The sequence below is a fragment of the Dendropsophus ebraccatus genome, chromosome 15 (genome assembly GCF_027789765.1).
Source record: "Dendropsophus ebraccatus isolate aDenEbr1 chromosome 15, aDenEbr1.pat, whole genome shotgun sequence".
Taxonomy (NCBI): Eukaryota; Metazoa; Chordata; class Amphibia; order Anura; family Hylidae; genus Dendropsophus; species Dendropsophus ebraccatus.
The window spans coordinates 8,110,973-8,183,061 of record NC_091468.1 but is presented as its reverse complement, the minus strand read 5'-3'; the positions used below and the strand labels follow the sequence as shown (position 1 = coordinate 8,183,061).

General features: G+C 44.4%; 1 protein-coding gene across 1 annotated transcript; it reads right to left on the bottom strand.

Annotated features, from left to right (window-relative positions):
• Positions 1 to 24,547: 24,547 nt before the first annotated feature.
• On the bottom strand, positions 24,548 to 67,299 carry DUSP10 (dual specificity phosphatase 10). Its single transcript, XM_069954292.1, has 4 exons — positions 67,064 to 67,299; positions 65,276 to 66,128; positions 27,313 to 27,681; positions 24,548 to 25,839 (listed from the first exon to the last, which is right to left on the bottom strand). Exons 2-4 carry the CDS (start codon positions 66,084 to 66,086, stop codon positions 25,574 to 25,576), a joined length of 1,446 nt encoding a protein of 481 aa, XP_069810393.1. The 5' UTR covers positions 66,087 to 66,128; positions 67,064 to 67,299; the 3' UTR covers positions 24,548 to 25,573.
• Between the last annotated feature and the right edge of the window lie 4,790 nt (positions 67,300 to 72,089).

The window sequence follows — 72,089 nt, the reverse complement described above, 5'->3', positions numbered from 1 at the left end:
AGGACAGGAAATTTATATACAGGTGGGCTGCAAAGTAGTAGCCAATTAAGGGTGCGCTGGCCCTTTAAATTTTCTTGAGCTGGCATGTGCGTGCCCTAGGACGCAGAAAAGCAAGGGAGATACAGGAGGGGGCAACAAACTCCAGGCATACCCGCACCCTTGCATTAAGTTCGCCGCAGCAGCAGAAGAGAAAGGAGGCCGGGGACGGACGCAGCCTGTTGTACGGTTCATGGCCGCATGCTTAAGGTACTCTGTTACCAGATAGATATACAGATTTGTAAATTACTTTTATTTCAAAATCTCCAGTCTTCTAGTACATATCAGTACTACACGAAGTGGAAAGTACCAAAAGACTTGGGAAAAGCTGATCGTTGTGGGTGCCAGGAGTTGGACTGAGAATAGACAGTCAGTTTTTACAGACTGGACAACCCCTTTAAGTATCAGTGACCGCAGTGAGAAATCCGCCATCTTTAGACCATGTTTGCTAACTTTCTGTCCGGGTTCGTTCTTTTGTTGTTTTTTTGGCCCCAAACCTCTACCTATATCAGATGCTTTGACCATCAGAAATAATCAATATCTCCACCAAATAGAAGCGGATAGGAAATTAAATGGGGTTGTATTTGTAAATAGTCTGGATCTACGATACTACGGGAAACAGGTGAACTCAATGGCAGGTGGGTCTTGGTACTGCAGGAATGGCTCACCCCAGAGATTGATGCTACATCCCATAATATGCTGCCAACTAACACCTGACTAAATCCACGGAAAACATGGCTTCTCGATGATCAATCCATGTGGATAGGTCTTTATATATGCTTCAATGTCTGGTGGAGGTCCAACTACTGGGATCCCTCTGATCCAAAAAAGCTAACCTAGCAACAATTCCAATTTACTCTAGCAATTGGTGGGGATCATAGTGATATGTCGCCAATGTATGAAGCTAGGCAATCTCTTCACGTATGAGGAAGTTTTAATTACCAATGGTGAAACCAAGATGAAAAAAAAATAGTGGTGTGAGAGGTTACTCATAGCAGTGAAAGCGTCAAAGCCATCTAGCCAAGTCTGGAGGAATGAGTCAAGTGCTAAGCCAAAGGTTACAGCTATAAAAAGTCAAAAAGCTGAAATACAGAGAAATAGAGAACTCAAACGCTGTACACGGGGACACAAAAACATAATGAAAGTTCAACTATCGGAAATCAGGAACTGGAGAGAAGTTCAGCAAGCTAGAAGAGACACAGAGAGATGGAAAACGAAGAGTAATCATGGTGCTGTGTCTGGTGGATGGTGGTAAAGACAATAAGAGACTCTCACTGAAGGAAAGATTGTAAAGTACCAGAGAACACAATGACGTATGGGCTGCTGAGTCACAGAGAAAGATTATCTCCAGCCAGAAGTTAAAAATAGTTACCAGAGATAAAAAAAAAAGTCTCTCTGCTCCGACCACACAAATGAAAATTGTTCAGTGGGAGGATTTGATTTTAAAGTAATGGAAAAAAAGCCTTTACCTCGAATTACCGAGGACAGGAGGCCGATGGCGCCACTTTCAGCCAATTGTAAACTGGGATTCTTACTTCTGTTTTGTGAACAATGACATTTTGTTTTTGGTAACAATAAATGAGTGAGGACAGTTGGCTATGGCTCCAAATAGATTTTCTTCGTCTCCTAATCTATGGCCAACATCATCGCCTTTTTCCCTCAAAAAGAGGACAATATGCTACAACCTTTATAAAGATTATTTTCTTCTTTGTCTGGGGCAGGAACCCATACATGACCTGTCTGCATGTCTGAAGATCCAGTTGGCTTCTTAGTTTGCACCACATTTGATGAATCCCACTTGACCTATTGGGCTCATTCCAATCATATGCCACCCAGCCTGTCTAGTGTTCTACCAGTCTTCACCAACACAATTTATGTCCTGAAGATCTCTGGATACTTACAAACTCCAGGGTTGAACCATCAGAGTACAAGGTTGTGACACAAAACTGGGTCTCAAAAGTCAGGATTTTGAAGCCCATGACAAGCCCAAAATAACCTATTACGTAAGTAACCTAACCAACGAGCACAAGTTCTTTAGATGGAGAATAGATCTATGGTAGCTTCAAGGAATCTCAATCTGACCACTCTACAAAAGTGGCTGTAGGCCTTTACTGTAGTTTGCAGCCAGCAGCTATTCATCCCTCTTTTCCAATAAACATGGACTCTTGGCTTAACCAAGAACAGCTGTCAGACCTCTATGGTGGCAGATTATCTAGAGGAAAAACACGAGAATTAGAAGTTTAAATTGAACATGCCCAATCTGTTTCTCCCCCGATGGGCAGAGTCTGGAGGCTCCCATACACATTCTCACCCAGTTGGTCCCACCAAAATCAATGAATTCGCCCAATGTTTTTCTGTGTATGGGGGTTTAACCCTTCTGTGCTTACAGAACTCCCTAACATTGCATTGGTTGGGCATCTTTACATATGTTCTTTCTACCAACTTACTCAATGATGTGCCTTACAGTTGTATGTCCACCTTGAAGGAACATAAAGTAAGAAAATGCACAGGAAAATATCTAATTAAAGGGAAAATAATTTCAAAAAGTTCAGAATTCCTTTAACCCTTAGACGACCCAGGGCGTATAGTTACGCCATGGAAGTCTGTCCCCAGACTGTACGCCCTGGGTGTTTCTCCGGCTATGAAGCGTGCTCCGGAGCGGAGCGCGCTTCATAGCAGGTGGGGGCGGCTGCAATCAGCAGCCGGGACCTCACCGGTAATGACACGCTGCAGCGATCTTGCTGCCGCGTGTCATTAACTCCTTAAACGTCTCGGCGCGACCGCGGTGTTTAAGTGTAAGTGACAGGGGGAGTCCCCTGTCACTTACCGATCGGGACCCCGGCAGTGTGACTGCGGGGGTCCCGATTGGTAAAACGGACTGCCGGAGGTCTCTCACCTGCCTCCCTGCGGTCCGATCGGTGATCTGCTGCACTGAGCCTGCACAGGCAGGCTCAATGAGCAGATCGCCGATAACACTGATCAATGCTAGGCCTATGGCATAGCAATCATCAGTGTAAAAATCAAAGTACTGTATGTACAAGTCCCCCAAAGGGACTTCAAATGTGTAAAAAAAAAAAAGTTAAAAACACTAACACACTACCCCAAAACCCCTCCCCCAATAAAAGTTGAAATCACCCCCCTTTCCCATTATATAAATAAAACATATAAAAATAAATAAACAAATAAACATATAATATACCGTAGCGTGCGTAATTGTCCAATCTATTAAAATATAACAAGCGTCATTGCTAACGGTGTACACGAAAAGAGGGAAAAAAGTGCGCGGATTACCGAATTTATGTTACATTATATATAAAAAAAAATTATAAAAAGTGATCAAAATGTCCGATCTTCACAAATATGGTATTAATAAAAACTAGAGATCATGGCGGAAAAAATGACACCCCATACAGCCCCGTAGGTGAAAAAATAAAACTGTTATAAGCGTCACAATAGTCCCATTTTATTTATAATTAATTGCCAAAAAAAAGGATTTCATTTAAAAAAAATATATAACATTAGAGAATCAGTCTAACCTGCATATGGTTGTGTTCGGACTGACCTATAGAATAATAGTATCATGTCGCTGTTACCATATAGTGCATTACGTAGACACAGGAACCCCCCAAACGTTACCATATTGCATTCTTTTTTACGATTTCACCAATTTATATCTTCATAAATAATATATTTGGAATTCCATCATACATGTTATGGTAAAAGGAAAGACGCCATTACACAGTACAACTATTCCTGAAAAATAAAAGGACTTACATGGCCTGTAGATAGAAAACTGAAAGTGCTAGAGCTCTTAGAAGGGGAGGAGGGAAAAACGAAAACACTAAGATCAAAATTTGCGCGGTCCACTGTGTCATTTTGGGCCTGGTCCTCAAAGGGTTAATAAATGCATAGAAACCATTATATGTGAGATGAAATTAACCCCAGTTGACAAATAAAATATTAGGCCAACATTCTATACATACATTCTATGCCATCATTCAAGGTCAACATTCTAAGCCAACATTCTATGACAACCTTCTAAGCCTACATTCTATGTCAACATTCTATTCCAACACTATACATACAGTACATTCTATGTCAACATTCTAAGCCTACATTTTAACCCTACATTATATACAAACATTCTATGTCAATATTCTATGCCAACATTCTGTCAACATTATATGCATACATTCTATGCCAGGCATGTCAAACTCTGGCCCTCAGCGTCATTATTTTTGGTCTGCCAAGGCAGGGAAGAGGCGTGCTGTTAATCATGGCAGATCAGGCCGGATTCACTAAGAGGCACGCGCCTCTTAGAGAATCAGGTGGGGCAATGGAAGGCGGGTCTTGACACAAGGGCCAGAGTTTGACATGCCTGGCATAGAATGTATGCATAGAATGTTGGCATATAATGTTGACAGAATGTTGACATAGAATGTAGGCTTAGAATGTTGGCATAGAATGTACTGTATGTATAGAGTTTTGGAATAGAATGTTGGCTTAGAATGTATGTATAGAATGTTGGCCTAATATATTGTTTGTCAACCAGTACTAAGTTAATTTCATCTCACATATATTGATTACTTTACTTGCATTCTCCATAGGGTCCATCATTTTTTAGTAACTATGTGGTTTTTATGATTTATTAAAGTAATTCTGAAGCACCAACTATAACTTTTTGAAAATATTTTCCCTTTAATTACATATTTTCCAATGCCTTATCTCACTTTATACACATATACAGAGGGTCTGCCATTCAGCAGATACAAGGTGGACATGCAACCGTAAGGCAGATCAGTGAGTAGGTTGGTAGAAGGAACATATAGAAAGGTGCCCAACCCACGCAATGTTAGGGAGTCCTGTACGCACAAAAAGGTCACAAATGTCCCTTTGAGCCCAAATAAAGGCCGTTATTTTTACAATGATGTATTGACCGTCCACAGGTGTTATCCATTGGAGCTGGCAAGAACTCCATAGCAATTAATCCCCAACATCCCTAGCAGGGGAATAGCCACCTACCATACGCTTTGTGCCGCATTCTTCAACATGGCACCCAACCAGGCCTCCCCCTTCTCCGTCTTCAGAGTGAGTGACGCACTAATCATCAGCATTCATCCTGCCCAGGTACTGACACTTTCCCTACCCAGTAACGATAGCATCAGCTCCGCGCTCACATCCACCCGGGGGCTTTCCTTTGGACACGTGGTAGTACCGCTTGGCTCTGACAGGGACTGTGGACTTATGCTGCATAAACACTGTTAGTTGTGGGTGTAATCAATGGTATTTGGATAGGTAAGACATGTTATTGCCATTGGTGCATTGTGAGGGACGTTCCCAAGGCTTCCTGCTGTGATTGGCCCATTGGCTGTAACCTATTACATCCCAGCTGTAAGAGATTAATCTTCTTTTCCTATAGATAGTAATGTTTGTGATGAGGTTAAAGAAGTACAATGCACACCGTACATTATATACAAGAGGATGCAACTCAACCATTGATACATGACATAACGGAGTCAGTGATGGGAGGCAGAGTGATTCAGATTCCAAGCAGAGACACAGTGCGGAGCGTTATAGCGGCAGACAATCACTGATCACAATATTTCCTCATTCACTCTCTTCCAGACAGTATTATTTAATGGAGAAAGACTTCATTTATCTCAGAAGATGGGATTACCCAGCATGCCAGGCCGGGGAACAGATGATGGCAGAACTGAATACCGACTACACCCCATCCACCCCACACACACAGCACTATCTGTATACACCCCATCCACCCCCCACACACAGCACTACCTGTATACACCCCATCCACCCCCCACACACAGCACTACCTGTATACACCCCATCCACCCCACACACACAGCACTACCTGTATACACCCCATCCACCCCACACACAGCACTACCTGTATACACCCCATACACCCCCCACACACAGCACTATCTGTATACACCCCATCCACCCCCCACACACAGCACTATCTGTATACACCCCATACACCCCCCACACACAGCACTATCTGTATACACCCCATCCACCCCACACACAGCACTATCTGTATACACCCCATCCACCCCACACACACAGCACTACCTGTATACACCCCATCCACCCCACACACACAGCACTACCTGTATACACCCCATCCATCCCCCACACACAGCACTACCTGCATACACCCCATCCATCCCCCACACACAGCACTATCTGTATACACCCCATCCACCCCACACACACAGCACTACCTGTATACACCCCATCCACCCCACACACACAGCACTACCTGTATACACCCCATCCACCCCACACACACAGCACTACCTGTATACACCCCATCCACCCCACACACAGCACTACCTGTATACACCCCATACACCCCCCACACACAGCACTATCTGTATACACCCCATCCACCCCCCACACACAGCACTATCTGTATACACCCCATACACCCCCCACACACAGCACTATCTGTATACACCCCATCCACCCCACACACAGCACTATCTGTATACACCCCATCCACCCCACACACACAGCACTACCTGTATACACCCCATCCACCCCACACACACAGCACTACCTGTATACACCCCATCCACCCCACACACACAGCACTACCTGTATACACTCCATCCACCTCACACACACAGCACTACCTGTATACACCCCATCCACCCCACACACACAATTTTGCAGATGATGTTTCCTGTAGGTTGCTATGTAGCAGGGTTTCTTTTATTTCTTTTTGTTTGTTTTTATACTTCACCACTTTTATACTTCATACATTATACAGTAAGATTTAAAAAAAAAAAAAAAAAAGAAAAAAAAAAAAACAGGTCCCAAAAAATACACTTGTGTCTATAAGAAAAAAACCAGCCCCGTGGTCTCCAACTTTTTTTTGTATTCGTCTTTCTATGCGTTTAGGAGGAAATTTCCTTTAACTTTTTGAGACTTTTTGCAGAGTGGCCGCTGCCAAACTCTGCTGCAAAAGACGTTACAAAAGACGTGACCTTCATCTTGGCTTTAGCTGAAACGCGGAGCTGACGATGTGTCAAAGTGGAGCATTATAAACAAGATATGTGCGAGGAATCTTCTGATGACAGATGAAAGTGCAGCCTACCCGAAATAGAGCGGGCGCAGGAGGCGACTAAAACCCACCGCCACCGCTCCTTTCTAATTAGTCCACAGATGACCGGTGAAATCTTACACTATCACCAGGGCCCGCTCCATACTATGAAAGTGCAAGATTTAAAGGCGACCCAGAAAGAGAGGATGAAGGGGGGCTGAGCGGGCACCTGGGACCACGGATCTGTCAGCACCCAGAAGCTCTGTGAAGTGGAGACAAGGCACAGCTTCCTTTATTAGACTACTGGCGGGATCTGCTATGATAACATATGTTAGCGAGGAGTATAAAATGGTCGTCTAGAATCCGGTGACACCAGCCGTCCAGGTCCAGCAGCGCTCGGAGCCATATTGGGAGAAGCGGAGCCGAAATGGAGTGCTACACAAAGTGTGTGGAGAATAAAGTCAGTCCTACATTATAGCGGAAATACAAACGTATCTGAGGATGCTAATTCAACTCTTAAAGGAGAAGTCCGGCCATTTGTAAAATCTGGCAGCCGGCAGGGGCCGGGGGGGAATATGATAATAAGTAGGAACTTACCTCTCCTGGTGTCCGCACTGGTGCTCGGCCGGGCTCTAGGATCTCGGAGTCACAACATTGGCTAATGGACTGGCCGCTCACTCAGTCACTGATTGGGGAGGGACACTGCTGTTGTCACTGATTGGCTGAGAGGCCAGTCCATCATTCCATCAGGCATTTTAGAAATGGCCGACTTCTCCTTTAACTATAGACTGTGAAAAGTATAAAAACAGCAGAGCATGCCCACCAAACTCCCTATTTTATTGCTCACTCGGTTCTCCATTATAGTCTAGGGGAGCTAAGCATGCTCACTCATTTTTCTGATATAATCTATGGGAGATACAGCAGCGCATGCTTAGTCAGTTCTCATCTATAGTCTGTGGGCAGTGGTGTAGCTTTAGGGGTAGTAACTAGGATCAGGCCCAGAGGATCTCGCCCCCCTCCCCCCCCCCCACCCCACCTCTTATATGATTGAATGCTTATGGCTGACTTGCTAAAATTCAGCTCCAATGCCAAGCAGTAGAGATGAGGGAACTTGCCGAACTCAAACGCTTGGTATTTGTCTCTCAGCGACTGGAGAAGTTGAATGCTGCCCTAGGAAGGCAGCCTATGGCCTATGGCTGTATCCATGTTTTCCAGGACTCCCCAGGGCGGCATCCAACTTCTTCAGCTGCCGGTAGTCTGATGTCCAGCATTCAGGTTTGGAGAAAGTTGCCGACCTCGAACAGTTTAGCAAGTCTGATTGGCGAAGTTTACTTCAGCAAGTCTGCTACTCGGCAGCATACTGACGTCTGTGCAGCAGAACTGACCTGTGTCACTTGGGTTTGAGGTCATAGAAGTAAAGTCATGCACTGACAGGAGATGAGGAGCTGTGCTGTTCACCAACAAGGGTTCCAAACAGATCCTAATTAAAATGATTAAAATACATATTAACCCTTTATTATATAGATTCAGCTCCAAGCCTGCCCAGGTGCATAAGATCTCTCTCATACTCTCTGCAACAAGAACAGACTGACACATGACTGCTGGATCAGACTACGCAGAGGATCTTTGTAGTCTGTTACCATGGAGACGCATAGAAGCTGTATGCATAAAACAGTAGTTTGTAATAAAAGTCTCTACTGCAACACTATCCATATTCTTTACAACTATTTGATGTGAACTTACATGTCATCTACTGTCTCAGTTATCAGCCAGCTGAGAGTTGAGAAAGACTGTACAACCATTCCAGCTGTCACCCAACTTTCCTGGACTACTGAATGCCGACTTTGCCAATACTATATCTCCACTATAGAACCAGACAGAAGGGTAGATATAGAGAAATGTCATCACTCCGGGCCAGCTGGGCTCTGCTGTAACCTGAGGGTCACCTCCCTATCCTAAATAAAGCCCCATGGGGCGACAGGCAGTAATATTTGGGTGCGGCTGGGGATAATTTTAGCTGTAAGGGGACCGGGCCAGGATCTGGAGCTGCTATTTCCAGGTCTGAAAAGTCCTTTGCAGTTAAATATATCAACGCGACACAACCTGCAAAACACCCGACAGCTGATATTTTTTTTGCTATTTTTGCCGAGATGACATAAGCCGAGCGATGTATAATCTGTATATGCAGCATTAAATATAGTGGCGGTAAGTCGATCATGTGTCGCCTGTCATCGTGCTGTATAAGGTTCAGAAGGAACATAAACCTTTACTGGATCCAAGTCCAAATTCTACAGCTGCAAAAATAGTCCGGTGTCCTGTCATGACCGGCTCCAGGTCTATGCCGCCCGCACCTACCCCTCCGCCTTATGTCTTACCCTTGTATTGTCCACCTACACAGTGTCACCCTCTTAAAGAGCCAGCCACCAGCTCTTCTACTTGGTGTTGTGTCTGTGTTATCTATATACTGGTGTCACCTATCACTATACTCCTGTCTGTGTTATCTATATACTGGTGTCACTGTACTCCTTTCGGTGTTATCTATATACTGATGTCAACTGTCACTGTCCTCCTGTCTGTGTTATCTATATATTGGTGTCACCTATCACTGTATTCCTGTCTGTGTTATCTATATACTGGTGTCACCTGTCACCAATGGCGGATTATAATGTAGGTGGTTTGGGCGGCCGCCTGGGGCCCGAGGCTCCGGGGGGGCCCATGCCTTGCCGCCCACATTATAATGCCGCCCGGGAGGCCCCCTTCCCCCCGCCACTGCACTCTTGTGACCGCAAGCATTGTTTCGCTTGCGGTCACAAGAGTCTCCGGCTGCCTCCGGCTGATGCGCGGCTGCCGGGGGTGTCCCATCCTCTCCCCGGCAGCGCGCGCATCACACAGCTCCTAGTGCCGACTGGGGCCCTGACTTCCGGTACTGGGAGCGCACGTACCAGAAGTCAGGGCCCAGGCGGCACTAGGAGCTGTGTGATGCGCGCGCTGCCGGGGAGAGGACGGGACACCCCCCGCAGCCGCGCATCAGACGGAGACTGCAGAAGGAGAGAAGATCGACGGGGGAACGCAGGGTAGGTGAGTTGTATTTTGTTATTTTTGTGTTATTTACTCACTGGGGGGGCCACTGGAAAGGAGGGGAAAGAGGGACCAGCTATAAGGGGGGGAAAGAGGAGGACCAGCTATAAGGGAGGGGGGAGAGGGGAGAGGGGGACCATCTATAAGGGAGGGGGGAGAGGGGAGAGGGGGACCATCTATAAGGGAGGGGGGAAGAGGGGGACTATGTATAAGGGGGGAGAGGGGGACCATCTATAAGGGAGGGGGGAAAGGAGGACCAGCTATATGGGGGAGAGGGAAGAGGGGGACCAGCTATAAGGGGGAAAAAAAAGGACCAGCTATAAGGGGGGAGAGGGAAGAGGGGGACCATCTATAAGGGGGGAAAGAGGGGGACCATCTATAGAGGGGGAAAGAGGGGGACCATCTATAAGGGGGGGAGAGGGGGACCATCTATAGAAGGGGAAAGAGGGGGACCATCTATAGAAGGGGAAAGAGGGGGACCATCTATAGAAGGGGAAAGAGGGGGACCATCTATAAGGGGGGAAAGGAGGACCAGCTATATGGGGGGAGAGGGAAGAGGGGGACCAGCTATAAGGGGGGAAAGAGGGGGACCATCTATAGAGGGGGAAAGAGGGGGACCATCTATAGAGGGGGGAAGAGGGGGACCATCTATAAGGGGGGAAAGAGGGGGACCATCTAAAGAGGGGGACCATCTATAAGGGGGGAAAGAGGGGGACCATCTATAAAGGGGGAAAGAGGGGGACCATCTATAAGGGGGGAAAGAGGGGGACCATCTATAGAGGGGGAAAGAGGGGGGCCATCTATAAGGGGGGAAAGAGGGGGAACATCTATAGAGGGGGAAAGAGGGGGACCATCTATAGAGGGGGAAAGAGGGGGACCATCTATAAGGGGGGAAAGAGGGGGACCATCTATAAGGGGGGAAAGAGGGGGACCATCTATAAGGGGGGAAAGAGGGGGACCAGCTATAAAGGGGGACTATCTCCTATAGGATTAGCACCCTCCTCTCCTGACATCCTCTGTGCTGCTCGGTCCTCTCCTATAAGATCAGCACCCTCTTCTCCTGACATCCTCTGTGCTGCTGTGACCTTGGGGGGGGCAACATCAGGGGACCAGGTGAGGTGGCGATATGTTTATTGGGGGCAGTGGAGGTGGGGTGGGCAATGCTTACTGGGGGTAGCAGCAAGGGACCAAACATTATGTTTATTGGGGCCAGCAGGGAGGGGAGGCAGGCAGTGTTTATTGGGGACAGTGGGGGGGGGGCAGTAGCAGATTATAATGTGGGCGAATTGACTGGGGGGGGGGGGCCCAGGTTGGGTGGACAGCCCGGGGCCCAGGGTACATTTAATCCGCCACTGCCTGTCACTGTACTCCTGTCTGTGTTATCTATATACTGGTGTCACCTGTCACTGTCCTCCTGTGTTATCTATATACTGTTGTCACCTATCACTGTTCTCCTGTCTGTGTTATCTATATACTGGTGTCACTGTCCTCCTGTCTGTGTTATCTATATACTGGTGTCACCTATCACTGTATTCCTGTCTGTGTTATCTATATACTGGTGTCACTGTACTCCTTTCGGGGTTATCTATATACTGATGTCACCTGTCACTGTCCTCCTGTCTGTGTTATCTATATACTGGTGTCACCTATCACTATACTCCTGTCTGTGTTATCTATATACTGGTGTCACCTGTCACTGCACTCCTGCCTGTGTTATCTATATAGAGGTGTCACCTGTCACTGTACTCCTGTCTGTGTTATCTATATACTGGTGTCACCTGTCACTGTACTCCTGTCTGTGTTATCTATATACGGGTGTCACCTGTCACTGTTCTCCTGTCTGTTTTATCTATTATCTATATACGGGTGTCACCTATCACTGTCCTCCTGTCTGTGTTATCTATATACTGGTGTCACTGTACTCCTGTCAGTGTTATCTATATACTGGTGTCACCTGTAACTGTACTCCTGTCTGTGTTATCTTTATACTGGTGTCACCTATCACTGTATTCCTGTGTGTGTTATCTATATACTGGTGTCACCTGTCACTTTCCTCCTGTCTGTGTTATCTATATACTGGTGTCACCTGTCACTATACTCCTGTGTGTGTTATCTATATACTGGTGTCACCTGTCACTGTCCTCCTGTCTGTGTTATCTATATACTGGTGTCACCTGTCACTGTCCTCCTGTCTGTGTTATCTATATACTGGTGTCACCTATCACTGTCCTCCTGTCTGTGTTATCTATATACTGGTGTCACCTGTCACTGTACTCCTGTCTGTGTTATCTATATACTGGTGTCACCTGTCACTGTTGTCCTGTCTGTGTTATCTATATACTGGTGTCACCTGTCACTGTCCTCCTGTGTTATCTATATACTGGTGTCACCTATCACTGTCCTCCTGTCTGTGTTATCTATATACTGGTGTCACCTGTCACTGTACTCCTGTCTGTGTTATCTATATAATGGTGTCACCTGTCACTGTCGTCCTGTCTGTGTTATCTATATACTGGTGTCACCTGTCACTGTCCTCCTGTGTTATCTATATACTGGTGTCACCTATCACTGTATTCCTGTCTGTGTTATCTATATACTGGTGTCACTGTACTCCTGTCTGTGTTATCTATATACTGGTGTCACCTATCACTGTATTTCTGTCTGTGTTATCTATATACTGGTGTCACCTGTCACTGTCCTCCTGTCTGTGTTATCTATATACTGGTGTCACCTGTCACTATACTCCTGTGTGTGTTATCTATATACTGGTGTCACTTGTCACTATACTCCTGTCTGTGTTATCTATATACTGGTGTCACCTGTAACTGTCCTCCTGTTAGTGTTATCTATATACTGGTGTCACTGTACTCCTGTCTGTGTTATCTATATACTGGTGTCACTGTATTCCTGTCTGTGTTATCTATATACTGGTGTCACCTATCACTGTACTCCTGTCTGTGTTATCTATATACTGGTGTCACTGTACTCCTGTTAGTGTTATCTATATACTGGTGTCACTGTACTCCTGTCTGTGTTATCTATATACTGGTGTCACTGTATTCCTGTCTGTGTTATCTATATACTGGTGTCACCTATCACTGTACTCCTGTCTGTGTTATCTATATACTGGTGTCACTGTACTCCTGTTAGTGTTATCTATATACTGGTGTCACTGAACTGTCTTTGATGAGAAGAAGGACACTGATGGAAGGTGATCTGCACAGAACAGGAAGTCTCAGTTTATCCAGGATTATAAAAACATGCTTGCACCACACCTGTCCTTAGGTTGCATCGGGTATTACAACTAAGCTTCATTGACTTTAGTGAAACCAAGCTGCAGTACCCCTTACAGACTGAGGATAGGTGGGGCACTATTTCTGAAAGAAAGCAACCAAGTTCTAATCCAGAATAATCCCTTTAAGTTTAGGTTTAGAGGGCATTCACACGTTCCACAATTATGGCCGGTGCATGGATGATGGGCTGCAGACTGGAATTTAGAACTGATGATGATGCCGGGAGCTCTGACACTGTAAATCTTTGTGCTACTACAGCATGTCAACGGAATAATAGTCAGGAGCATACAGAATATGTATATACCGACTGTGCACGGAACTTGTGAATGAACCCTCAGTACTCGGAATGACGTCCGCTAGGTTTCATTCATTTCATGATCATAGATAATAGATTTAACCCCTTAAGGACAGAGCCTGAAATGGCCTTAATGACAGAGACAAATTTTATGAATATGACCAGTGTCACTTTATTCATTAATAACTTCGGGATGCTTTTACCTATCCGGCTGATTCTGAGATTGTTTTCTCGTGACATATTGTTCTTTACATTTCTGGAAAATTGGAGTCGATACTTATAACGAATCTTTATGAAAAAAAACCAAATAATGTGAAAAAATGCATTTTTCCAACTTTGAAACTTTTTTGCTTATACAGAAAGTGGTTATACCACATAAATTATATATTAAATAGCATTAGCAACATGTCTACTTTATGGTGGCGGCATTTATTAAACGATCTTTCATTTTTTTTAGACAATAGAAAGCGTAAAACATTAGCAGCAAATTTCCAAATTTTCAGTAAAATTTCAAAATCAGATATTTTTAGGGACCTGTTCAGGTTTAGCTGGGTTCACACTACGTATATTTCAGTCAGTATTGTGGTCCTCATATTGCAACCAAAACCAGGAGTGGATTAAAAACACAGAAAGGATCTGTTCACACAATGTTGTAATAGAGTGGATGGCCGCCATATAACAGTAAATAACGGCCATTATTTCAATATAACAGCCGTTGTTTTAAAATAACAGCAAATATTTGCCATTAAATGGCGGCCGTCCACTCAATTACAACATTGTGTGAACAGATCCTTTCTGTGTTTTTAATCCACTCCTGGTTTTGGTTGCAATATGAGGACCACAATACTGACTGAAATATACGTAGTGTGAACCCAGAAAGTGTATTTGAGGGGCCTGTATGTTAGAAAGCCCCACAAAGCACCCCATTTCAGAAACTGCACCCCCCACACTCTGCAAAAGCACATCCAGAAAGTTTTTTAACCCATTAGGGGAGTCACAGAAATAAAAGCTAAGTGTGTAAGAAATTTGAAAATTTTAATTTCCTGTGCAGAGATTTTATTGTAATCCAATATTTTTCATAATTATAAACCTATTACCAGAGAAATGCACCCCAATATTGATTGCTCCGTTTCTGCAGTTTATAGAAATACCCCATATGTGGCCCTATTGGGCTATTTGACGCAACCACAAGCCTCAGATATAAGGGAGCACCTAGTGAATTTCAACGCCTCCGTTATATTTGGTCATTTCTGACTGTACCACTTCAGGTTGGCAAAGGCTCTGGGGTGCCAAAACCTAAAAAACACCCCTAAAGGGACACCATTTAGAAAACTACACCCCTCAAGGAATGTAACAAGGGGTGCGGTGAGCATTTGGACCCCACAGGTGCTTCACAGATTTTCCGAACAATATGGCGTGAAAAAAGAAAAATTTATTTTTCACATTAAAACGTTGTTCTAGCCTTCAATTTTTCATTTTCTTAAAGGGATAAAAGGAAAAAAAGACACAAAAAATTATTAGTTTATAAGGTTGAAAATGACAGGTGTCCATCAAATTCAACCTGTGTTGATCCAGAGGAAGGCAAAAACCCCTCGTGAGGCAGACGACAGTAGCCTCATCACAGGGGAAAAATTCCTTCCCGACTCCATAATGGCGATCAGAATAATCCCTGGATCAACGTGACCCCTGAAATAGGAATAAGGAACAGAATTTAGAATATGTGGAACCCCAATGATGTGTGGTGCGCCTTGGAGCGATCCAGTATGCAGAGGCCAGGGTGATCAGGACAGGTGTCACACTGGAAAATGGTATCCTTCCTGATCCCCCTGTTACCCCACACTCTGCACTTCTTCTGGGGTCTCCCTTTCTCCAGTGTGGGGGACGTCACCTGGAAAATGTTGTCCTGGTGCGATACGGGGTCCCTCATATCCAGAAGCGCTGGGTCCGCTCCATGGCTGCTAAATATTAGGGCTCTATTACTATTTCTGATATGTTCGGATCGTGCCGCAAGCTACAGGGCAGCGAGGGACCGGAAGAGGGGGTGCTGGTATAAAAGTTATCCCCGTACAGGTGGTGACCTTTATCCAGCAGTGGGAAGATCAGGTCCCAAACTATCTCCCCACTAACTCTGAGGATGGGGGGGGGGGGGGGAGGGGGCATCTGGGGGCTGGATTCGGGTGTCCCTTCCTACATACACTCTTAGGGTACGTGCACACTGCGGAATCGCGACAGATAACCCTTCGTGCATTCCACAGCTGGCACCCACCGGCGGACTGATGGAGGCGCGTGTCTCCATCCGTGTCATAGACTCCATTCTATGCACGGGCGGATTCCGCTCTCCGTCCAACGTGTTCATTCTTTGGATGGACGATGAAATCCGCCCATGCATAGATTGGAGTCTATGACACGGGTGGAGACACGCGCCCGCATTAGTCCGCTGGCGGGTGCCAGCTGCGGAATGCAGAAAGGGTTATCCTTCGCTATTCCGCAGTGTGCACGTACCCTAAATCTGTAAGTGTACCCTGAGGTACGCTCACAGAGTTTGTAGAATTTCATACCGTCATCTCTTATTGGGACGGTACTGGCGGAAAAGACGTGTCGCTACGCTACCCCCAGACACGTCACTGGATGATGAGGATGATGAGGATGAATGGAGGAAAGAAGGATCCCCCCCATTCATCCTCACTGGCTGTTTCGGTGTCGGAGGCAATAATAACGTATGCGTCCGACGCCGAAAACACCCTGGGGGCCATCTTTATATGGGGACTAGTATATGGGGTATGTAGTGGTGTAGTGTCAAACTTTATTCAATGTAGTGTGGTGTAATGTAGTGTTTTTTACGTGTTTTTTTACAGTAAGTATAAAAAAAAAAACCTACGCCAACAAAGGAGTTGCTGATAAATGCCGCACTTATGTGCGGCACTTATCAGCAGACTGTGGCAGTAGAATATAGAAAAGCAGAAAATTTGCAGCGCACTTTCGTGCAATGCTGATCAACACTCAGCGGCGATAGGGTGCGGAAAATAGAAAAAAAAATTTGGATAAAAAAAAAAAAATAAAACTTTTTCTACATTCTGAACATCCCTGTAGCTGCTGATTAGTGTATTACACATATCAGCCGCTAGAGGGCAGCAGAGCGCAAAATCCGGAAAAAGACGAGGCTGGAGCCGAAAATAGCCAAAAAAAGACGATGGGGACCGCCGAAAATAGCCGAAGACCCGACAGAAAAACGGAGGACGCCGCGAACCCGGAAGACGCCGATCAGGACCCCAGGACAGGTGAGTAATGTACAAATACCTGCTCTGGACCCCTCAGCTACCTAGCTGAGGGGTCCAGAGCAGGTATTTACTATTTTTGTGGACTCTGATCGCCGTGCCACCGGCCCGATCGCCGTGAACGGCCGGCCAGTACCGGCCTGCCATTCACGGTGATCGGGCCGGTGGCACCGTGACCACCATTACTTTTTACAGTAATGGCGGTCGGTGCCGTCCTCGGACAGCACCGACCGCCATTTTTTTCCGGGTCATCGGGTCACCAATGACCCGGAAAGGTTCCGATCGCCGCTATTGGCTGATCTGAATTGATCAGCCAATAGCGGCGATCGTAAGCACAGGGGGTGTTAACCAACCCCTGTGCCAAGAAGCTAAGATGGCCTGCTATGATTTATAGCAGGCCATCTTCCCCGATCGCTGTGTGCGAACACACAGCGATCGGGGAAACATCGGGCATAAATTTACGCCCTGATGCGTTAAGTACCAGGGCGTGAGGGCGTAAATTTACGTCCGATGTCGTTAAGGGGTTAAATAATAAATAATTTTTTGAACACACATTTCCTTTAAAGGGGCAGTTCAGAAAAAAAAATCTTACAAATCTGTTGCCAAAGATTTTCAATTTACTTCTATTAAAAAATCTCCAATCTTCCAGTACTTACAGCTGTTGTATGTCCTACAGGAAGTGGTGCTTTCTATTCGTCCTACGGCAGCACAGGTTAACATGGTTAACATGAGTTTCATCCTACTAGGCAGAAGAAACAAACAATTAAAGCTGGAACGGGTGACCTTACTTCCCGGATTACCATGCTATAAGAGGACTGCAGTAACCACACCACACAAGTTTTTAGTTTCTTCTGCAGGGCGGAAGGATTAATTTTGTTCTAATACCTTGTTTTTAATTATTTCTTTTTTTCTTCTTTTCTTAGGGTGGGCTCTCAGCATGTGTGTCATGCTCATCCCAAATACATAGCTGTATACTCTTGGTATATAGCTCGTTATGGAGCTCTGACCAGGAGAAGTCTGGTCATCTTCTATTATAAGGAAAAGCTCTGGTCTTGTTTTGTCCTGACTATCTTTCTTGCATCTAGGTGGCTCTATACTAAACCCTAGTATATCCCCTTTACGATTCCCCGGAGTTCTAGTACATCTTACCGTCATGTCTGTAATCAGGAGGAACGGAGCCATGTCCGGGTGAGCACCACCTTATCATGGACGCAGCAGGATGGAGTAAGCCTTCTATATTGCTGCTGGTATACCGGTTCCCGTCTTCTTGCAGAGGGTACCGGCCGCATGTTTCCTACGATTGGCGGCTTGTAGCTCCAGGATCTCTAAGAAGAGCGGCGCTGACAAGTAGGTCCTTCACTCAGCAGAGTGTGCCGCGCGTCTGCTGCGGCAGAGAGCTTCTCGCTTCCGGGATCTGTGACGTCAGCGGCGCAGGCGCAGTAGACTCTAGGTGCCGGCGCATGCGCTCTGGTTTCCGCCTGTCCGGTGTCTATTTAACTGTGATTCACCTTGCAGGAGGATACAGCTCTCTGTCTGGAGCACCTCCGGTGATCACAGAAGGTATATAGGCTCTTCCTAGATGTTTTAAGCCTTGCATTATAAACTCTCATTATCCCTTCCTTCTTTTTTAGATGGCAGATGAGAATCGCTCCAGGAAACGCTCTAGAAAAGAGAGACATAGGCTATGCTCCAAATGTTCTCAACCTCTGCCTGACAACTGCCACGGTGATATGTGCGCTTACTGTTCCTCACATAGAGGTTCTGGACTGCAGGAAAAAGCCAAAGATTTTTTTGGCTGGTTCAAAGGTCAACTATCCTCGGCCTTCGCTGAAGTGACCTCTAATTTGCAACCATAAAAAAAATCCAAAAACGTCTTTATGGATCTATCTTCTTCTGAGGAACCAGATTCTAACTCTGATTCTTCTGATTACGAATCAGACTACTATGAGGGGAAATCATATGGAGCAGTGTCGGAGGAGCTGTACCTCTTTAATAAAGATAAAGCATCACCTTTCATTGATAGTGTCAAGGACACCGTAGAGATGGAACCATCTTCCTCTAAGTTACCCAAAAATGAGGCATTATTCTGTTTTCCAAAAACAGACAATATTGTTTTTCCCGTTCATTCTCTACTTGTAGATCATATGCAATCTGACTGGAAGACACCAGATAAGAAGTTGGATCCTGGATCTCATTTCAGAGCCATGTACAGGTTAGATCCGAAAATATCGGAAGAATGGGAAAATCCGCCAGTGGTGGACCAGCCGGCAGCCCGACTGTCTAGGAAGTCGGTATATCCAGCTGAAGACTCTTCCCTACTAACCGACGCAATGGACAAGAAGGCAGATTCTACATTAAAAAGAGTTTATGCATCAGCCGCTACATTCTGCAAAGCTTCCATTGCCACAGTACCTGTTGCAAGGGCTTTACGCCTTTGGTTAAGCCAGTTGTCCAGAGACCTGTCTCATGGCGTGCCTAGAGAAGTTATATTAAAGTCCCTTCCTGACATGAAGAGAGCAGATGATTTTTTGTCGGATTTTCCAGTTGATTCCATCAGGTTCAACTCCAAGATCATGTCAATCCCTACAGTGGCTAGACGGGTCCGGTGGCTCAAGCAGTGGGGTGGTGATGTTCCAGCTAAAAGTCATTTCTGCTCGCTCCCCTTTCAACCTGCAAGTCTTTTTGGCCCACAGTTGGAGAAAATATTAGAGTCTCTCAGTTCATCTAAGGGGGTTGCTTTTCCACGTCCCCTGAAAAAGAAGGGGTTTCGCCCTTTTCAGAAACAGCAGAGAAGATCTCCTCAGTTTCGTAGAAACCGACAGCAGGGAAGGCAGTCGAGGTACAGCTCTAATCAGTCGTCCTTCCAGAAGAAGAAGCCCTTTCCGAATAAGGATAAAGAACAATGACGCCAGAAGCGACATTCCGGTAGGGGCAAGGCTGCTTCACTTCGCCTCTGCCTGGGAGGAAACCACATCAGATGTCTGGGTCAAATCAGTGGTCTCCAGAGGCTACTCCATAGACTTTGCAGGCCTTCCTCCAAACCATTACTGCACAAACATGTTCATTCTTCAGCGCGTACAGAGCAGGAGCGCGCGCCTCTCATAGACTCCCATTATGAGCTGGAGGCTAACGGCATTCCGCGGTGGACAATTCCGTCGCGGAATTCCGCTAGCTTTGCTCAGTGGGAACGGGGCCTAAGAGTCAGCCAAGACTGCCTTATTCTCAGAACTGTCCAAGGATTTATTCCTAAGGTAATGTCAGCTGCTAATATCTCACAAGAGGTATTTTTACCATCTTTATATGAAGATCCTCAAAATCCGGAGGAAGAAAGATTGCATCGCCTCGATGTTAAAAGAATGGTTTCGTTCTATCTCCAGAAGACGCAACAATTCAGACTTTCGGACTCCTTATTTGTCCAATTCCAGGGTCCGAATAGAGGTAAAGCCGCCTCAAAAGCGTCTCTGGCTAGATGGGTTAAGGATGTCATCTCGTTCTGCTACTCCACCCAGGATCTCCAACCTCCTGAGGGCATCAAAGCACACTCAACCAGGTCCACAGCCACCTCCTGGGCTCATCTAGCACAGATATCATTGGACGACATCTGTAGAGCAGCCTCATGGGCTACGCCGAACACCTTCATCAAGCATTACAAGTTGGATGTGATCACCAACAAGGAGGCGTCCTTTGGCAAAAGAGTGCTGGAAGTAGCTGCTTCTTTTTGACCCTACCCATTCTCGAAATTGCTTTATAATCCCAATTGTTTTCCTGTGCTGCCATAGGACGAATAGAAAGTTTAAATTTACTCACCGAAATTTCTTCTTTCTATGAGTCCGTAGGCAGCACAGCATCCCACCCTATTAAAATTTTTTGTTATTGCTGCATTATGAACTTGTGTGGTGTGGTTACTGCAGTCCTCTTATAGCATGGTAATCAGGGAAGTAAGGTCACCCCTTCCAGCTTTAATTGTTTGTTTCTTCTGCCTAGTAGGATGAAACTCATGTTAACCCAATTGTTTTCCTGTGCTGCCAACGGACTCATAGAAAGAAGAAATTTCGGTGAGTAAATTTAAACATTTGTTCCAGTCTGGAGAGCAGGAGAGGTTTTCTAAGGGGATTTGCTGCTGCTCTGGACAGTTCCTGACATGGACAGAGGTGGCAGCAGAGAGCACTGTGTCAGACTGGAGAGAATACACCACTTCCTGCAAGATATACAGCAGCTGATAAGTACTGGAAGACTGAAGATTTTTTTAATAGAAGTACATTACAAATCTATGGCACTTTCTAGCACCAGTTGATTTGATTTTTTTTTTTTTTTTTTTACTGAACGAACTACCCGTCTTGCAGTGGCAGCCATAGAACATTGAGCATGGTGTCCTTGCTGATGCTATCATCCACTTGCCTACCTCAAACCTGTTATGGATGGAATGGACCTAAATTTTCTAAGTAAATCAGAGAAACCCCGGCGGATAGATCTCTGGGCCCTGTCTACCATGGACCATAGGGGCCGAGCATGCCCGCAGCACGCCCATATACCATCAACTGATTCCAGCACTAATAGAAAGTCCATTACAATCCCTTATGGCTGCAGTGAGGTCATGTCCTGACAATGGGATTACCACCTCGCTGTAATGGAAGCCAGTACTCCCTGTTGTCCTCCCAGTGAGTCTCTGTGTTTGAATACAAGGTGCAGACTATGCTGGAGGACTGATCAGACGGACAGAAGGTGGCGCTGTTGGGCTGACTTCTGCTTCAGGTAAGTCCTCTTGTTGCTGCATAATAGTAATTCCTCCAGGTTTTCATATAATTTTCCTTACACTTTATAAACAGTGTTTTCCCAGATGCAGCACAGAGTGCCGATACGGCCGGAACAGATCTGATTGTGCAGCAGTAAGCACAGCAGAATCAGAGCCGCAGTATAAAGTATTGGGGAAAAATATAGAAGCATAGAAGACCGTCAGAAGAAAAAGTCTGCTCTTAGTATTTTCTTTCTTATTATCTTAGGATATATATATATACAAGGGAGGTTATATTCAGTTATTGTAGATTTACCTACCACATCTGCTGGATGTTTCCTCCAAGTATCTACTACTCTTTCAGTAAAGTAATATTTTTTCTGTTGTTTCTGATCTTTCCCCCAATTATCCTCTCACTGTGTCCTTTTGTTCTTAAAGTGACTCTGTACCCACAATTCCCCCCCCCCCCCCCAAACCACTTGTACCTTCAGATAGCTGCTTTTAATCCAAGATCTGTCCTGGGGTCCATTCCGCAGGGGATGCAACTTTTAATCCTACAGCGCTGTGCCTATCGGCCGGGGCTTACATTTGTATATGCATTAGGCTGGCACACCCTCTCCGTCCTTCCTCCCCACCCTCCTCATCATTGGGATTGCTTCCTATTCCCCACCTGTGTGCGTAATGAACATAGGCTGGATCGTTAATACACCTGTGCAAAGGTCAAACAGCAGTAAATGTTCCTGGATCATTCCTAATGATGAGGAGGGTGGGGAAGAAGGACAGAGAGGTGGTGCCAGCCTAATGCATATACAAATGTAAGCCCCGGTCGTTAGACACAGCGCTGCAGGATTAAAAGTTGTTTTTATGACAATAACTGCATCCCCTGCTGAACGGACCCCAGGACAGATCTTGGAATAAAAGCAGCTATCCGAAGGTACAAGTGGTTTGGGGGGGGTCAGATTGTGGGTACGGAGTCGCTTTAAGTTCAGTTCCCTCCTGAACCTTATTTAGACCTGTATCATATATAAAGGTTTCCACCGTGTCCTCCTTTCCCTTTTTCCTCTTGTAACATATATGAAGGTTTCCATCATTTCCTCCTTTCCCTTCTTCCTCCTGTAACATATATGAAGGTTTCCATCATTTCCTCCTTTCCCTTCTTCCTCCTGTAACATATATAAAGGTTTCCATCATGTCCTCCTTTCCCTTCTTCCTTCTGTAACATATATGAAGGTTTCCATCATTTCCTCCTTTCCCTTCTTCCTCCTGTAACATATATAAAGGTTTCCATCATGTCCCTCTTTCCCTTCCTATACAGCCCAGCATACCATTATATATAAACAGCCCAGCATACCATTATATATATACAGTCCAGCATACCATTAAATATATACAGCCCAGCATACCATTATATATATATATATATATATATATATATACAGCCCAGCATACCATTATATATATATATATATATATATATATACAGCCCAGCATACCATTATATATATACAGCCCAGCATACCATTATATATACAGCCCAGCATACCATTATATATATACAGCCCAGCATACCATTATATATACACAGCCCAGCATACCATTATATATATACAGCCCAGCATACTATTATATATATATATACAGCCCAGCATACCAATATAGATATATATATATATATATATACAGCCCAGTATGCCATTATATATACAGTATACCGTCCAGCATACCATTATATATACAGCCCGGCATACCATTATATATACAGTATACAGCCCAGCATAACATTGTAAACTGCGGTTCAGGGAAGAAACAGAGTGCTGCACCTCACACCTATGGCTGATACTAGTGCCCCTAGGCTAAATAAAAAACACATCAGAATTTTGTGTATGAATTGATCAAGCCATACTGCCCCATGTACCTCGTGCCGGTATCTGATACACATGGGTCCCTACACTAAGTCCACACCGTGCCAGTCAGTGGCCACCAACCCCGAACCGCATTTTGTTTCTCTCTTTTCTCCGTGTTTTGCACTCCTCCTGGTGATACCCACATGACCGCAATTAGCAGGAGACACCTGAGTGCACATGGTTTTAATCCCTCCTGTTTTTTCCCATTCTGTTTGCTGCAGCTATGGTGAGTGTAATTCCTTATCCAGACTTGTGCTGCTTGGGGAAGACTTTCTCCGCTGGCGGTGCTGGCCGGGTTCTGGTGTGGTGTTTGTGGGTCTGGTCCTGTGGCATGGGGGTCGCAGGGCCGTCCCATGGCCCCCGTTCCCTGACTGTGCACGCCTGTGGGGTTGGTGGCCACTGACTGGCACGGTGTGGACTTAGTGTAGGGACCCATGTGTATCAGATACCGGCACGAGGTACATGGGGCAGTATGGCTTGATCAATTCATACACTAAATTCTGATGTGTTTTTTATTTAGCCTAGGGGCACTAGTATCAGCCATAGGTGTGAGGTGCAGCACTCTGTTTCTTCCCTGAATAACATTGTAAACTTACAGCCCAGTATACCATTATATATACAGCCCAGCTTATCATTATATATAAAGCCCAGCATACCATTATATATATATATACAGCCCAACATACCATTATATATATATTGCTGGACCCATCCCCTTTGTCATTGACTGGTGAAAATTTGATCAGCAAGCCCCGCCCCTGAGGAACTGAGTCATTTTAAAACAAGGAGGAAAGGAATTGTCCCACTGGTTATAGAGGCTGTATATCTGCAGGTTGGTGAAATCGATGAGGCAGACACGTGATCAAAATAAGTTTTTGCCAGTTTTATAGTCAAAATGACATTTTACACAGACAACAGGAACACGCCTATATCTTTGTGCAAAAAAATAGTTAAAATAAAACCTCTTATTTGTACATTCTGATATACATATTAACAAGGTTTATGGCACTGTAACCAGAGTCAAATGAAAACAAAAATAGATAGAAGAAAAATTGCTTCTTCTTTTTTTTCTATAGCTCTGTCTTAGTGCTGGCGCTTTCACCACTTTAAGTGGACCGGTCTCATACACATAGTGGGTAGCACCATTTTATAGGTTGGACAAGTGACACCACACTCTCCAGTTGTAGGACATCGGTAAGCCCCACCCTAATCCGTCCACAAACATCCCAGATATGCCCAATTTGAGGCACAAGTGTATAAGCCCAACCCCCGAGGATGTCCTGTTCATGGGACAACCGCATAAACAGTGGGGGGGGGGGGTCATCGGGAAGCATGATTCACATGGACTCTAAAAGTACTATCAGAGTGAATGGTACGATCCAACAAAATGGCTGACACCACTATGTATAGATTCACACTTGAAACATTCAATCAACTCTAACAATTCTCACGCTCAAAACAAAATTATTGCACATTAGGCCACTGAGGGCAAGTAATGGTCAAGGTCCTTGTTGATGAAACCGTATTAGCCCAAATACAAAAATATAACGTAACACACTCCAAATTAACCCTTTCTATCCTTTCCACTCTGGCCATGTAAATATTGTTTTTTTTATTATTATAATTATTATTATGGCCGATTCCATTTTTAATAAAAAAAATTCTCCATCTTTGGATCTACAGTCTGGTGTTACGTTTATACACAGTAGGTGAATACCTGACAACATTGCTTTCCTCAGTCTATGAACCTGCACAGACTCCGGATGATCATGACTTTTCGTTCCTCAAAAATTTACCAAAACGTCCATATTTTTTTTTTTACATTTTTTTTTCTTCAGATTGATGTTTTTGAAAAATATTTTTTTTAAGCTATTCAGAAAACTTTTTGCTACACCAGCGTCTCCACCCCGATTAGCTTTGGTGTAAGAATTCTCGGTGTTATCCCGTTATTTAAGTCTTCCTCAAACTCCAGTAATTGTCCCATAAAGTTCAGATTGGGAGATATGATTGGTCGCTTTCCTTTGACGAACTTGTAGGCATCGGTCATAGTCATCCGCGTGTGCTTCATTAGGTAGGCTATCACAATGGTGGCCGAGCGAGAGACACCTGCTTGGCAATGGATGAGAAGCCCTTTCCCGCACTGGTGAGCTTCCTCTGCAAAAGAAAGGAGAGAATCGTTGAGAAGACTGAATCATGTTTTCTAAATAGGGGGGTTACCTGGGTCAATTGTGCAGATTTCCCTTAAAGGGAATGTATCACAAAGATTTTTTTTCTAATCTGTTTATATTGATTGTAATTTTTTTTTGTCATTTTTTTGCATTATTCTGGAGGCAGCCATCTTGTCTGAGCTGTTTTAATTTAGCTATATAATATTAATAATAATAGTATTTCAGAATTATTTTAAAATTTAGGAAAATGAAAAATTTGAAGAAAAGAAAAATCACCAAACCCTATTAAAAATATGATCCCAATAGCATGCCAAGAGGACAGGTATGGTACTACAGGTATAACTTATTTAAAGGGAATGTGTCACCTAGATTTTTTTTACTGATCAGAGTCAAATCACTAAAACTTGTTCTTTTATTCTAATCACTAACTATATTCTGACTTAGACAGACAGACAGACAACAATAGACAGACTCCTCTTGAGATGAATGTGAGACATTACTGAGCACACTCTGTGACCTCTGTGAAGAGGTCATTCCACAGGGAACTGCTATTGTCTCCTCTATCTACTGGTGTCACATGATGCTGCAATGCTGTACAAATCACTTTACAGCAGCCTCCTCCCAGTGGTGAGAATGAGAACTGCAAGATCCCAGGACTATTTTATAATATAGATAGAAACATGGAAAATTAGAAAATTAAAAATTCTTTAAAAAATCTGTTTAACATAAAAACTTGATTGAAACTATAGGTAATTTTCTCATGCCACATTCCCTTCAGTGTGTAGTCAGCAGGGTGCCACCCAGGGACATGAAGCTTAAAAAAGATCTGTCACCCCCTGTGCCGGGGTGAAGGCCGTCCGACCCCCGCTAGAGACCCTTATACTTACCCCTTCTCTCCAAGTCACGCGCCTGGAGCCGGTCCCGGGACGGAGATATCCCCGTTGGAAGCCTGACGCGCGCTCCAGAGATGAGTCTAACGCCCATAGAGAATGAATGGAGCCGTAATTCTCTATGGGCGTCCGTCTCAACTCTGCAGCTCGCCGGGCTTCCGTCGGGGATATCTCCTTCCCGGGACCGGCTCCAGGCGCGTGACTTGGAGAGAAGGGGTAAGTATGAGGGTCTCTAGCGGGGCCTTCACCCTGTCACGGGGGGTGACTGGTTCCCTTTAAGAACCAGACACAGTCACACGGATAGATATACACATATACCACTGTCTCTGGAACCAAAATGAAGCGGCTCCTACACTGCAGCATTTACTGCCCAATCTTCTCTTTATTCCTGGAGTCCCTATATGCCACGTTTTCTCTGTTACATGTGACCTGCCTGAATGGAGCTGAGTTGCAATACCCAAAACAGTCAGATAAACATGAGTGGCGCTGTTGCTGAGGGCAAACAGCAGATTCTTCATTGTGATCTCAGACATAGGTCAGACTTCAGCGAGACCCTAAAGAGATGTTACCTATGAATTCAAACGCCTCTTCGAAGTACTGCCTGAGATTCTGCTTGTTGCTGTCTGTTGCTGGTAGACGCTTGTAGTTGAAGATCCCTTTCTCGTAATGGTAGAGGGGCAGGTGGGTGGTTACATTGACGATGTACCCGATGTTCATCCTCTGCATCTTTTCCAAATCCTGGGCGTCGTGTTCATTACCGAGAAAGAGGAAGGGGAGGATGGGGGTGAGTTCTGCGTTCTCAATGTCCGGGGTGCTGGGGACGGACTGAGGTAGTGTAATGGTCACGGCCGATGCCCCCCCTCCGTCTGGGCAGTCCTGGAGCTGGAGGGAATTGTCACAAAGGTTTTCATGGTTCTGTTTGAAACTGCTGAGGCCGCCTGGAAAAGAACAGGAGAAATTGAATTTTCTAATTTGAGTTTGTTCTATGTCTTGTGTATTTCTATAACACTACATGATTATTATTATAAGCTGAATGACAAAACCAACTCTGCTGCATCTCTAGATACTTTAAAGTGAAAATCTTTTTCTTTGAAATCAACTGTTTTCAGAAAGTTATATAGATTTGCAATTTACTTCTATAAAAAAAAAAAAACGTCCAGTACTTATCAGCTGCTGTATGTGCTGCAGAAAGTGGTGTATTTTTCCAGTCTGACACAGTGCCCTCTTTACATATCAGGAACTGTCCAGAGCAGCAGCAAATCCCCGTAGAAAACCCTCTCCTGCTCCGGACAGTTCCTGACATGGACAGAGGTGGCAGCAGAGAGCACTGCGTCAGACTGGAGAGAATACACCACATCCTGCAGCACATACAGCAGCTAATAAGTACTGGATGACTGGAAATGTTTAATTAATTTAAGTCATTTACAAATCTGTATAACTTTTTGGTAGCAATTCATAAAAACAAAAATAAAATTCTCAGAGTATCCCTTTAAGTGGACAGGTCACTGCCTCCAGCAATATCTACATACTCCTCTCCAGCTGCTGTCATCATTCGTATGAGCTACACTGTATTCCATTCATGACATTGCCCTTACACTGTCCAGTCATGTCTGTAATAACCCAATCACATAGGTCACTGCGGCCCACAGGGTCAGCGCACTCTTCTGAGGTCAGTGGTGATGGCTGACAATAGACGGCAGATGTATTGATGTATTTTCATTTTCTATCATTATGTTCATATAATCATACAGGGACGGGGCACTGATTCCCTGCGAGATCCGAGCCCTCCCATCCTGCTGTTCTCAGGTGTATCACCCGATTAGATACATGGGGTTCTATTCCTATATTATTATCATCACATGTTCTCTTCTCCACGTAAAAAAAATTGTATAAAAATTAAGCAATTTTAAAAGATGACTTTAGCTTTGGCTGTCCAGGAATGATTTTGCAACAGCTGAAGGAAATGTCTCATGGGAAAATGACTTATTGTGTAAATAAGGTTTTTATATTACACATATTTTTAAAGAATTTTTTGTGATTTCTTTTCTAATTCTCCATTTTTCTATCTATATTATAAAATAATCCTGATATCTTACGGTTTTCATTCTCACCACTGGGGCTAAAACTAAGCTGAGACTTCCTGACGTGTCTGTGGTGATAAGAGGAGGCTGCAGTAGAGTGATCTGTACAGCATTGCAGCGTCATGTGACACCAGTAGATAATAGCAGCTCCCTGGGGAATGACCTCTTCACAGGTCACAGAGCATGCTCAGTAATGTCTCACATTCATCTCAAAGGGAAAAACTCTGTCTATTGTTGTCTATGTCCATGAGTCTAGCTGTAAAGCATGTCACTAAATGCTGTTAAGAACAGCTTAGGCAATATGGCCAATGTACAAAAAGTGATATTAAAAAAATGACAGTCAGGAAAAAGAAACAGACAAGTTTTAGTATCTGACTCTAATCAGTATATGAAAATTTAGTGATCCATTCCCTTTAAGTCATTGTCTCCAAGATCAGCCCCTCCTGTCCTGCTGCTGGTATCAATAACCTAATATCATTGTCCAATGTTATTCCACCTCCATTCTCTGTATGATCCTTTCCCCATAATAATGTACAGGACTCCCTGTGCTCCACGTCATCCCTGGGGCAGACGGGTCACTGCTGCTGCTATGTCCTGTGCACACAGAGGAGAATCAGTCCATATAGCAGCACTATAGTGTCGCCTACATGACGGTGGCTCCTTTACTGTTCTGTGTGACATCTGTAGAGCGTCCTGCCAACCTACTAAGTAACAGAAGAAGAAAGAGGAGGACGGCCCGGGGTAAAAGAGAGTCACAGGAGTAATGATAATAGTGCAACAAGCTGATGAAATTTACTGTTTATTGTTAGCGCAAACGCCCAGACATGAGAGAGCGACCTCGCTATAGAGAACAAAGTCAGGGCGGCGGCCATAAACTATGGGGAGGCCCGGCTGTAAACAAGCAGAAGGAAAGTATATTCCCTCCGAGTACAAAATAACACAAAAAATATATAACAATTGGAAGAATAGAAATTGTGACATAATAAAAATGTTGTCATTCTATTTTATTTTTTAATAATAATAATAATAATAATAATAGTGATAATCATTATAATGATGATTATTATTTATTACTATTATTATTATTAGTTATTTATTTTTTATTATTATTATTATTATTATTATTGTTATTTAACTGTTATGTTTTCATTTAGTTGTTATTTTATATATAATTCTCTTACTATTAGTCCAATTTGTTTTACTTTAATTAAGGTCATAAAACATTTTTAAAAGGTTTCATTTCAATAATTGATTCCATAATTTAATAATCAGGTCAATACTATGTTTTTTTGTTATAGTTCCTGTGTTTATTGTAATGGAAATGATTTAAACAAGTAATTATATGCAGGGTAATAATCTATCCGTTTGGAGAACACATACATCACCATTAGACGTTCTGCTGGAAATTACATTTCTTTGTTTGTGTTTTATATATTTGTATTTTTTAAGCCATAACGTGTCCTGAATTCTTAAGGTTACCAATACAGGAATTTCTTTGCAAATATTTGGCTGCCAGGGCATGCTGGGAGTTTTGTCACAGGTCGGAGACCACTGCCGTAAAAGGACTACAACAACATTATCCAGTCAGAAATGTTTTGTCAACTGAATGGTGTCAAAGAGGCGGGGCCTAGAGCGTCCGTACCTTAGGCCTGCAGTGCCTTTCTTCTTGCCACTCCCCCCAGGTGCATAGATAATAATAAGAACAAATAGGTGTTGCAGGCCTGGGGCACAGACGCTCTAGGCCCCGCCTCATTGACACCTCTTTTCCAGGTTAAAAGATGTTTTTTATGAAAGCTATTTGGACCACAAGTCCACGCATGGAATGACCGCTACAACACAAGGTTTGGAGGGGTTGGAAATGCCTACAGATTTGCTTTAAAGAGACTCTGTCAGTAGGTTTGTGATGCCCTATCTCAGGGTGGCATAAAATAGTGACAGAGAAGCTGAACAGAATGATGTATCACTTACATTGTTCTGTGCAGCTGATCCAGAGATCTCCTCTTGAATAACATGGACAATAGGAAGTCCTCTCTATTATGTGCATGAGCTCAGTAGTCCTGGATATTCATGAGAAGCAGAAAACTCCGCCCACCTGCTGCTGATTGGCAGTTATCTATCCATGCTGTGTATAGGCAGTCACCTATCAATCAGCAGCTGGAGGGCGGGGGGAGGGGTGTGGCAAGAATCCCATTCTCCTGCATATTAGGAAAACAGCTGATCAGAATGATGGAAGTAATACACCGATCTGTTCAGCATTTATGTCACTAGTTTATGCTTCCTCATTTAAAGAAGTCTGGCAAAAGTTTTTATTAAAGTGTTGTACTGTCCCCCAAAAGTTATACAAATCCCCAATATACACTTATTACAGGAAATGTGTATAAAGTGCTTTTTTCCCTGCACTTACTACTGCATCAAGGCTTCACTTCCTGGATAACATGGTGATGTCACTTCCTGGATAACGTGGTGATGCCACTTCCTGGATAACATGGTGATGTCACTTCCTGGATAACATGGTGATGTCACTACCTGGATAACATGGTGATGTCACTACCTGGATAACATGGTGATGTCACTTCCTGGATAACATGGTGATGTCACTTCCTGGATAAAAATGGTGATGTCACTTCCTGGATAACACGGTGATGTCACTTCCTGGATAGCATGGTGATGTCACGACTCCCAGAGCTGTGCGGGCTGTGGCTGCTGGAGAGGATGATGGCAGGGGGACACTGAGGGACACAGGGCACTGGAGGGACACTGAGCATCCCCCTGCCATCATCCTGTCCAGCAGCCACAGCCCGCACAGCTCTGGGAGTCGTGACATCACCATGCTATCCAGGAAGTGACATCACCGTGTTATCCAGGAAGTGACATCACCATGTTATCCAGGAAGTGAAGCCTTGATGCAGTAGTAAGTGCAGGGAAAAAAGCTTTTTATAAGCATTTCCTGTAATAAGTGTATATTGGGGATTTGTATAACTTTTGGGGGGCAGTACAATACTTTAATAAAATCTTTCGTCTGAATTCTCCTTTAGGCTGAATAGACCCAGTGACAGCCATACTGTAGAAACTGAATACACTTAGTTCCTCATTGTATTACACACAGATGAAGCAGAGCTGAATGGGTCATCAAACATCTGTGGCTGCATGATTTAGACGTTTTAACGTAATATAATTCGATAGACTCTATCTACCGCCTCGTGTCAACCCAACTTCAATCGCACAGCGCGTTCTGCCAAATAACAAACTCAGCTCGGCTACATCTTTTTAATCTTTTACTTTGGCCGTGAGGTTTATTTCCATAAACTATAATGCGCTCACTGTCCACGTGTCGCTGTTGTTGATTTACGACGCAGTCAGCCTTCATATTGTGCGTCTTCTTCTTCATAATGACATCATTGTCAGGGTCCCCACCTGCCCGGCCTCTATGGCAACGATACAAGAGCACACAATGACATCAGCCCTTTGAGCGCAGACAATACAGAAGAGCGGCTCTGTGTAACACTGCTGGGGCAGATCACTTCCCGGGAATGGATGATGTAATGTCAACAGGTGCAGGGGGAAAAAAGGGGAACTGGGACTGATAGCGATGGTGAGGCTCAACCGTATCGTTTTATGGCACCATATGGCGTGTGAGCTGCAGGGCCCGTACAGGAATCAGCCAGTGACGAGTCATCCACCAATGCCATATATATATATATATATATATATATATATATATATATATATATCCTATCAAGTGGTTCAAAAGTGTTTGTCCCTCCATATACAGAGCCCCTCTACAGGTTGGACCTGGTATTACAACTAAACCATATTCTCCTCCATTGGGCTGAGCTGCAGTACCGAGCACAGCCTATGAACAGATGTGGCGCTGTTTCTGTAATAAGATGGACATGTTTTTATAGTTCTGTACAATTCTCACATTCATTGTTTATCTGCTCCTGGGAAAGTTGGGTGGGGTAATAGGAAAACCATGACGGATCTTTGCTTTCCACTTTCCTATTGGTCATATTAAAGGGGTACTCCAGAGAAAAGAAATGGTTTTCAAATGTTGTCAGAAAGTTATGCAGAGTTGTAAATTACTTTTATTTGGAAAATCTCCAATCTTTCATTACTTATCAGCTGCTGTATGTCCTGCAGGAAGTGGTGTATTCTCTCCAGTCTGACACAGTGCTCTCTGCTGCCACCTCTGTCCATGTCAGGAACTGTCCGGAGCAGCAGCAAATCCCCATAGAAAACCTCTCCTGCTCTGGACAATTCCTGACATTCATGTAGGCGGCTTTTGGTATGATTTAAGAGCTATATCTGGTGCTCTGAGCCAATCAAGTCTATTTTTATTTTTTAGGGTGCCTTCACACACACCAGATCCGCAGCAAAATCTGCTGCAGATCCATTGCAGAATACATAGTCGCAGCAGGATTGATATCCCGTTGTATGTAAGTTAACCCTCCAGCGGCCGGAACATACATCACCTCCTCCCTGCTCTGGCTTGCTTCGGGGGTTCCTGGCGTCTGCTCGTCCACTGATTGGCTGAGCGGGACGTCCTGACAAGAACCCCCGAAGCAAGCGGCATGTGGTCTGAGAGAGGGAAACTGCTACCGCATACCCCTTTAATCCTGCACGAGCAACACAAACATCCTCCCCTACAGCTCCTCATCCCCTCTCACAGCATGTGGTCTCAGAGAAAGAGAGAGAGAGCAGCTGCATCCCCCTCCTCCCCTTCCTGGTGCTCAGAGCAAAACAAACATCCTCTCCTACAGCTCCTTCTCCCCTCTCACAGCATGTGGTCTCAGAGAGAGAGAGAGAGAAACTGCAGCTGCATCCCCCTCCTATCCCCTGCTTTTAGTTTACTATCATTTCTTAGGAAGTTTATGTAGAAAGGGAACTATGTTCTGCTGAGAGATGAAGAAGACCTGACTTTCTCTATACAGGACAAGATTTCTTACAGTCAGATGTGCTACTTATTCATGCAGAAAACACATAGTAGGCTTTAATGGAACTCTTACTGGGGGAGCGACCCCCATCCCTCCACAGCTGAACAGTCTCAGATCTAGGACGGATCACACTCTGCTCTGACAAGAGAAGGAAACAAAGTCTCCTCAGTGGTTTTGTGTACACAGCAATAATTCCTTCTGATACGGTTAGATCATTTATTTATATAGAAACAGAACACCCTGGAAAGAAGAAGAAGCAGCAGCAGCTACTATATTACACCGCACTCCTGACAGATGGCGGATTACACCGCCTCACGTGGAAGGAAACACTGTAAAAAATTATTCTGCAAGATGTGTATCTAATAATGTATCTGTGTATCTAATACTGTATCTGATTCCGATAATGTGTATCCTATATTGTATCTGATGGTGTGTATCTAATAATGTATCTGATGATGTGTATCTAATAATGTATCTATGTATCTAATACTGTATCTAATTCCAATAATGTGTATCCTATATTGTATCTGATGGTGTGTATCTAATAATGTATCTGATGTGTATCTAATAATTTATTTGTGTATCTAATACTGTTTCTGAATATGTGTATCTAATAATGTATTCGTGTATCTAATATTGTATCCGATTCCAATAATGTGTATCCTATATTGTATCTGATGGTGTGTATCTAATAATGTATCTGATTATGTGTATCTAATAATGTATCTGTGTATTTAATACTGTATCCGATTCTGATGAGTATCCTATATTGTATCTAATGGTGTGTATCTAATAATGTGTCTGATGATGTGTATCTAATACTGTATCTAATGATGTGTATCTAATAATGTATTAGACTAGATGTATTCTGGCCACTAAGCCTAATAATAATCTGACACCTCTTGTTCGCCCCCCTCCTCCTTATCATCACAGATAGGAGTACAGTGACAGGTGACAGCAGTATACAGATAAGATGGGATGAGACCATTCACAATACAGCTGCTTCTCCTGCCTGGATAATGATCTTTGCACATGTCACAAAGCATGCCCACAACACTCTCCTACACTAATAGCGTCAGCTCCAGTCTACTTTACCTACATCCATGGGGCTTGCTGTAAAACATGTCTCTATTTTATGCTATTAAATGGAATAAAAATATATTTACAATTATAAAAAATAAACTGTTTATAAAAAAAAACATGTTTCAGTATCTGCCTGTAGTCAGTAAAAAAGTGACAGATATCCTTGGAGAAAATATGGACTTTCCGAAGTGCAAAGGCACGCCCCCTACAAAATTAAAGGGATATTCCTCAAACAGACATAATGAAAGAATAGAGGAGGATATACATGTAGCAGTCACAGGCCGTCCTTAGGGCCCCATTACACCAAATCCTTGGCCGAACTTGGCCGATTAATAGTCGTTCCGGCTGATAATCATTTGGTGTAACAGGTCATGTTAAAGGGCAACGATCACCTGACATGCACGATGGCGGCTGATCATTCTCTTTAAACATGCCCCCCACCCATCAACGAATTTTTTTTTTTTTTTTTTTTTTTTATTAAACACATATTTAGCTAATTGGGGAAATCCAGTGAAAATGACCTTCTGATATGAGACCAACATTGATTTCCTACATTAAAGGGGAACTCCAGAGACAAACATATTGTTTCAAATCAACGATAAATATTACTTGTCTTTACAAATCTCCAGTCTTCCAGTACTTATCAGCTGCTGTATGTCCTGCAGGAAGTGGTGTATTTTCTCCAGTCTGACACGTTGCTCTCTGCTGCCACCTCTGTCCATGTCAGGAACTGTCCAGAGCAGCAGCAAATCCCCATAGAAAACCTCTCCTGCTCTGAACAGTTCCTGACATGGACAGAGGTGCGGATAGAACTGCACTGTAACCACTTATACAGCGTATAGTCGTATAAGTATAGTACAGCGGATATAGTCACTGTTTGGGGGAGGGATATTAGAACTCACTCTATTCTTCTCAGCACAACCTAAGCCAGCACTGCTATTCTATGTTCACTACCTCTACAGTTCTCGGTGCAGATCTAGTCCAGTCAAGTTCAGAGCGTATTGTCTGCTTGTATGCCAAAGTATTTATCAGTAAAGAAAGAGCTTATTTATTTTAGTGGGGCTCAGTGGTTAGCGTACTAGCACCTACACACCTGTAGGTGGCGGTACCGACAATCCGGGTGGGTCACATCTCCACTCCGGTCCACTGTGATAAGCGCCCAAGGGACCCATCACAGCCCGGCAGGTCACCGACCATTGGGGAAGGCTATAGCCAGCCACAAAAACTAAAAGCAGGTGTTCTCCATACCTGTGTGCGAAGTCAGCACTGGCGTCACAATAACCTAACATCTGGCTGAGCTATATCCCGACCAACCACCACAGTAGTGGCGTCACATAGTACAATCTAGCAAGTGACTGGTCGCAGCTGCCACAACACCACACGAGCAGCCACCACACGCTCCTTAAGGGTACAAACACACCCCGTATACGCAACAGATCTGCAGGAGATTTGATGCTGTGTTCAGTTATTTAGATCTAATCTGCTGCGTATCTGCTGCATATCGCAGCAGAAAATACGCTGCGATACGGTGTGTGTGTTTGTACCCATAAAGGGGTTATCCAGCGCTACAAATACATGGCAACTTTCCCGCTACTGTTGTCTCCAGTTTGGGTGGGGTTTTGAAACTCAGTTCTATTGAAGTAAATGGAGCTTAATTGCAAACCGCACCTGAACTGGAGACAACAGTAGGGGGAAAAGTGGCCATGTTTTTGTAGCGCTGGGTAACCCCTTTAAGGACAACCCTGCACAGTGCAGACACCTCAGGTAGGAAACATCTTAGTGCTGTCCCCCGGGGAGCTGCTACCTGGCGCTGAGCTCTCTGCACACAATGTTCTGCAGCCCATGTACAATATAAGAGAACAAACAACCCAAAGTACACAGGAGAGAACACACGGTGCCACCCAGATGGGTGATACCCAGCTGGACACATCATACATATATATATATATTTATTTATTTATTTTTTACAATCCTAAAATCAGGTGTGTGTATATAAGATGGGGACAGAGAAAACTATCTATCTATCGATCGATGTAAAAACCCATATAAATACTGTTCAGGAAGTATACCCTGCTTTAGAGAGATAAATAATGCTATACAGTTAGCACTTCAGTATGTCTTACTTTCTCAATCATGGGAGAAATGAAATGAATTAGGTGATGACAGAGAGACAACTGACCTGTATAAGACTGACAATTGTGCACAACAGTAATGTACATGTACTGAAAGATATATATCCATGACTAAAAAACAGGTCACAAAGCTCTCAAAAATATTCCATTAAGACTACTGCCACTTTGTGTCTATATAAATACCATAATACTGCCCGGATATACAAGAATATAACTACTATAATACTGCCCGGATATACAAGATTATAACTACTATAATACTGCTCCCTATATACAGGAATATAACTACTATAATACTTCTCCTATATACAGGAATATAACTACTATAATACTGCTCCTATATACAAGAATATAACCACTATAATACTGCTCCTATATACAGGAATATAACTACTATAATACTGCTCCTATATACAAGAATATAACCACTATAATACTGCTCCTATATACAGGAATATAACTACTATAATACTGCTCCTATATACAGGAATATAACTACTATAATACTGCCCCTATATACAGGGATATAACTACTATAATACTGCCCCTATATACAGTGATATAACTACTATAATACTGCTCCTATATACAAGAATATAACTACTATAATACTGCTATATACAAGAATATAACTACTATAATACTGCTCCTATATACAAGAATATAACTACTATAATACTGCTCCTATATACAAGAATATAACTACTATAATACTGCCCCTATATACAGGGATATAACTACTATAATACTGCTCCCTATATACAGGAATATAACTACTATAATACTGCTCCTATATACAGGAATATAACTACTATAATACTGCTCCTATATACAGGGATATAACTACTATAATACTGCTCCTATATACAGGAATATAACTACTATAATACTGCTCCTATATACAGGAATATAACTACTATAATACTGCTCCTATATACAGGAATATAACTACTATAATACTGCTCCTATATACAAGGATATAACTACTATAATACTGCTCCTATATACAGGGATATAACTACTATAATACTGCTCCTATATACAGGAATATAACTACTATAATACTGCCCCCTATATACAAGAATATAACTACTATAATAGTGCTCCCTATATACAAGAATATAACTACTATAATACTGCCATGGCCACTTCTTTCGGCGGATAGCGGAATACGCCGGCCCATAGAATGGTGTCTATGGAGCCAGCGGAAAGGTGCGCAGCCGTTCGCGCGGCCAGCCGTCGGAATTCTGAGGATATTATCTGCGAGAATTCCGTTGTGTGAACCCACCCTAAAACCTCTCCTGCTCTGGACAGTTCCTGACATGGACAGAGGTGGCAGCAGAGAGCATTGTGTCAGACTGGAGAGAATACAGCACTTCCTACAGGACATACAGCAGCTGATAAGTTCTGGAAGACTGGAGATTTTTAAATAAAGGTAAATTACAAATTTATATAAATTTATGACACCAGTTGATTTAAAAACATTTTTTCCGGAGTGCCCCTTTAAGTTGTCATTGTGGGAAAACCCTTTAAATCTATTATTTCAATGGGAGATTTTGTGGACTTTCCCTTTAAATTAAGTAATGAGTGAATGAGATGACATCATGTGCAGCCTTTCCATTCATGTTTGTCTAGCATCCGGTGTCATTGTCAAAAAGAACCTGTAATTCAGGTCTTACAGTACGTTCCATAAGGCAAACAGCGGCCGTGTGCTCAGTACACATCCTGATTCCTCACATGTTGGCACCGGCTCAGCCACAAGCTAATGTACCCAGACGGTGTACAGCACCAAGCATATGGGCAGCACCAACAGCATACATAGACTTCTATAATGCTGCACACCTACAGCAGGGAGGCACTGATACCCAACATGGCGCAATGTGCTGCAGCTATTCACCTGTACTGTCCCCCTCCTGTCCAGTGTGGATTAGAGGAGAGGACACTGGCACCTGTCCTGATTCATAGACCTCAGCCGCCATACCCTCTATCTATAGGCAGAGCACTGACTTACTACAATGGGTATAATGTATCACCCGCTGGTAATTACAGGTTTATTACACGTCCCAGTGAGTGATGATCTATAACCACCAGTTATACTGGGCCTTTCCTTTGTGTTACCGCCAGGGCTGGATTAAAGGGAGGGCACCAGGGGCACGTGCCCAGGGGCCTCCACCACTAGGGGGCCTCCACCAGCCCAAACCTGGAAGTGGTGTCTGGGAGCCAGTCCCACGCGCAAAAAGCATGTGGAAAGCCTACCTGGATACAGCACTGGCCATACTGCATGCTGTCCAGTGAGGGAGGGAGGTGTAGGGTTAATCCTGTGTAAGCATCTCCCTCCTGGCAGGCTCAGACTCCCCCCTGGTGGGTCTTTGAATGGATTCTTCCTGTCAGGCTTCCAGCTACCTGTCTCCTGCCGAGGTCCTCACTCCCCCTCGCCCCTCCCCCTCACTGAGGAGAGGACAGCGTGGGACCTCAGCAAAGAAACCTGATCTCTCCAGCAGGGATGTGACATCATGGAGCATGCTGGAGGATCTGTCACAGTGGCTTTCAGGCTGAAGAAACAGAGAAGAGCCAGAGGAGAGAAGACCTGTCATTTGCCCAGATCAGGTGAGTAAGAGGCTTTGTTTTGTATTGGCATATCAGAGCAGGGATATATACTATAAGGGCATATATCAGAGCAGGGGGCATATACTATAGGGGCATATATCAGAGCAGGGGGCATATACTATGGGGGCATATATCAGAGCAGGGTTATATACTATAGGGGGCATATATCAGAACAGGGGTATATATATATATATATATATATATATATATATATATATATATATATAGCGCCTGGGTGAAGTGTATGATATATAGCCTGTGTGCATGGTATGGTATTTAGCCTGGGTTCAGTGTATTATATACAGCTTGTGTGCAGTGTATGGTATATAGCCTGTGTGCAGCATATAACATATAGCCTGTGTGCAGTGTATGATATACAGCCTGTGTGCAGTGTATGATATATATAGCCTGTGTGCAGCATATGACATGTAGCCTGTGTGCAGTGTATGATATATAGCCTGTTTGCAGTGTATGGTATATAGCCTGTGTGCAGCATATGACATGTAGCCTGTGTGCAGCATATGACATGTAGCCTGTGTGCAGTGTATGATATATAGCCTGTGTGCAGTGTATTGTATATAGCCTGTGTGCAGCCTATTATATATAGCCTGTGTGCAGTGTATGACTTGTAGCCTTTGTGCAGCATTATAGCCTGTGTGCAGCATATGGTATATATAGCCTGTGTGCAGCATATGACATGTAGCCTGTGTGCAGTGTATGGTATATGGCCTTTGTGCAGCATATAGTATATAGCCTGTGTGCAGTGTATGGTATATGGCCATTGTGCAGCATATGACATATAGCCTGTGTGCAGTGTATGATATACAGAGCCTGTGTGCAGTGTATGGTATATAGCCTGTGTGCAGTGTATGATATATAGCCTGTGTGCAGTGTATGATATATAGCCTGTGTGCAGCATATGACATATAGCCTGTGTGCAGTGTATGATATATAGCCTGTGTGCAGTGTATGATATATAGCCTGTGTGCAGCATATGACATGTAGCCTGTGTGCAGCTACTGTATATATGCCATGATCCTTAGGGTATATTCACATGTACCATATCTGCTATAGATTCTACACAACCTTTAAGTACTTTCTGGTTGCTCTTTACTGCTTCAGGTAGTGTACATGGTTGGGAATTGAAGATGGGACCTAGACTTGCAAGTTCAGGTTCTGCCTGCGATTCACATCTGCATATGCTGCTGTGGTGGCTAACACAGGGGGCAAGAGAGCACAGAAAGTGCTAAAGTGCTGTGTTCTCGCATTGAATTAAGTGGGAACACACCGCAATGCTCACCCCTCCCCCATCCTGTCACTAGGGCCTGGCATCTTCCTCTGGACTGCAGCCTCTAGGGACCGTCATATGCACAACAGAGGAGGATGCTGAGCCACACAGCCAGGAGTGAGGAGGGGTAGGTGCTAAGTCTGCTACAGTAATCAGCCACCTGTATAGATTGCTGTATGGTTTATTTATGGGGGAAGAAAATGGGGGGGGGGGGGGGGCAACAAAATTGTTGCCCAGGGCCTCCACCAGCCTTAATCCGGCCCTGGTTACAGCTGTGTGCAGAGAGATAGTACAGGGCGGCTGCATATAACGGAGCTCTGGATAGTCAGTGTGCCGCCATATCCTTCCCTACAAGCCATGAAGAATTAATCTGTAATACAGTGATACATGGTATGAAACTGAGGATTCAATGCAAGTCACTGTGTACATACATTACATTACTCCAGAGCTGCACTCATTATTCTGCTGGTGAGGTCACTGTGTACATACATTACATTACTTATACTGTATTATACTCCGGAGCTGCACTCATTATTCTGCTGGTGAGGTCACTGTGTACATACATACTGATCCTGTGTTATACTCCGGAGCTGCACTCACTATTCTTCTGGTGGGGTCACTGTGTACATACATTACATTACTTATACTGTATACTCCGGAGCTGCACTCACTATTCTGCAGGTGGGGTCACTGTGTTCATACATTACATTACTGATCCTGTACTGATCCTGAGTTACATCCTGCATTATACTCCAGAGCTGCACTCACTATTCTACTAAACACAAAGCTGGAGTTCCTCAGTAGTCCCTCCTTATTCAGTTCTGGGTTGGGAAGTCCCTAGAACAATAACTGCGCAGCTCCTCCAAAAATATCGCCACACTTAGATGCAGGCCGCGCCCGGTATTGCATCTCTGCACCAGTCTTCATTTACTTGAATGTGACTAAGCTGTAATAACAGAAACACCCTGAAACAAGAGCGGTGCTGTTTCTGTAGAGAAAGCATACCTTACTGTATTCCTGTCTATCTGGTGTAGTCTGCGTGTAGCAGAGGTCCTCTCACTTAAAGGGGAACTCCCTGATAGACCCGCTCCCAAGTTATCTCGCCTTGTGATCAAGGATTGTGAACTGTGTTGCTGTATTACTGTATTGCACCTTGGGATTGATGCACAGGAAGGGGTTAACTGAGTCCTCTTGGTCAGAGTGCTTGTTGGGACTGTGGGAGAGGTAGCGTACCACTCAGGCCTCTCAACCATTGCCGCAGCATCATCAGCTAGCCTGCACCACAACAACCCCCAACATCCACTCACAGCCTTAGGACCCTGTTATTCCTCCTGGAAATGTTTGGATTTATTTAAAGACTTCCAGGATGAATAACAGAGGAACAGAACAAATCAGAAATAATAAGAGGGAGATGAGATTATCCTCTTCAACCTGTCAGTCATCAGCTTTTTCAAAACTACAACTCCCAGCATGCCTTGACAGTTCTCGCCCTCTGTTATTCCTCCTGGAAATGTATGAATTCATTGGAAACTGGGTATGGGGCATATCCTCCCTATATACACCCTATATCCTCCCTATATACACCCTATATCCTCCCATATACACTCTATATCCTCCCTATATACACCCTATATCCTCCCTATATACACTCTATATCCTCCCTATATACACCCTATATCCTCCCTATATACACCCTATATCCTCCCTATATACACCCTATATCCTCCCTATATACACCCTATATCCTCCCTATATACACCCTATATCCTCCCTATATACACTCTATATCCTCCCTATATACACCCTATATCCTCCCATATACACTCTATCCGATCAGTGTTATCTAGGGACGCCCCCTATCAACAGGGGAACGGTAACACACAGCTGGCATGTTATGTGTGCATTTCCAGGAGGAATAACAGAGGAACACCAAGCAGAATTAAGGACAATATCCTAGAAAGCGGTGTCCTTGTGGCTCTCCAGATGTTGCATAACTACAACTCCCAGCATGCCCTGTAGGTATAAGGCATATCCTTCCATTCCCTATCCAATCAGTGTTATCTAGGCACGCACCTTATGTACCAGAAAACGGTAACAGATTTGTTCATGCATTTCCAGGAGGAGCAACAGAGGAACAGCACATAGCAGTATTGGGGCCGGTTCAGACTACGGAATTCTTGTGGATAAATTCTGTTGCCTGTACGGTATTTATCTGCGAGATTTCCGTAGTCTGAACCCGCCCTTAAAGGGGTAGTTCACAAAAAAATAGTTTCTTTCAAATCAGCTGGTTTTAGAAAGTTATACAGATTTGTAATTTACTTCTATTAAAAAAAAAAAAAAAATCTCCCGTCTTCCAGTACTTATCAGCTGCTGTATGTCCTGCAGGAAGTGGAGTATTCTCTCCAGTCTGACACAGCGCTCTCTGCTGCCACCACTGTCCATGTCAGGAACTGTCCAGAGCAGGAGAGGTTTTCTATGGGGATTTGCTGTTGCTCTGGACAGTTCCTGACATGGACAGAGGTGGCAGCAGAGAGCACTGTGTCAGACTGAAAATAATATAGCACTTCCTGCAGGACATACAGCAGCTGATAAGTACTGGAAGACTGGAAATTGAAAACTACAACTCTCAGTATGTAGTTTTGCAACAGCTGGAGGGCCACAGGTCGGAGAGAACTGCTATCAAATGAAACAGACCCTACAGAATGGTCACTTAGAGGGCAGTCATCCGGCACAAAAAGGCAAAATCCCTGGAAATTTCCGCGGATCTCCCCGCCGCACATTCCATGTATATATAATCCAGGACCTCGCCGCGCCGCTGCCCAACCATGCCGAAATAATGTTAAATAAAGCAGGTAATAGATGTGCCTGGGCGTTTTATTTTTAACCTGGCTCGGCCATCTGACAAATAACATGTGACAGGTGGCAGGAGCGATAGTCGTGAGCCGCAGAGCATCGCCTCCAATTTTCATGCATTGCTGGCAAGTTTGCCTTAAGGTTATTGGTGCCCTGTAAAAAGCCTCCGACCATCACCAATCACCCGGAGAAGGTAGAACATTAACAGAGCACGAGGGCGAGTGACAAAACCGCAGATTTCACGTCCTTTTATCCCCTCCCCCAATGTAAGAACTATTGCATAGAAAATATATTTTAGAAAAACATAAATTTTCCTCGCAGCTGTAGTTTCTAATCATGTGACCTGTGTAGAAGAGAAGAGACGCTACTGGATGGTTATATAAGCAGAACGTGCAGCAGTGTGAGGGTACAGGATGTGATGTCACCCAGGGCACAGACGGGGGCGCCAGAGAGGAGACCGGAGGCCTGGGACCAAGAGCAACGGCAGAATGAGATTAGGAAGGATGGGAAGAGATTATGTGCAATGGTATTTATAGGATGGATGGATAGATAGATAGATAGATAGATAGATAGATAGATAGATAGATAGATAGATAGATAGATAGATAGGAGATAGATAGATAGATAGATAGGAGATAGATAGATAGATAGATAGATAGATAGATAGATAGATAGATAGGAGATAGATAGATAGATAGATAGATAGATAGGAGATAGATAGATAGATAGATAGATAGATAGATAGATAGATAGGAGATAGATAGATAGATAGATAGATAGATAGATAGATAGGAGATAGATAGATAGATAGATAGATAGATAGGAGATAGATAGATAGATAGATAGATAGATAGATAGATAGATAGGAGATAGATAGAAGATAGATAGATAGATAGATAGATAGATAGATAGATAGATAGAGAGAGAGATAGATAGATAGATAGATAGATAGATAGATAGATAGATAAGAGATAGATAGATAGATAGATAGATAGATAGGAGATAGATAGATAGATAGATAGGAGATAGATAGATAGATAGATAGATAGATAGGAGATAGATAGATAGATAGATAGATAGATTGATAGGAGATAGATAGATAGATAGATAGATAGATAGATAGATAGATAGGAGATAGATAGATAGATAGATAGATAGATAGATAGATAGATAGATAGATAGGAGATAGATAGACTATCCCCCCATCATCCGCACACTGTTGAGCCATCGATTTGACTGACATAGAACACGCTTCTAATTTCATCCTAAAATAAGTTTATTTTTAAATAGATGATTAAAGGAAATCTCCGGCGTCCGCGACCACCACTGCCGCCGCTGCCGGATACAGGTCAGAGCGCTGACTCATCAGGAGTAATCACTTCCCTGTAAAGTCTCCGATCCCTCTGTAAATCCGATACCAGAGCCGAGCGCAGGAGACCAGAGCGCAGCCTGAAAGAGAAGTCTTATGGTAATGATGCGTCACATAGCGTAAGCTGTTAAAGAGACAGAGACGCTGAATATACAGAGAGCGCCATGTGACCACCACCGAAAGTGTCTTTAATAGACACCGGAGCTTGAAACATTGGAAGAAGGTGTCTGCTCTGATGGGTCACGTTCTCCATCGTGTGGACGGCAGGGTGCATGTACCTCTATTACCTGGGGAGGAGATGGCACCGGGATGCACTATGGGAAGAAGACAAGATGGTGGGGGCAGAGTGATAGGCAATGTTCTGCTAGAGACCTTGTGTCCTGGCATCATGTGGAGGTTACTGTGACACCGACCACCTACAAAATCATTAAACTCACCAAGCCCCCCGTCATGGCATCTGAGCAGAAAGTTGGCTGAGATCCAATCCCTATGAGGGTACCTCACACTTGTCCCTCCTCTCTAAAAGAAACCTATCACATAGTCTTCCTATGTCTTCTCCACAAATGAGATTGCTTCCTGAAGTCTTACTATAGTGGTGGAGCAGATTATTCTCGTAGGTCTCAAATAAAATTCAGTATAGACAGAGCCAGTGAAAGGAACAGAACGTAAGAGACTTTCCAGGGCCTGGCCTTGAGGCCAGGACCGCCTGTGAGGTTCTACCCGGAGTCAGAGAGTGCATCCAGATCCTTATTTCTTTTCAAGCATTCCTGCACCCTAACCATGTCAGACTAGTGAAACCTGTGGTGAGTCTACTATAGACAGGGACCAAGGACTTATCCACGCTGAGGGGCTATTCTCTTCTTCTTCTCAAGTGCCCTGATAACTTTGACAGGATTATCAGATTTTCAGCAGTCACTTTTCTGCAACTCACTAGGTCCCAAAGAGAATTCTGACAGCTAACTTACCCACAAGGTGTTCCTGGACTCATGTCACTCTGTGCCCTCTGCCAGCAATAGGCGGAACTTCATAGCTGTGTACACAGGTATTTTCTATCAAGTATATCATCACTGATACAAGGTGGTTAGAGCCCTAACAGCTGAGTATGCAGTGTCTGGATAGGCCTCATCTTAAGGTAGCCCACTGTCTTCTAAGTCTAGTCTATATAATCAGATACATCAAGAGACTGTGGTTCCTCTGCACTATACCTGCACTTACACTGTTCATCTACGGGCAAGTGTTGGGATCCAGGGAGTGTATATACCACTCTAAGCCCAGTGACAAGTGCCGCAGTGGTACCACAACACCTACCCTTGCAATTCCCATCTAGCAACCCCTAGGTCACCACAATATCACAGGGATATGGAGTCCAGGCATCAAAGGGCTATGGGGTCCGGGCCTCCATGGATCAATCCAATATTGTGGGGGCCTCAATGAGTCAATTCAATATGGTGGGGGCCTCAATGGATCAATCCAATATGATGGGGGTCTCAATGAGTCAATCCAATAGGGTGAGGCCCTCAATGGATCAATCCGATATGGTGCGGGCCTCAATGGATCAATCCAATGTGGGTGCCTCAATGAGGCAATACAATAAGGTGGGGGCTTTAATGGGTCACTACAATATGGTGGTTTTAATGTTATTACTGATACACATTGGGTTAGCACCTGGGTTCTGAACTCATATCCCACTAAGGACAAAATCTACTTAGGTTTATATGTTCTCCTCCTGTTTTTTTGGGTTTCTTCCCATGATCCAAAAAATGACTGATGCGCTAAAAGCTCCTTAATATGTAAGTCTGGGATTGTGACCTTGGGGGTCCTTGCCATATTGGTAGGGACTATGTATAATGATAGTCATCATAGGGTAGGGGGTACCTTGCCATATTGGTAGGGGCTGTGCATAATCATAGTAATCATAGGGTAGGGGGGTCCTTACCATATTGGTAGGGGCTGTGCATAGTGATAGTCATTATAGGGTAGGGGGGTCCTTGCCATATTGGAAGTGACTGTACATAGTCATAGTAATCATAGGGTAGGGGGGTCCTTGCCATATTGGAAGGGGCTGTGCATAGTGATAGTCATTATAGGGTAGTGGGGTCCTTGCCATATTGGAAGGGACTGTACATAGTCATAGTAATCATAGGGTAGGGGGTACCTTGCCATATTGGAAGGGACTGTACATAGTGATAGTCATTATAGGGTAGGGGGGTCCTTGCCATATTGGAAGAGACTGTACATAGTGATAGTCATTATAGGGTAGGGGGGTCCTTGCCATATTGGAAGGGACTGTACATAGTGATAGCATATTGTTCCGACACCCTCCCATCTCAATTCACGATGAGTAAATTACCAAGATGGCTGAAATTGCTGTTTTCTGTACATACAGCTACTCATCCATCTCTTTCCTCTACACTTAGAGGGATTTGTTCCAGTATATTATCTACAAGCCCATAGACTTTAGTGAGATGAGACCACCCATGAAGAAGGTGACCGAGGGGTCCCCATGCTTCCTCAATGGTAGATGAACTGCTCCAGTATCACATGAAGGAAAGGGTTACTCCAAAACAGAACAACACATCAATATCCATTAAGGTGAATGGGAATTAATCAGCCGCTAATTGCAGGTTATCCTGCCCGGCAGTGCGGCAGCGGCGGTCCTGAGTGCAGGAAACGAGTGACAATGATTAAACTCTATTTAGGCTTTTGATAATTGTAGTTAATAGTGTTAATGGAGTAACCGCATCTGCCGAGCACACATCCGGGGGTCTAAAAGCTTACAGCTTCTTCACTGACAATATCACAGGCTTTCCTGCCCCCGACAGACATTGAGGTCCCATCGGGTTGGATGAGGTTTTTTACAATGACACTTAATTTAATTGAAAATTGGAAAATTTAGATTTAAAGGGGTTGTTTACCCATTTTTTTTTCTTTCAAATCAACTGGTACCAGAAAGTGGCAGAGAATTGTAATATACTTCTGTTTAAAAATCTCCAGATGGGGCGAGGATAGAGCAGTGACAGCGGTGGATGGGGCGAGGATGGAGCGGTGGATGGGGCAGTGGATGGGGCGAGGATGGGGCGGTGGATGGGGCGAGGATGGAGCAGTGACAGCGGTGGATGGGGCTAGGATGGAGCAGTGGATGGGGCGGTGGATGGGGCGGTGGATAGGGCAATGGATGGGGCGAGGATGGAGCGGTGGATGGGGCAGTGGATGGGGCCAGAATGGAGCGGTGGATGGGGCGAGGATGGAGCGGTGAATGGGGCGAGGATGGAGCGAGGATGGGGCGGTGGATGGGGCGGTGGATGGGGCAATGGATGGAGAAGTGGATGGGGCCAGGATGGAGCAGTGGATGGGGCGGTGGATGGGGGCGGTGGATGGGGCAGTGGATGGGGCGAGGATGGAGCGGTGGATGGGGCAGTGGATGGGGCCAGGATGGAGCGGTGGATGGGGCGAGGATGGAGCGGTGAATGAGGCGAGGATGGAGCGAGGATGGGGCGATGGATGGGACAGTGGATGGGGCGGTGGATGGAGTGGTGGATGGGGCGAGGATGGAGCAGTGAATGGGGCGAGGATGGGGTGGTGGATGGGGCGGTGAATGGGGCGAGGATGGGGTGGTGGATGGGGCGGTGGATGGGGCAAGGATGGAGCGGTGGATGGAGTGGTGGATGGAGCGAGGATGGGGTGGTGGATGGGGCGAGGATGAGGAGAGGATGGGGCGGTGGATGGGGCGGTGGATGGGGCGAGGATGAGGAGAGGATGGAGCAGTGGATGGGGCGGTGGATGGGGCGGTGGATGGGGCAATGGATGGGGCGAGGATGGAGCGGTGGATGGGGCAGTGGATGGGGCCAGGATGGAGCGGTGGATGGTGCGAGGATGGAGCGGTGAATGGGGCGAGGATGGAGCGAGGATGGGGCGGTGGATGGGGCAATGGATGGAGAAGTGGATGGGGCCAGAATGGAGCGGTGGATGGGGCGAGGATGGAGCGGTGAATAGGGCGAGGATGGGGCGGTGGATGGGGCAATGGATGGAGAAGTGGATGGGGCGGTGGATGGAGCGGTGGATAGGGCGAGGATGGAGCGGTGGATGGGGCGAGGATGGAGCGGTGAATGGGGCGAGGATGGAGCGGTGAATGGGGCGAGGATGGAGCGAGGATGGGGCGGTGGATGGGTCAATGGATGGGACAGTGGATGGGGCGGTGGATGGAGCGGTGGATGGGGCAAGGATGGAGCGGTGGATGGAGTGGTGGATGGAGCGAGGATGGGCGGCTCCTCTGATGCCCACTGTGTGTATTAGCACATAGACTGTATATAATGTTCCTCATGATCTTACTGGCAGGGAGTGATCAATAATTCATTCACACTCTCAGCAAAGGAAAGCAAAAAATTCCACCGCCTGACTGTGTCTCATCACTGTCACCGCGCCGCCGGAGAGCGCACCACAGAGGACATAGATCTATATGATATACAGAACCATACAGAGAAACTATATACAGTACCATACACAGACACTGCGCTATATACAGAACAGAGAGATTATATACAGAACAGAGAGTCTATATACAGTACAGAGAGGCTATATACAGTGCAGAGAGACTATATACAGTACCATACACAGACACTGCGCTATATACAGAACAGAGAGATTATATACAGAACAGAGAGTCTATATACAGTACAGAGAGGCTATATACAGTGCAGAGAGACTATATACAGTGCAGAGAGACTATATACAGTACCATACACAGACACTGCGCTATATACAGAACAGAGAGATTATATACAGAACAGGGAGTCTATATACAGTGCAGAGAGACTATATACAGTACCATACACAGACACTGCGCTATATACAGAACAGAGAGATTATATACAGAACAGAGATTATATACAGTGCAGAGAGGCTATATACAGTACCATACATAAAGACTGCGCTATATACAGTACAGAGAGGCTATATACAGTGCAGAGAGACTATATACAGCAGAGATTATATACAGTACGGAGACTATATACAGTGCAGCTTTATTACCTCGGAGGTTTAAAGGGGTAGTGCGGCGCTAAGAAATTATTCACAAAATAACACACACTACAAATTTATACAACTTTTTAATGTATGTTATGTATGTGAATGGCCAATCGCGGCTGAGCATAGTTATGATGCGGCAGGGGGGGGGCTGCATGAGGGACGGCAGGAGCGGGTCGGCCGGCCTCACGAAGATGACATCACTGTCAGACGGCGGACGGGGGTCGACACAAATCAGGTATGTATGATGCACTACACTTCCGGGTCCATGGTCGGGGGCGGGGAACATGGGGAAGGGGGTTATTCACATACATAACATACATTAAAAAGTTGTATAAATTTGTAGTGTGTGTTATTTTGTGAATAATTTCTTAGCGCCGCACTACCCCTTTAAGCCAAAAACCAAGCCCTGTTGGTCAAACCCAATATGATCAGGAGCAGCTGGCCACCTAATGTGTGTGGGGGGGGCCCTGACACCCCCCAATGGCAGGTACTGAGGGAGGGGAGAGGGGGGGATGGTCAATGGAGATAGCTGCCAAGTGCATGGGGGGCTTTTCTACATAACAAATCTCCTTTGTTCCCTCAGAGCGCTGAGTTATCATCCCACAGTGCTGACTTATTATAGCCCAGACTCCTGGGACATTATCCCATAGCCTCTCTATAGTATAAAATAATAAGCCAGACATACTTACCATCCTGCTGCCGCTGATGTCCTGTTACCTGCTCAGCTCTGTGATTGGCTAAACAGGAAACGGGATGTCAGTAGATGGATACATAAATAGATAGATAGATAGATAGATAGATAGATAGATAGATAGATAGGAGATAGATAGATAGATAGATAGATAGATAGATAGGCAGATAGATAGATAGGAGATAAATAGATAGATAGATAGATAGATAGATAGATAGATAGATAGATAGATAGAAAGGAGATAGATAGATAGATAGATAGATAGATAGATAGATAGATAGGAGATAGATAGATAGATAGATAGATAGATAGATAGATAGATAGGAGATAGATAGATAGGAGATAGATAGATAGATAAATAGATAGATAGATAGATAGATAGATAGGAGATAGATAGATAGATAGATAGATAGATAGATAGATAGATAGGAGATAGATAGATAATAGATAGATAGATAGATAGGAGATAGATAGATAGGAGATAGATAGATAGATAGATAGATAGATAGATAGATAGATAGGAGATAGATAGATAGATAGATAGATAGATAGATAGATAGATAGATAGATAGATAGATACAGGGGTGTAACTAGAAATGGCTGGGCCCCATAGCAAACTTTTGATTGCCCCTCCTCCCCGACTGACCACTAAACGGTCAAGTGAAGTCATAACTACATAGCTGCTAGCTCGGGTCAGGAGTGCTTGCAGTTAAAGGGACATTTGCAAAACCCAGAAGACCAGCAGGGCCACCCGGTGCTGCAAATGATGACAGCTCAGGGGGCCCAGTGTATTGCAGGAGCAGGCCATGGGGCCCCCTGATGCGGCGGGCCCCATAGCAGCTGCTATGGCTGCTATAGTGGTAGTTATGCCCCTAGATAGATAGATAGATAGATAGATAGATAGATAGAGTAAGAAACTGCAGCACACTGGTAGTGTAAAAAAACGTGCAATACGTGGATTTATTCCATAAAGATATGAACAGCAACAGCACAAGTGATACACGACGTTTCGGCGTCTCCTACGCCATTTTCAAGATAGGTAGATAGGAGATAGATAGATAGATAGGAGATAGATAGATAGATAGATAGATAGGAGATAGATAGATAGATAGATAGATAGATAGATAGATAGATAGATAGATAGATAGATAGAAAGATAGATAGGAGATAGATAGATAGATAGATAGATAGATAGATAGATAGATAGATAGATAGGAGATAGATAGATAGATAGATAGATAGATAGATAGATAGATAGATAGATAGGAGATAGATAGGAGATAGACAGATAGATAGGAGATAGATAGGAGATAGATAGATAGATAGGAGATAGATAGATAGGAGATAGATAGATAGATAGATAGATAGATAGGAGATAGATAGATAGATAGATAGATAGATAGATAGATAGATAGATAGATAGATAGATAGGAGATAGATAGATAGATAGATAGATAGGAGATAGATAGATAGGAGATAGATAGATAGATAGGAGATAGATAGGAGATAGATAGATAGATAGATAGATAGATAGATAGATAGATAGGAGATAGATAGATAGATAGATAGATAGATAGATAGATAGATAGATAGATAGATAGATAGGAGATAGATAGATAGATAGATAGATAGATAGATAGATAGATAGATAGATAGATAGATAGATAGGAGATAGAAATAGATCTTGGCTATAAGGTGCTATTATTCTGTAGATGAGGTTGGGATATTACACATTATAGTAAGGTATATTATATATATATTCTCCTATATTCTTATTCTACCTTACACCTTATTAAGCGAGAAATAATCTCTGATGACGTCACGGCTGCTTCTCCCTTATAGCTGATGACATCACTGGCGTCCCCCTCTGCAGATAACCTCTGTACAGCGCAGCTGACCCCGTATAATACCGCAGCCCCCCCGGTGTAATCCTATCCCCCGGTCTGTCCGCTGTGATGCCGGAGTCTGATCCGCCGCCTGAGCTCTACGACCAAACATGGGTGTGTGGCGGCGGCTGCGGCCTCCGGGAGGCGGGGGGACCCGGGCCCGATAGCAACCACTGTTTATAAACACGGGACCCGGGGATCAGTTGTCCCGGCGATAAATTCTCCCTGAACCGCAGGAGCAAAAATACATCTCCCAAAAATAACGCCAGCCAGCCGCAGCTACATGGGCCGTGTGTACAGCGCCGGGTCAGGCTCCGAGCAGCACGGAAACTTATTGCCGCTTCTCGTCATTTATTACAATTACTGCCGGAGGTGTACAGATGTAGCAGAGCCCAATGTACTGTGACATCACTGTGTATTATCCCTGTACTGTGACATCACTGTGTATTATCCCTGTACTGTGACATCACTGTGTGTATTATCCCTGTACTGTGACATCACTGTGTATTATCCCTGTACTGTGACATCACTGTGTATTATCCCTGTACTGTGACATCACTGTGTGTATTATCCCCCTGTACTGTGACATCACTGTGTGTATTATCCCTGTACTGTGACATCACTGTGTGTATTATCCCCCTGTACTGTGACATCACTGTGTATTATCCCCCCTGTACTGTGACATCACTGTGTGTATTATCCCTGTACTGTGACATCACTGTGTGTATTATCCCTGTACTGTGACATCACTGTGTGTATTATCCCTGTACTGTGACATCACTGTGTATTATCCCTGTACTGTGACATCACTGTGTGTATTATCCCTGTACTGTGACATCACTGTGTTTTATACCTGTACTGTGACATCACTGTGTGTATTATATCCCTGTACTGTGACGTCACTGTGTGTATTATCCCCCCTGTACTGTGACATCACTGTGTGTAGTATCCCTGTACTGTGACATCACTGTGTATATTATCCCTGTACTGTGACATCACTGTGTGTATTATCCCTGTACTGTGACATCACTGTGTGTATTATCCCTGTACTGTGTCATCACTGTGTTTTATCCCTGTACTGTGACATCACTGTGTATTATCCCTGTACTGTGACATCACTGTGTGTATTTTCCCCCCTGTACTGTGACATCACTGTGTGTATTATCCCCCCTGTACTGTGACATCACTGTGTGTATTATCCCTGTACTGTGACATCACTGTGTGTATTATCTCTGTACTGTGACATCACTGTGCGTATTATCCCCCTGTACTGTGACATCACTGTGTGTATTATCCCTGTACTGTGACATCACTGTGTGTATTATCCCTGTACTGTGACATCACTGTGTGTATTATTCCTGTACTGTGACATCACTGTGTGTATTATCCCTGTACTGTGACATCACAGTGTATTATCCCTGTACTGTGACATCACTGTGTATTATCCCTGTACTGTGACATCACTGTGTATTATCCCCCTGTACTGTGACATCACTGTGTGTATTATCCCTGTACTGTGACATCACTGTGTGTATTATCCCTGTACTGTGACATCACTGTGTGTATTATCCCCCTGTACTGTGTCATCACTGTGTGTATTATCCCTGTACTGTGACATCACTGTGTATTATCCCCCTGTACTGTGACATCACTGTGTGTATTATCCCTGTACTGTGACATCACTGTGTATTATCCCCCTGTACTGTGACATCACTGTGTGTATTATCCCTGTACTGTGACATCACTGTGTGTATTATCCCTGTACTGTGACATCACTGTGTTTTATCCCTGTATTGTGACATCATTGTGTATTATCCCTGCACTGTGATATCACTGTGTGTATTATCCCCCTGTACTGTGACATCACTGTGTGTATTATCCCTGTACTGTGACATCACTGTGTGTATTATCCCCCTGTACTGTGACATCACTGTGTGTATTATCCCCCCTGTACTGTGACATCACTGTGTGTATTATCCCCCCTGTACTGTGACATCACTGTGTGTATTATCCCCCCTGTACTGTGACATCACTGTGTGTATTATCCCCCCTGTACTGTGACATCACTGTGTGTATTATCCCTGTACTGTGACATCACTGTGTGTATTATCCCCCCTGTACTGTGACATCACTGTGTGTATTATCCCCCTGTACTGTGACATCACAGTGTGTATTATCCCCCCTGTACTGTGACATCACTGTGTGTATTATCCCTGTACTGTGACATCACTGTGTGTATTATCCCCCCTGTACTGTGACATCACTGTGTGTATTATCCCCCCTGTACTGTGACATCACTGTGTGTATTATCTCCCCTGTACTGTGACATCACTGTGTGTATTATCCCCCTGTACTGTGACATCACTGTGTGTATTATCCCTGTAGTGTGACATCACTGTGTGTATTATCCCTGTACTGTGACATCACTGTGTGTTATCCCTGTACTGTGACATCACTGTGTGTATTATCCCCCCTGTACTGTGACATCACTGTGTGTATTATCCCCCCTGTACTGTGACATCACTGTGTGTATTATCCCTGTACTGTGACATCACTGTGTGTATTATCCCTGTACTGTGACATCAATGTGTGTATTATCCCTGTACTGTGACATCACTGTGTGTATTATCCCTGTACTGTGACATCACTGTGTGTATTATACCTGTACTGTGACATCACTGTTTTATCCCTGTACTGTGACATCACTGTGTGTATTATCCCTGTACTGTGACATCACTGTGTGTATTATCCCCCCTGTACTGTGACATCACTGTGTGTATTATCCCCCCTGTTCTGTGACATCACTGTGTGTATTATCCCCCCTGTACTGTGACATCACTGTGTGTATTATCCCTGTACTGTGACATCACTGTGTATTATCCCTGTACTGTGACATCACTGTGTGTATTACGCCCCCTGTACTGTGACATCACTGTGTGTATTATCCCTGTACTGTGACATCACTGTGTGCATTATCCCTGTACTGTGACATCACTGTGTGTATTATCCCTGTACTGTGACATCACTGTGTGTATTATCCCTGTACTGTGACATCACTGTGTGTATTATCCCCCCTGTACTGTGACATCACTGTGTATTATCCCTGTACTGTGACATCACTGTGTGTATTATCCCCCCTGTACTGTGACATCACTGTGTGTATTATCCCTGTACTGTGACATCACTGTGTGTATTATCCCCCCTGTACTGTGACATCACTGTGTGTATTATCCCTGTACTGTGACATCACTGTGTGCATTATCTCTGTACTGTGACATCACTGTGTGTATTATCCCTGTACTGTGACATCACTGTGTGTATTATCCCTGTACTGTGACATCACTGTGTGTATTATCCCCCCTGTACTGTGACATCACTGTGTGTATTATCCCTGTACTGTGACATCACTGTGTATTATCCTGGTACTGTGACATCACTGTGTGTAGTATCCCTGTACTGTGACATCACTGTGTGTATTATCCCTGTACTGTGACATCACTGTGTGTATTATCCCTGTACTGTGACATCACTGTGTGTATTATCCCCCCTGTACTGTGACATCACTGTGTATTATCCCTGTACTGTGACATCACTGTGTGTATTATCCCCCTGTACTGTGACATCACTGTGTGTATTATCCCTGTACTGTGACATCACTGTGTATTATCCCGGTACTGTGACATCACTGTGTGTAGTATCCCTGTACTGTGACATCACTGTGTGTATTATCCCCCCTGTACTGTGACATAACTGTGTGTAGTATCCCTGTACTGTGACATCACTGTGTGTATTATCCCTGTACTGTGACATCACTGTGTAGTATCCCTGTACTGTGACATCACTGTGTGTATTATCCCTGTACTGTGACATCACTGTGTGTATTATCCCTGTACTGTGACATCACTGTGTGTATTATCCCTGTACTGTGACATCACTGTGTGTATTATCCCCCCTGTACTGTGACATCACTGTGTGCAGTATCCCTGTACTGTGACATCACTGTGTGTATTATCCCTGTACTGTGACATCACTGTGTGTATTATCCCTGTACTGTGACATCACTGTTCATCAGCTTTTTATTAAACAAAAGCGGAAGCTCGCGGCTTGTGGAGTTATAACCAGTCTGATGTCCACCATCCAATACATTCTCTGTATGAAGTAGTTCTGGTTGGGTTGTGGTTTGCACAGGGCCGGTGTCAGCACACACTGAATCTGGGATAGTGATAGGGTTCCCTTGCTGCTCGGGTGGGTCCACTCGGCTGCCAGGTGCTGCACCTAGCCGATTACCGTTGAGCGCTCCCGATGCCTTCCTGGGAGGGGGGCTGCTATTTACTGGTGGCAGCTAACTACTAGGGCTCAAGGGACTTACTACAGGGCAGGTGCTTAAATGGGGAGAAGGGGAGTTACCAGGGCAGCGGTTTGGGGGAGGAACCTAACTACTATATAGGACATTGGAGACCTCTCTAGTATATATGGGGGCAGAGAGACGGACCTTCTCTAAGAGGACAAGCGGGGAACTAACTACTATATGGGGAAACAGAGGGGGGGGCTACACTAAGAGGACAAGAGTGGAACTAACTGCTATATGGGAGCACAGAAGGGGACCTACTTTAAGAAGACAAGAGGGGAACTAACTACTATATGGGGGCACAGAGGGGAACCTACTCTAAGAGGACAAGAGGGGAACTAACTACTATATGGGGATACAATGGGGGACCTACCCTAAGAGGACAAGAGTAGAACTAACTACTATATGGAGGCACAGAGCGGGCATAATACTATATGAGCTGGCACAAGGACCCAATAGGTTTCTCTTGCAGATTCTGCAGAGAAGAGTTGTCGCCCACACCAGATGGAAAGGAAAAAGAAAAGTGAACCTGATCGCAGGAGATGCCCCTGTGTGGTAGCTAGAGCCTGTGTAGAGCTGGTATCTACCGTTATAGGGTCATATAGGGGGATAATATTTTATCCAGTAATAGTATGGTGGTAATGGGAGTGGTCATGGTGTGGCGGTGATATTTCTCCCTTGTATACTGGTGTTATTGGGAGTTGTAGTTGTGAGATCTATATAACAGTATGATGGTAATGGTAGTAGTGATGGTGTGGCGGTGATATTTCTCCCTTGTATACTGGTGTTATTGGGAGTTGTAGTTGTGAGATCTATATAACAGTATGGTGGTAATGGTAGTAGTGATGGTGTGGCGGTGATATTTCTCCCCTGTATACTGGTGTTATTGGGAGTTGCGAGATCCATATACCAGCCCTCACAGTGTCAGTATATGGCGGCTACACACACCGGCCCCAGTATCAGTCATGTAGTCGCCTCTCGCTCTGTAACTGAAGTAGCTGGGTTATATTTAGCCGGAGCGGCCGGGTCTCAAGTGAAGTTCATCACCCTACACAGCGGCCACCATGATTGTGGGGCGGCCGGGAGATCTCGCTTTGTTTTATGACAATTGAATTATGTAGGAAACATGAAATATGGGGGGAAATAAATACTGGTGAATGAATCCGACAGAATCTCATCTCAGTGCGACCAGACGTGTGTGTGTGCCCCCCCCCCCCCCCCCCCCCCCCCCCCCCCCCCCCCCCCCCCCCCCCCGCCGGGGTCACATCATCCATCTATGAGACCAGGATGACGCTCACCACATCTCGGGTCCTTTATACTATTGCACATTATAACCTTTGGCTTCTGCTGTCAATATCCAGAGCGACAGCTGTGACAGAGCGACTGCCGGGGGCGGCTGAAAGATAGACATCACGGGAGAGTACTGGAAGGAGCCAGATCCCAGGAATACAGGACAAGCCGAGAATGGCGGCCGGAAGAGGAGACACATCTCCTATCTATCTATCTATCTCCTATCTATCTCCTATCTATCTATCTCCTATCTATCTATCTATCTATCTATCTATCTCCTATCTATCTATCTATCTATCTATCTATCTATCTATCTATCTATCTATCTATCTATCATCTATCTATCTATCTATCTCCTATCTATCTATCTATCTATCTATCTATCTATCTATCTCCTATCTATCTATCTCCTATCTATCTATCTCCTATCTATCTATCTATCTATCTATCTATCTATCTATCTATCTATCTATCTATCTATCTCCTATCTATCTATCTATCTCCTATCTATCTATCTATCTATCTATCTATCTATCTCCTATCTATCTATCTATCTATCTATCTATCTATCTATCTATCTCCTATCTATCTATCTATCTATCTCCTATCTATAATCTATCTCCTATCTATCTATCTATCTATCTATCTATCTATCTATCTATCTATCTATCATCTATCTATCTATCTATCTATCTCCTATATACTATCTATCTATCTATCTGTCTATCTCCTATCTATCTATCTATCTATCTATCTATCTATCTCCTATCTATCTATCTCCTATCTATCTATCTCCTATCTATCTATCTCCTATCTATCTCCTATCTATCTCCTATCTATCTATCTATCTATCTATCTATCTATCTATCTATCTATCTATCTATCTATCTCCTATCTATCTCCTATCTATCTATCTATCTATCTATCTATCTATCTATCTATCTATCTATCACTCATCACTACTGATTTTCCTTACAGACATTTGGGCACAGGAGGCCATGAGTAATGGGGTCACTTATCAATATACAGTTATGGATGACAATAAAGGGGTACTCCAGCCATAACAAGTGATTCCCTATCTACAGTATATGCCATCACTTTCTGGCTGGTAGGCATCTGACCCCGGGACTCTTCCTCTGCTGTTGCAGTGCGGCTGAATATCTCCCTGGACAGCTCCATGGCCGGCTACTTAGGCGAGATGACGTGTCCGTTACTCGGGCCGGTTATCGGCAGGGTGTGATGCTAGAAACCCTCTTGCAGCCAATATAATCGGCCTGTGTAAAAGTGACAGCGATCAGCAGAGGACGGGGACAATGCCTGATCCTCGGCTGATCGTGTCTTTAGAGCAGGCTTTAAAATCTATAGTCATCGGCCACACATCTCTCCGTGTAAACAGGGTTATGTGTGGCCAATGGCGATAAAAGGAAACGGACAGCACAGATATGTATATAAGATATACTGTACATATAGGATATACATTCATCTGTGCTGTAAATATCCATATGACACAGCAGTACATACTTACCTAGAGCACTGCTGCTGTGACCCGTCATCCTATACTCTGACTCTCCTGTCCAGCCATTGTGTCTTCAGGCCCCGCCCCTCCAGAATAATTAGCAGCCAATGAAGAGAGAGACTGGATGGGAGAGCTGGAGAAGAAGATGCCGGATCACAGCAGCAGTGCACTAGGTAAGTATGTACTGCTGTGTATATATGATATATATGATACATGGGTTGTTCATAAAGTCATGTAAAGGTGCTGGAGATGTTGGTGGCCGCCAACAGCCGAGAAATCTTCATGTCTTAAAGGACTTATAGCTATAGGGGTGGCAGATGAAGCAGTTATAAACAGTATTATCAATGGCACGGTACATGGCGCCTGTTACAGATACTGCATTGGGGATGAAGAAGAAGTTACAGTGACCGACTATCATTTATTGAGCACGTGTAGGTGGAGGACCCTCAGATCCTCCCGGTGAATGCGGTACAACATCCCGGCTGTATAGCGGGCCTGACCATGTGGTTTATGAGAGATGTATGGGAGATTAGGTATAGGATGTGGATGTGCTTCTCACTGTGGTGACAGGAGGATGACACCTGTCATTGTATACTGGTCAGTGCAGATCTCCTGTAACCCCGGTGATTAGCCGTCCTTTCCTTCCCCATGACTAATGTAGATTACCTGCAGTCCCTTCCTCCTCCTGCTCGCTGTGATCCGTCACATCTCATCATCTATTGTCCTGGGTTATATAATTACAGCAGCGAGGACACATGGGTGTACACACAGACACAGGAGCGGGTGAGGTGGTGACGGATCACACCCTGCACACCAGGTGTGGGAATAACACTCCATCTCTTACTCACCATATAAACTTACAGAAGCCATTCATTATACTGGAGAGAGGGAGAAGCCGGGAGCCCCCCAGACTGAAGCCGCAGAGGAAGCCATGCTTACCCCCTCACCTCTCTGCCCTACTATAGGAATAGAACTCCATAGTGTCAGTAAAGACTGACACACAGCTGGAGAAGAAGCCAATGGAGGAAGCTAGAAGACGTCATCCAGTAATAATGAGGATTATATAATACAGGGTAAACATGCTTTCTACTGTGGCCCATAGGTTTCGTTTTGCCGATTGCAAGCTCTTGAGGTTGGGAACTCTAATCTGTGGCTGTCCAGTCATTGCAAAACTTTATCATTTTTCAATGGAGCAGCATCATCTTAAGGGGTTATCCACAATTAAAAATACACAGCAATTTTTTTTTTTTTCCAGAAACAGCACCACTCTTGTCCTCAGGTTGTGCGTGGTATTGCAGTTCAGTTCCACTGTAGTGATCTGAGGACAGGGATGTCGCTGTTTTTAAAAGAAAGATGTTGTGTTTTTCTAATCCGGGGTATTCCCTTTAAGGAGAAACCCGCTTGAGTAGTTGTGACCATATACCTTTATCAATATATCTTGGGTTCACCCCATAAACATTCAGTGGGGTCAAACGTTTAGGTGTTTCATATAGAGGGAGGGGAGTAAGACGCTGCCAGACTGTGCTGGTGATGGTTTATCTCCCCAAAAACAAAAGGATCTGGAAGTAGATACCCAAGACGACCGGCTCTTCTCTCCCCTTATGAAACACGAGGCTTCTATACACATTATCCAGTCACATTATGGAGTCAGCTGACTGGTCATTAAAGGGGTTATCCAGCGCTCCAAAAACATGGCCACTTTTCCACCTCTCGTCTACAGATTGGGTGAGGTTTGAATCTCAGTTCCATTGAAGTGAATGGAGCTTAATTGCAAACCAGACCTGAACTGGAGACAAGAGAGGGGGGAGAAGTGTCCATGTTTTGGTAGCGCTGAATAACCCCTTTAATGTGTAAGAGGACCTTAAAGTGGTACTGTCATTTAGATTTGGAGGTATTACAGGGGTGGAGCTTAAATGGTACTGACCGCCATTAGTGATAGTTCCCTCTAAATCACTAAGACCACGATAACGTGACATCATATAGAAGGAACATCTGGCCGGCCTCTTACCGTTCTTTATCCATGTCCCACTAGACGGTGACACAGTGAGAGCTTTTATAAATCACCTGTTGCAGCACATACAGTATAGTGGTATTATTACTTGGTCACCATATGGCACAAATTTTATGGCCCAGTATGGTTATGTGTTCTCTATACCTAGACATAGTGCCACACTATAACGTAGATATCAGGCCAGTGATGGTCACCTGCCAATATTATGGGGGCCTCGACTCCATATATCGCACCTATACTGTGTCTTGTATTCTCTCAGTGTTGCTGCTTAATACTGGGTGACCCTGATAGGAGGGTAAAGCAGTGGCTCCCACTACAGAGACCCCCTACTCTGGCAATATGGCTGGAAGGTCAATGGTCAAAGACCTCTAGTTACACATGATCCGCTTAGAGGAAGCCCCCTTTAAGCTGAACACAGACACTACACAACATAGTCACCCATCAGTTCCCCCTATTAGAGAACACGTTTGTCTATGTTATTTCTATAGAGGGAGGAGGAAGGAGCAGTTACCTGAGGCCTCTGGCGCCGCTGATCCCTGGGGAGGTCATTAGATCAGCCAAGTGAGTCTAACAGAGCCGACCCTCTACTTTGTGGAGATGCAGAGCCCTGTGGGGTCTGTGAGCACCCATGGATCCCCAGCCCTCCACTACCATCCTAACTATATCAAGTAGCCTTATTCTTAAAGAAGCACTCCGGAATTATTAGTTCATTGGCTTATATAGAGCAGCATAGGCTGTTAATAAAGAATAATAGCGATGGTCTAGTGCATGCCTTGTGCTTTCCTATTTTAGCTTCTATTACAGCTATATTCTGATAGAGATAGCAGCACCTTGCTGGGTGAGGAGGGATCTGATCGGTAATGATGTCATCCTGTAGTCCACAGGAAGTCAGCTGACCAGGATAGACCACTTTCTCTGACACATTAAACACTGTGATTTTCTGTGGGTCAGGCTGGTGATCACATGACCCAGCTCCAGTAGTAAAATGTATGGATGCAGCTGTGCCGGCATAAAACAGATGGCGCTGTAGGACTAGTGATGGTAAATGTGTACGATAAAGGCAAAAAACGAAATCCTGGAGTGCTTCTTAAGACTATGGTCACACGCCGTCTTTTTTGGCCTTTTCACTGACGTCTTTTGGGATAGCGGGCAATTTGAGTTTAAATAACGGCCATAATTTTGTAATGACGGCTGCTAATCTGCCATCGAGGCCGTTATTTGGCCACCCCAAAAGAAACGGTGTGAACAAAGCCTTAAAGGAATCCCAATGCATTCAGGGATAACAATCACATGATCGCCATGACCCATGACCTTGTCATACAGGGGTCACTTTATTTTCTCTAAACAGGGAGTCAAGGTGCAACATTTACTGTTAGAAAGGGACTACAAGTCCCATGATGCCTTGCCGGGTATGAGCACATCTAGTATAAACCATAGATCTAAAGATCACTTCAAATGATAAACAAGGAAGACTCCGAGAGGTGTGAGGGATGGAGAGGATACGGCAGATACACGAGCAGATAGCAGTCAGGGATATACTGTATACGCTATAGTGCAGGGAGGACACAGGATGTGAAGAGCCTACAGGTGACGTCAGTGTGACAGATCCTCAGCTCCGACCAGTGAGGACAACAAGAAATAGGTTCAAAATCACTATAACCAATAACCTATAATCTATAATCTATAACGCTTCTGTCTCCAAGGGAGCTGCTGGTAACATCATTCATCAATATATGTTATACGGAGGCAGCAGATAGAGTCCAAGAGTATATATATATATATATATATATATATATATATATACACACCAGCTCACATCACCCAATACACAACACATACTGAGGGATAACTTATGGATTATTGCATTCCAGATAGATAGATAGATAGATAGATAGATAGATAGATAGATAGATAATAGATAGATAGATAGGAGATAGATAGGAGATAGATAGATAGATAGATAGATAGATAGATAGATAGATAGATAGATAGATAGATAGGAGATAGATAGATAGATAGGAGATAGGAGATAGATAGGAGATAGATAGATAGATAGGAGATAGATAGGAGATAGATAGATAGATAGATAGATAGATAGATAGATAGATAGGAGATAGATAGATAGGAGATAGATAGATAGGAGATAGATAGGAGATAGATAGATAGATAGATAGATAGATAGATAGATAGATAGATAGATAGATAGATAGATAGATAGGAGATAGATAGGAGATAGATAGATAGGAGATAGATAGATAGATAGATAGATAGATAGATAGATAGATAGGAGATAGATAGGAGATAGATAGGAGATAGATAGGAGATAGATAGATAGATAGATAGATAGATAGATAGATAGATAGGAGATAGATAGATAGATAGATAGATAGATAGATAGATAGATAGATAGGAGATAGATAGGAGGTAGATAAAGAGATAGAAGATAGATTGATAGATAGATAGATAGATAGATAGATAGGAGATAGATAGGAGATAGATAGGAGATAGATAGGAGATAGATAGATAGATAGATAGATAGATAGATAGATAGATAGATAGATAGATAGGAGATAGATAGGAGATAGATAGGAGATAGATAGGAGATAGATAGATAGATAGATAGATAGATAGATAGGAGATAGATAGATAGATAGATAGATAGATAGATAGATAGATAGATAGATAGATAGATAGGAGATAGATAGGAGGTAGATAAAGAGATAGAAGATAGATTGATAGATAGATAGATAGATAGATAGATAGATAGATAGATAGATAGATAGATAGGAGATAGATAGATAGATAGATAGATAGATAGATAGGAGATAGATAGATAGGAGAGATATAGATAGGAGATAGATAGATAGATAGATAGATAGATAGATAGATAGATAGATAGATAGATAGATAGGAGATAGATAGATAGATAGACAGATAGGAGATAGATAGATAGATAGGAGATAGATAGACAGATAGGAGATAGATAGATAGGAGATAGATAGATAGGAGAGAGATAGATAGATAGAAGTTCTGTTTCCAGGAAAGCTGGGTTCTGATCCTCATGGCCTCTATTGCGCCCCCTGCAGACGCCATCACTCAGCCTTGCCCAAAAGTTCTAAATGGCAAATCTGCCCAGTGACAATGTGGTCCTTCCCCCTCCACCCATACAGGGGGCTGGCAGTGTATGTGCCCTCTGTGCCAGGGGAGGTGGAGGAGTCACAGCTGGGGGGGGGGGAGACACCACCAGGTATGGGAGAACTTCCCTCCCCCATGGGCCATGCAGAGTTCCTGGAAAGCAGCTTGGCCGCCCTCATTGGTTGTCTCCCAGCTTTCCCAGGTGTGAATAAAACGGAACCTTTGTCCACCAGCTTGTCGTGAGACTACAACTCCCAGCATGTATCAGATCTTACACTATTACCTTTAAGCACCAGAGGTTCCTTCCCTTCCCGCTTCAGCGACTCTAGAACGGTGTGGAGCGGCTGGGAGGGGAGGACCCGGCTCGGCTCGTTGGTGTTGTCGTCGTAGACGATGATCTCTTTGGAAAATATCCTCTTGAAGGAGTCTTTACCTTCCCTGCATGATATTAAATCCAAGACTGTGATCTTCCCCTGCTGAAGCCGCCGCCGGCTGATCTTATCGGAGCAGTTGATGTGAAGGGCCCCCTGGATATGGCTTTTGTTGTACTCCATGAAGGGTCTGCAGTCAATGATGACCGGACCCTGGTTGGGGAGGTGGGTCTTGCTACATTTCGCTATCTTCTTGGCCAGGTCATTGGGGTAAATTATTTTGATGTTGGCAAACTGTTTGGTGGTGGTAGTGGAGACAGGGCTGCCGACCCCGCCGGATGGACTCAAGGCGCCGCTGATCTCATTGTTATTGACCATTGGGTTGGGAGGAGAAGAGGAGGTGGAGGGTCCGGCGGCACTGCTGGTGATTGTGGTACTGCTGATAGTCTGGCTCTGAGTGTCTTTTTCGTACGCTGCCACACTGCAACAGCTGGCACTGCTACATCCGCAACCCAACGAGCGAGCAGAGCCGTTGGAAGAGGGCATATACGTCAGATTAGCAGCGGTGAGCGACACTACACCTGTGCTGAGGAAAGAGACGCAGCTGCGGCTCACGGAGGCCGGCTCACAGTAGGGGGCGTCTAGGCAGAGGGGGAGCTCCTGGGGTCTCACCGGTCGGGATAGCGCCACAATAACCGTGTCGTCCAGAGGAGATGGAGGCATCAGGAATCTCACAGCACCGACCGGTCAAGTACGAGGAGTAGGCTGCAAGGAAGAAGAGACACGTCAGGGATAGCTTCATTCTTACAGCGATGTAGCAGAGCCGAGCCAGTCATGAGAGGAGAGACGACAAGACCTGTGCTTTCCCATAGAGCTGCAGGTCAACCTACTACACGTCGTGTTACCCACAGGGCTCAGAGCGCTTCCTCAACCGATTCGACTCTGCTACATCAACAAGAATCATTGAGAAGTTTCCTTTTTACGCAGGGTTAATTTCACCTGCTACAGTAGATAAGCAATGACTCAAGGGGTTTTTTGTATGCAGAGCTGCTAAGAATATAGTCTGTGGACCGGCGACCCTTCACATGAAGACAACACGGACGGATCTGTGTCTGGTCGTCAGCTGCAGCGTCCGTCTATCAGGCTGCAGCACTAGAACATGGAGGAGCTGACAACGGAGCCGAATAGACATTATAAGGGTACAAACACACACGGCTTATACGCTGCGTATTTACTGCTGCGATACGCAGCAGATACGCAGCAGATAAGATCTAAATAACTGAACACAGTATCAAATCTGCTGCGTATCTGCTGCGTATTTGCTGTGTGTTTGTACCCTAAGAAAAAAATCGGAATCAGATGCCATCCCGCTGAATGAACTGCAGACCGGGGGCGGGGGAGGGGGGGGGTCTATTGTTCAACCAAAAGTTACGCTTTTCATTCGCCCAGACATCATCCCTCACTCCGTAGACTTGGATATACGTGATCTACACCTGAGCCATGGAATCCTGTCAGTGTGCCTGATCCTGGCAGCCATCCCTGTCAGAAGTCAGCCTAAAAAGCCTGAGCATCCCTGCAGCAGTGGTAATAATAATAATAATAATAATAATGCAGCTGCTATATATCTCCCATCTATATCAGATGCGTCCAGCTCTGGAGCTCTGAATGGAGCAGGAGAGACAATGCAGACAGGTACTCACCTCACTGCAGCAGTGTCACATGCTGGGGTCCTGCAGGCTGGAATATAGCAGGAATCAGCCGCCACACTGGAATAACAGGCGACCACTTCTTAGAAGGACTTGCAGGAATTGTCCATGCAGCCCCTGTCAGCGCTGAGCATGCCCCCTACAGCCTCCGCGCCTGCCCCTGCTCCTGCTGATTGAGCTCGCCGGCTTCCATTGATGTGCAACAATGTTACTTTCTTTTTTAGCACGGAGTAATGAAACATTCGAAATGGGCGTGGCTGGGGATAACTGACACTTTAGCGAGAGCGAGGTGGGCGGGTGGGAGTGCGGCACGCCCCCAGCGCCGCTATAGGCTGGGGAGGCAGGAGGGCGCGGCTAGGAGGCGGGGCTGGCTCACTCCTGGGCGTTCCAGCCGCGCGGCTGATGTCATTGTCAGCCAATCAGAGGCGGCCGTCAGGCAGACAGAGCCGGCCGCTGTGTGTGCTCGGGCTGACGGTCGCCGGTGGATGGATGAGTGTGGGGAGAGCCCGGTGCTCCGGTCCTATCAGATCCTATGAGCCGCCAATGTGCCCATCACCTGCATAGGGAATCACACAGGGTCCCAGCAAGTTTCTACGGGTCAGAGGTCATCCTCACGGGTTCTGTAATCTGATCCATTAGTCAGTGCACAATGTCAGGCCGCGTTCACACTGAGACTCAAGGAAGGAGCCTGAGAAATGCCATTGACTAATACAGGGTCCCTCATGTTTCTGGTGATGGTTCATTCCCTGAGGACATCTCACTGCCTGTTCACACCACGGGAAGGGGTCCTACTTAATACTGTCATTTAAATATTTTGCAGAAATCAATGGTCCAGGTGATTTTAAGAAACTTTGTAATTGGGTTTATTAGCCGAGAAATGCATTTTTATCATGAAAAAGCAGTTTGAAGCTTTTTCCCCCCGTCTTCATGGTTCTCTATGGAGAGGGGAGGGGTGGAGGGAGATGAGGCACCAAAACAGGACAACAAAGAGTTAATTTACAGCTACATCACTGGGCTTTCTCCTCTGACAGTCAGCACTGACCTCTGAATAGCGGCTTTCACACAGCTCCCACTGTGTAATCCTTTGTTCTCTGCTGGCGACTAATCTCCCTCCTCCCCTCTCCATAGGTTACACAGGGCCAGACTGATGTAAAAGAGTTGAGATTTCCTGATGTACGTGCAGTGATGTTTGTGCAGTCCTTGCCTTAAAGGGAAATTATTAGCAGGTTAGACGAGTCTTACAAGCCTCCTATAGCGCTGAGGAGGAAGGTTGGACTGTTACCTTCCTCCTCAGCCCGCTCCTGCACTGCCGCGTCATCCAGACCACCGCTTCTGGAGATGATCAATTCCTCTAAGCTGCTGATAGTTCCCCTTTAAGTGTAAAATACGACATAGCAGATAATTGAAGTGAGAGGCTGCTGAGCCAATCACTGGCCGTTGCTGCGCTGTCCCATCTCATCAGTGATTGGCTGAGCGGCCTGTCACTTCAGAGCGGCTCTGTCCTTCTCCTGGCGGCTGCGGACAGCTGAGTATTAGGTTTTTGGGTTTTTTTACGCAGTCGTCACCCCGTGTTATAAGGTCTTTAGGCTCCGCATGGCCGACAGGAACAATTCTGTGATACTCGAGAGATTAAAAACGGACATGGTGGCACATCCATATACTTATCAGAGAGTCACCCTTGTGTGAGCACGGCCAGGATAGGGATGGTCGCTCATGCTGCCGCTCATGGACCTTGGCTTGCTGAGCACTCACACTATAAGGGGGGACCCCTCTTTCACTGCACCTTAATGAATTTATCAATTAATTTTGTGTACATTTTGGTGAGTGACTCTCCCCGTGTTTTGCACAGTTCCTTTGGGTCGATCTCTCTCCTTGTTGCAGCAATTCTGATGGTCAGCACCATAGCAGGTGTAGGTCACACCCCCCTGGTGGCTCATCTTACTTCCTTGTGACTCACTAGCCGCATCATTACCCACACAGAGGGGCCGGCAATTGGCTTACATCAAGATCATGGGGTACATATTATTTTATTTTGCCTAGAATAACTATAGTGTAATGTTCTTTACCACCACCTGCTGGCTAAAAGTGGTATAACAGCACAAAGGAGTTTATTAGGTGGATATAATATAGCCAAGGGGTCTGGAAGTTTTTTAAAATTAACAAAAACTCAAAAAATGCAACAGCTCACTGCTAGTGGCAAGACATATACCCTCTATACAGATAAGATAGGAATATCACTAATAGCTGCCCCCGCCTAACTGCTAAAGAAAATAATATAACTACTATTCCTATATACAAGAATATAACTACTATAATACTGCTCCTATATACAGGAATATAACTACTATAATACTGCTCCTATATACAAGAATATAACTACTATAATACTGCCACGTATATACAGGGATATACTACTATAATACTGCTCCTATATACAGGAATATAACTACTATAATACTGCTCCTTTATACAGGAGTATAACTACTATAATACTGCTCCTATATACAAGAATATAACTACTATAATACTGCTACTATATACAGGGATATAACTACTATAATACTGCTCCTATATACAGGGATATAACTACTATAATACTGCTCCTATATACAGGAATATAACTACTATAATACTGCACATATATACAAGAATATAACTACTATAATACTGCCCCTATATACAGGAATATAACTACTATAATACTGCCCCCTATATACAGGAATATAACTACTATAATACTGCTCCTATATACAGGAATATAACTACTATAATACTGCACATATATACAAGAATCTAACTACTATAATACTGCCCCTATATACAGGAATATAACTACTATAATACTGCTCCTATATACAGGAATATAACTACTATAATACTGCTCCTATATACAGGAATATAACTACTATAATACTGCTCCTATATACAGGAATATAACTACTATAATACTGCTCCTATATACAGGAATATAACTACTATAATACTGCTCCTATATACAGGAATATAACTACTATAATACTGCTCCTATATACAGGGATATAACTACTATAATACTGCTCCTATATACAGGAATATAACTACTATAATACTGCTCCTATATACAGGAATATAACTACTATAATACTGCCCCTATATACAGGAATATAACTACTATAATACTGCTCCTATATACAGGAATATAACTACTATAATTCTGCTACTATACAAGAATATAACTACTATAATACTGCCCCCTATATACAGGAATATAACTACTATAATACTGTCCCTATATACAGGAATATAACTACTATAATACTGCTCCTATATACAGGAATATAACTACTATAATACTGCTCCTATATACAGGGATATAACTACTATAATACTGCTCCTATATACAGGAATATAACTACTATAATATGCACAAGCCAAAAAGACAGAAATGGCTGCAGGTAGAATGGGAGAATACTAGGAGATCCTCCCCTTATGTACACAGGTGCTTCCTGCTAATTTGGATCACATGGGTCTTACACAGCACGAGTGCTAGCCACAATGAAAAAAGGGACAGAATACATAAAATATGCACAAGCCAAAAAGACAGAAATGGCTGCACATCGCACCCATGGCTGACACGAAAGCTTATTCAGCTACATTTAAATCCAACATCAGAAGTTAGTAAATAATTTAGCCAAACCATATTGCCTCATGTACCACGTGCAGGTCTTCTGATACACATGAGTCCCTAACCAAAAAACATCACTGTGCCGGTCAGCAACCACAATCCCCGCAAAACGTGTGCAAGCAGAGAAGAGGGGCCACGGAATGGCCCTAAAACCCCATTGTCACAGGACCAGACCCTAAAGGCCCCTCCGGACCCGCAGGCGCCACCGGCGGAAAAAGTGGACGCCAAGCAGCACAAGTGTGAACAAGCTCTTACCTCTCTCCATTCCTCTGCAGGTAGAATGGGAGAATACTAGGAGATCCTCCCCTTATGTACACAGGTGCTTCCTGCTAATTTGGATCACATGGGTCTTACACAGCACAAGTGCTAGCCACAATGAAAAAAAAAGGCACAGAATACATAAAATATGCACAAGCCAAAAAGACAGAAATGGCTGCACATCGCACCCATGGCTGACACGAAAGCTTATTCAGCTACATTTAAAACCAACATCAGAAGTTAGTATATCATTTGGCCAAACCATATTGCCTCATGTACCACGTGCAGGTCTTCTGATACACATGAGTCCCTAACCAAAAAACATCACTGTGCCGGTCAGCGACCACAATCCCCATCAGCAACTTTTTGGCTTGTGCATATTTTATGTATTCTGTCCCTTTTTTCATTGTGGCTAGCACTCGTGCTGTGTAAGACCCATGTGATCCAAATTAGCAGGAAGCACCTGTGTACATAAGGGGAGGATCTCCTAGTATTCTCTCATTCTACCTGCAGAGGAGTGGAGAGAGGTAAGAGCTTGTTCACACTTGTGTTGCTTGGCATCCACTTTTTCCGCCGGTGGTGCCTGCGGGGTTCGGGGGGGCCCTTTAGGGTCTGGTCCTGTGACAATGGGGTTGCAGGGCCATTCCGTGGCCCCCCTTATCTGCTTGCGCACGTTTTGCGGGGATTGTGGTCGCTGACCGGCACAGTGATGTTTTTTGGTAAGGGACTCATGTGTATCAGAAGACCTGCACGTGGTACATGAGGCAATATGGTTTGGCCAAATTATATACTAACTTCTGATGTTGGTTTTAAATATAGCTGAATAAGCTTTCGCGTCAGCCATGGGTGCGATGTGCAGCCATTTCTGTCTTTTTGGCTTGTGCATATAACTACTATAATACTGCTCCTATATACAGGGATATAACGACACGGTGTGGAGTTAGCGTAGGGACCCGTGTGGACCAGAGGACCTGCACGGTGGTACACGGGGCAATATGGCTTGATCAATTCATATACAGACACTCTGGTGTTGATTTTTAATATAGGCCTAGCGGCATTAGTATCAGCCATAGATGGGATGTGCAGCCGTTCCACTCT

What these genes read in the sequence shown, in the direction of transcription:
- DUSP10 (XM_069954292.1), bottom strand. Translation starts at nt 66,086, where the DNA reads ATGCCTCCATCTCCTCTGGACGACACGGTTATTGTGGCGCTATCCCGA. An exon ending in GGAACCTCTGGTGCTTAAAG is followed by an intron (nt 27,682 to 65,275) that starts GTAATAGTGTAA and finishes GTTCTTTTCCAG; the next exon opens with GCGGCCTCAGCAGTTTCAAA. An exon ending in AGAGGCGTTTGAATTCATAG is followed by an intron (nt 25,840 to 27,312) that starts GTAACATCTCTT and finishes TTTCTTTTGCAG; the next exon opens with AGGAAGCTCACCAGTGCGGG.